This window comes from Micromesistius poutassou (genome assembly GCF_964030765.1).
Source record: "Micromesistius poutassou genome assembly, chromosome: 4".
NCBI classification, from domain to species: domain Eukaryota; kingdom Metazoa; phylum Chordata; class Actinopteri; order Gadiformes; family Gadidae; genus Micromesistius; species Micromesistius poutassou.
The window spans coordinates 1,132,014-1,198,028 of record NC_140274.1 but is presented as its reverse complement, the minus strand read 5'-3'; the positions used below and the strand labels follow the sequence as shown (position 1 = coordinate 1,198,028).

Genomic DNA, 66,015 nt, shown 5'->3' with positions numbered 1-66,015 from the left:
TGTAAGAGGTCTGTGGATGGAAAGCCCATCTTCACATTTAAAGACAATGATGAAGGAGTCATCCCTAGAGGTGATGTGCTCACCTCTAGGGATGACTCCTAAAAAACACCAAAAAAAACTTGGTGGTACAGCCAGAAGGGAGGAGAAGTTCATATTCCCCTGCAGCATCGACAAGTGGAATGTTAAGGAAGTAGTTCACCGGTGGACATATGAAGGTTATATTAAGTAAATAATTCTATGTATTATAAATGTGCAAAAAAGATTGAAATTGGTTCATCCTAGCCTGAGAAAAGGCAGAAAGAGTGTTTTTATGGTCTCTCTGGCTCAAAAGTAAGAAATCCTCCAACTACCACAGTGCATTGCGCTCGCTGCCCCGCCTGCCTGTTTTAGTTTGGAGGGGGAAGGACCTGCGTGAGTGGTAGCGCGAGCAAACTTTGTGTAAACATATCCCTGTGATACGTTGACTAGTTTAGACTTCTGCTCTCGTTTTTTCAAACGCAAAAATGCCCAATAGTTGTTTGGTACCCGGTTGCACCGAAAAGTCTAGGAAGGGACAGAAAGTAAGTTTTCACATTTTGCCAGTGAGAAACGGTGAGCGTTGCAAACGATGGTTGCGGGCGATAAACAACCCCACAATTGGAAAAGACGGTATTGAAATGATGAAAGGTAAAACGATATGCACTCTCCATTTCAAACTGGAGGATTATGATCTTTTCGGCATTATGAGGCACGCTCTAAAACAAACTGCTGTTCCGTCCGTCTTCGCTGTGGGCCCGTTCCCAGATGACGAACAGGCCAGCGCTTCTAATGCACCTCCCGCAGCAAAACGCACTCGCCGAAGACTGTCGTAATCTTCTACTATATTTCTGTTTACAAAGTACACAATAATAGCTTGAATACTTCACTCCCTAATGATCATGTTTTCATTTTCATATTTTCCCTTAGAAACGTCACATCCAAGATGGCCGCATGTTAGGTTGCAGGTGTGTTTGTCTCTCTGTCTGTGTCTCATTTATTTTGCTTTTATGTTCGTATTTGCAGTCTTTTTTTTTGCATCAACTACTACTAAGCATAATGGATTTAAATGAAATCATTTTTAAATCGAATATGGACTATGTGGGTACTTAAAAGTGAAAACTAAGGAAATCCGGACCAAACCAGCAATCCACCCAGGCTCTGCTAACATCTGCGGGCCCCAGCAACCCAGCTAACATCTCAAGGCTCTGCTAACATCTCAAGGCTCTGCTAGCTTCTCAAGGCTCTGCTAACATCAGCAGGCGTCACAAGTAACTAACATCCAGTCTCCAGCCACCTGCCTGGTCTACTAGCATCCAGCGTCCAGCCACCTGCCTGGTCTACTAGCACCCAGCCTCCAGCCACCTGCCTGGTCTACTAGCACCCAGCCTCCAGCCACCTCCTGGTCTACTAGCACCCAGCCTCCAGCCACCTGCCTGGTCTACTAGCACCCAGCCTCCAGCCACCTGCCTGGTCTACTAGCACCCAGCCTCCAGCCACCTGCCTGGTCTACTAGCACCCAGCCTCCAGCCACCTCCTGGTCTACTAGCACCCAGCCTCCAGCCACCTGCCTGGTCTACTAGCACCCAGCCTCCAGCCACCTCCTGGTCTACTAGCACCCAGCCTCCAGCCACCTCCTGGTCTACTAGCACCCAGCCTCCAGCCACCTGCCTGGTCTACTAGCACCCAGCCTCCAGCCACCTCCTGGTCTACTAGCACCCAGCCTCCAGCCACCTCCTGGTCTACTAGCACCCAGCCTCCAGCCACCTGCCTGGTCTACTAGCACCCAGCCTCCAGCCACCTGCCTGGTCTACTAGCACCCAGCCTCCAGCCACCTCCTGGTCTACTAGCACCCAGCCTCCAGCCACCTGCCTGGTCTACTAGCATCCAGCCACCTGACTAGCCTGCTAGCATCCAGCCACCTGACTAGCCTGCTAGCATCCAGCCACCTGACTAGCCTGCTAGCATCCAGCTTCCAGCCTGGCCTCTAGTCACCAGCAGGCTACTAGCCTCCTCCGGCCTGCAGTAGCTGACCTCCACCAGCCCTGTCTTCTAGCGTAATCATGCGCCTTCTCAGTAAATCTTTATTTGCCCTCTGGACTTTACTTTTCATCTTTCTGTTGCACGCTAAGGCTCATTATACTGGGCCTACCAATGTGCATTCATTCAAGCCTGCTATTCTGCCCCAGGGTAGCTGCACACTGGACTTACACCTTTTGCCCAGAGATGTCCCTTCCCACTGGATCACTAAGTTTGTTGGACTTCCTACTATGCGGGTAACTCATCTTACTCCACTTTACTCACTCATGTTACTTCATCAATTGTTTGGTCCTCTTCCATTGACTATGAACAAACTATCTGGCACAAGTAAACAACATCACTGCTCTGGTACTATTCTCAAGCGCATGTTAATCATTCTCATGCTTTTAATCTCTGGAAATGTGCATCCTAATCCAGGACCTTCTGTTGTTATAGATAATTCTACTGTTCTTAACCTGTCAATTTCTGAACCTCCTGTTATGCCCACTGCATCTAACCTCACTTTTGAAAACTTCTGTGAACGTAAATCCTTAGGTTTCCTACATGTTAACATTCGTAGTCTACTTAGACATTTTGATGTTCTGAAAACCTGGGTACGTACTGTTAACATATATCCTAGCCATCTCTGAATCCTGGTTGAAGAAAAGTCCCACCAACTTGGAAATTTCAATTCCAGGCTACAATGTTTTTCGTCAGGACAGATCCTCTAAAGCAGGTGGTGTAGCCATGTATGTTAAAGATCATCTCAACTGCACTGTAGCTCTATCCAAGTCTGTTCCCAAGCAATTTGAATTATTGGTGCTCAAGCTACAACTGTCTTCACGCTTCACCCTCTCTGTTGCTGTCTGCTACAGAAAACCTGATGCCCCAACTGACACACTAACATCTCTCAGTCAGCTTCTGGTCCCATTCATCTCCTCTGAATTCATCCTCATGGGTGATTTGAACTGGAATATGTTAAACCTCCCTGCTACTGTTACTCAACAATTTGATGCTTTAAACCTCACTCAACTCATAACTGAAATCACTCGACACAACCCTAGATCTCCCACATCCTCTACACTGATCGACATTCTCCTAACCAATAATCCTTCTAGCTACCGTTCTGGGGTCTTCAGCGATAGCCTGGCCGACCATTGTGCCATTGCTTGCGTCCGTTCGGGTTTTTCAGTCAAACGCCCCCCAGTACTCGTATCCAAGCGCTGTGTGAAAAAGCTTGACATGCAGGCCTTTCTCAATGACACTGCTGCCGCAGACTGGGAGAGGCAAAATGTATTCACCTCTATTGAGGATGCTTGGTCCTACTTAGTAATGAGTACTTTCAGCCTCATTATTAATAAACATGCCCCACTGAAAAGATACCGGATTAAGAATCGCCTGACTCCTTGGTTTTCTCATCACTTGGCTGAGCTTGTTCGTCAAAAAAAGCGCCCCCCCCCCCCCCCCCCCCCCGCCATCACCGCTAGCTTTTCCTTTAAACCATTCTCATTTTCTGAGGTTCGGGATGAACTTTCCCGATTGGAATAAGTCTGCTGGCTTTGATGGGTTGGACCCAAAGTTTTTCAAAGCAGCCGCTCATCTTATTGCTGACCCAATCTCAAGGCTATTCAACCTGTCAATTCATCTCTCCACCTTCCCTTCTGCCTGGAAGTCAGCTTTGATATTTCCCCTCTTTAAGGGTGGCTCTATCTCCGACCCAACTGCTACCGGTCTATCTCCATCTTGCCATGCTTGGCTAAAGTCCTCAAGAAGCTGGTCCTCAAACAACTGGATTTTTTTCTTACCACAAATCATATTCTGTCTGATCTTCAATCTGGGTTTCGTTCTGGCCACGGATGCATCACAGCCACACTTAAGGTCCTTGACGATATCATTATTGACTTGGACAACAAGCAAGTTTGTATTGCTAGCTTTATAGATCTAGCCATGGCGTTTGATTCAGTTGATCACAAGACCCTTTTGGGTAGGCTCTCCGGCATTGGTTTATCCCCCACCTGTTGCAACTGGTTTGCCAGTTATCTGACTAACCGGATCCAACAGGTCAAGACAGAGAACATCCTGTCTGAGCCACTTGCCATTAATAAAGGGGTGCCTCAGGGCTCAGTCTTGGGTCCTACCCTCTTTTCCATCTATATTAATGATGTGGCCAAGGCTGCAGGCAGCTTCCGGATCCACCTTTATGCTGATGACACTATCCTGTACGCTTCTGGCCCTTCTCTCTGCTCCGCAGCCTCCACTCTTCAAGACAGTCTATTGAGCACTCCTTTCACAACCTCCACCTTCGGCTCAACTCTAAAAAGACCAAGATCCTTTGCGCTGATGACTCCGAACTGGAGTTTGTCAAGTCCTACAAATATCTAGGGCTCTGGCTGGACTCTTCCCTTTCATTCTCTACCCATATTAATAATCTTCAGACTAAAGTGAAAGCCAGATTGGCCTTTCTCTTCCGTAACAAAGCCTCCTTCACACGCTCTGCTAAACTTGTGCTTGTAAAAATGACCATCCTGCCCATCCTAGACTATAATAGCAATTTTATAATGATAGAACGCCGGTTCTGAATCTGTGAAGTATTCCTTTAAGTTCATTGTCTTCTTCAGGAGAAGACAAGAGATTTTACTGTGATTTGACTGCAATAAATCGGTGACGATTCTGAAACGACTCTGAAATATTAATATCATAGTGCTCCACTGTAAAAAGCGTGAATAACTAATGCTTTGTTGGGGTTGTCAGCGAGATGACAAGCAAACTTCGGTTGAAATTAGTTGTCACTGGATGGATATCTAAACAATCAATCAAGCTGTGCTCTGCTGACTGTCACAGCCGATATCTTAATGAGGCTGTTAGCAAAGTAAGGAGAAGATTTGTGGTGTCAGGCCCTCCATTATACAATGAGACAGGTGCTCACTGCATATGGACCACTACAGCACCCACTGAGCTTCAGATATCACTGCAGATGTCCTTCTTCAATGTGTTGTATTTTTATCATAAACATTTTATTCACACATATCCACAACCCACTCAAAAGGGCCTTGAGACCCACGAGTTGAGAATTGATAGCTTAAAATAGATTTATTTTTATCAATAATGAAAAATATTACCTTTAATAACGACATTATACAGTGCCTTCATCCTTTGAAGACACTCAACAGACGTCTCAGACAGATGGCAGACAGGGGCCAAAACTTCAGAGACCCAGGCCTCCATCCGAGGGCCTGCAATTTCTCAAGCTTGAAATATACAATACACAACACATGAGAAGACAGTAAAATGTTAATATTTAAATCTATAGGGCAAACTTATAGCAACAAATGAAAACTGAACTTCATGAAGAAAATGGATGCAGTTACATACCAACATGTTAGCCTCATCCCGAACATGAGAGCTGGTCCTTGTGGTGGGTTTCGACCCAGCTCTCACGCTTACGATTGAAGTCTTCCATTTTTTTAGTAAGTCAAATCTTATATGGTTGGATAGCTAGACATGCCTTGCATTTTTTGCAAGGCATGTCTAGCTGTCACTGACCCCATCCCTGGCATGTTTAGCTTATTTTTGGGACAGCTCTGAGTCAATACTGATCATTTCAAACATATAGCGTTCTCCTGGTCAGCGATTATGGCCAGAATAATGGTTGCACCCTTATTTCAGACTAGGTGAGAGCAATATGTTTGAAATTCTAGTACAGCCAAAAATATAAGCTGCCTAATCTGTAAAGAGCTTTATACGTCTGTCTATTTTCACAGGAGGTGTGCGCTCTCCCACGAGGTGCATGCATTTCTCTGCATGCACGCATAATTCGGCATATCACCTGGCACTGACTGCGCTTCAACGCACTAGAGCAACACCGGACGCGGAAATTCTCCAACTCTCTTCCCCTCCATCCGAGATATTAAAAATGAAATTAGAAATGATTTTGTATTTATAAAAAATTATAGAAAATAAGAAATGTGCTCATACAGTAGATGTATTAAAAGGTTAAATTTAATTTAATCTGTAAAAATTATCTGTTTCTTAGATTTTTATTATTTCCCTATTTTCCCTTATTTTACTATAATTACATTTTCAAATGGATATATATTTGTTTATTTTTATTTTTTAAATGTATATGCTTGAACATATTTCTCCTTCCTTTGAAGTTACCTAATAACCTTTATATGCGCCTTTTGCTCCTTTATGGAATAGCCTTTTAGAAAATGTAAAAAGATTGTTTATACTCTGTTGTCCTAAGGCTCATATTTTCATATTATTATATATTATACTTGTTTATCGACGACAAGATATATAAATGACCATTTATGAAGATGCTGTTTTTGTTTTAAGATGTCCTTCAGTATGTTTGTCTAACTGACTTTGTACAACAAACAAAGTTTCAATAAAAAAAAAAAAAAACGTGCCTTTCAGCTAACGTTAGCTATCAAGCAAAAGGCTATAGGGGCTACCTTGTTGACGTTAACTTCACTGACTTACTAAGTCTAACATTAGTTTCTTTCTATTTTACCGCTACATAAATATACATAGCATGACAACACCAATGGTCAATCTTATAAAACCCCTTTCAAACAAAGATATTATATAAATTAAAAATACATTTGGAGCATGCTCATCTTACCAGATCGGAAGATCGAAGATTCTAATCCTTCAATGCTGCTTGTTGAGTTGTTGACATTCACATTAATTGTCGCCCCCTGTTGGTAGTCCTCCATTAAGCAGGCAAACAGGTGTGCTCTTCAAGCTGAGGCGAGGGCCAAGGCTTCTTCTTCTTCACTGGTGTTTAATTCCTCTATGGCCAGGCTTAGCTTAACTGTCCAAGCGAGCGGAGTAGGTACTTTTGTGTGACGTAAACAGGCTGCTGGCAACTGATTGGCCAGCGGCTGTAAATGGGAATAATCACTCAAAGTTAAGTTGTGTCCAGCGTGGTTGGAGTCCACAGACCCACTCCCGAGGGGGACACTGATCAGCGTTTCGCCGTGTGTCGCTCCTTTCCCGGGGCTAGAGTTAGGCTGCGTGTGGATGTGTGTCTCCGGCGTGGCTGGAGTCCACGGACCCGCTCCCGAGGATCAGCGTTTCGCTGTTTCGTTTTAGTGTCGTTCCTTTCCCAGGGCTCGAGTTTCGTCTCCATCAACGTCACCGTATGACAACAATAGACGTGCAGTCATTGCGCTTTTTATTTTATTTCCCATCATAACCTTTCCCGGGAATCAGGAAATAGTCTTGATCAGATTCAGATTTCCCGTGATTAAAACCAAATGACGACCCGCCCATGTTGAAGAGGTTCTTTTCTACGACCCACCCACATTGAAGAGGTACTTTTTTAGATGGAAACGCGACGTGCCTGGAACCAAACCGAGTCGAGTCGAGTTGAGCTGGTACTGTCGGTGGAAAAGCGGCAAATGAGGCCTACAATTACATAGCCTAAAGCAGGAGACAGTTACCCCCTAAAAACGTAACATCTTCCTATCCATGCAAGTAGCCTACATTTATAAATTAGAAATGCAACAAAATACTAGGTGCCAACAAAACACATTTCCTATAAATAACACAAGTGTAAACTGTTAATTATTACTTTTATTATATTTATTGAAGGCTTGCACATGAAAACACATCACTGCATAATTAGGCCAATTAAAAGAAGGCCAGGCCAAGTAGGCCTAAACGAGTCACAGAAAGTAAGCGCCAGAATAAAGTAGTCCAACAATAGGCCATGTGATTAAATATCCAGTAGGAAAGAGCCAAATATGAGCCATCTAAAAACATTAAATTGGCTCAACAACAGATGAGGCACATTAACATTGCCAGTCATCACCAGTCAACCCCAACCCATTTTATTCCCTCAGACCCATATCACACTGGATTATGATAAATGGGGAGACCAGCCTACTTCAGCTACATTTTACTTGTCGAAGCCAGACACCAGACAAGCCAGACAGTTTCTGGGCAGTGGCTATTATCATAACATCATTCAGATGTCCGTTCGTCAGGCGATTGTGCACTTTTGATTTATTAATATTCATCACGGAAAAGGCCTGCTCACATAAATATGTTGTCCCAAACATACAAAGTATTGTGGCGAGCAGCACGGGAAGGACGAGACGGGAGCCCAGGGTAAAAGTTATACAACTTCCGTGCCTCATACACCGCACGACTACGGAAGTTGCCTTTATTAGCACGCACTCAGAACACATAAAACCACACACACCTGACCCACACGAACAGCACTCTGGGTCAGGGTGCGACATTGAAACACTAAAAGCAACTAAAACCCCAGAATCCCCGGTCCCATGGCGACGGCGGCCACGCCCACGGTCGCCACAGTATTTTACCTGCAAAGGCCGTGAGCATTGGGTACTGTGGCGGCAAGGATTGATAGAATGATTTGATTGCAACAGATGTGTAGTTATCCTTCAACGGTGCGCAACACTGCAGTTCTATCAGTTCCATTTGCATCGCCTCTGGGACCTCGGAAGTGTCAATCGTGAATGGAGAGCGAAAAAGCGCATAGTTTTTTTTCAGTTCAGTAAAAACCATGAATCGATTGTCAAACTCATGCCTGAGTCTGGAAAGCAAGTTTGCGTACTTGTCCATACTCTGATGATTGACAGGCTGAGATTTTAGACAGGGGAAGTGGGCTGCACTGCACTTGGAGAGCGTCTTCCATAACGCCAGTTTACTTTGAAAAGCACTCTGTGACGAGTTTGTTGCGGCCCTGCATAGTAACATTTAACACATTTAGGTGTTCGGTAATGTCCACTAAAAAGGCAAGATCCCTGGTCCATTCTGGGTCGTCCAATTCCACCACAGGCTTCCCTTTACCCTGCATGAACTCGGCTATCTCTGTGCGTAATTTCTAGAAATGTTTGAGCGCTGCGCCTCGGCTCAACCAACGCACATCGGTGTGATAGGGAAGGCCATGATGAATGTCGTTTTCCAATAAAAAAGCGTAGAATTGCCTATGGTTAAGTCCTCTGGCTCTGATAAAATTCACAGTGTTAATAACAACACGCATGACATGGTCCATTTTCAGACTCTTGCAGCACAAAGCCTCTTGGTGCAGTATACAGTGAAAGTTCCAGCTCTGGATTAGCCGCATTTACCTTTTCTCTCAACTTCACAACTACTCCTGCCTTTCTTCCTATCATAGAAGGCGCACCGTCGGTAGCCACACTGACAGCGTGACTCCAGTCCACCTCCAGTTTGTCCAGGGCCCCGACAAGACTAACAAACACGTTGTTAGCTGTGGTGGTGTCTGTCACTGGCACGATTGACACAAACCATTCAGGGAAGCATCCACTCCGCGAATAAATATCGCTAATTGGGCTACATCAGTCACGTCAGTGCTCTCGTCGAGAGCAATAGAGAATGCGATGAAGGACTTAACCTTGTCTTTTAGTTGACTCTTCAAATCACCAGAAAGTTCTTCAACTCTCTCCGTCACTGTAGGCCTCGATAAGCTTATGTTAGCTAAAGCTTGTCGCTTGTCAGGACACACTAGCTCGGCTGCCTTTAGCATGCAGGTCTTGATAAATGCACCCTCTGAGAAAGGCTTGGATGCCTTAGCAATTTCCCAAGCGATGATGTAGCTTGCCTTCACTGCCCCTTGTAACAAAATGAAATGTATAGGTATAACGAAATTGAGACACTGCTATTTCAGAAACGGTGCAGTAAAAAATAACTAAGAGTTAAAGAAGATATGTATAAAAATAAAACAAACCTTTGTGTGTATCTTGACATTTGGAGAATACTAACCCTCTGTAGCGATGATTCTAGCTTGTTTAGCTTTTGAGTCCGAAGTTGCCCTGTGTACTCTCCGTATTTCTCTGCGTGGGTCTCATAGTGCCGTTTAATGTTGTACTCCTTTGCTACAGCCACTTGTTGAGAACAAATAAGACACACGGGTTTGCCTCCTACTTCCCAAAAGAAATACTTTTCTTTCCATCTTTCCTGAAAGATGCGACATTCAGTGTCGACCTTCCTCTTTGTTGATAACATCTCGATAGTGACTAGTCTACCGTCAGCATTAAGGCGCGTCTGCAGCTGAGGCGAGGTGCAGCAGAAGACCAACTGAATTTCCCCTAGGGATAAATAAAGTTTATATCTATCTATCTATCAACTGACGAATTCCACCGAAAATTTAATAAAATTTTAAAAATTAGATAAAAATATATATTTTTATATATATTTGCGCAACCCTGGCATCCCTGACTTAATTGATCATTGTAGTATATTTGAATGGTCTTTTTCATAGATATGACACCACCACCACTGGGGTGGGGCAACAATTCTCCATATCCATATGGGGGGGGGGGGGGGGGGGTGCTTGTGGACAGTAGGGGTACACTAGACATCAATAGGAAGCTTGCAATGAGCGTTTCAATCACCAGAAATAGTCAATACACACTCAGGAGGAGGAATGACCTCTCACACATGCTAACTTAAAGACCGGGTAAACCAAGAATAATTATGGGTTTTGAGTTTATAATACCACAGGAAAATATATTATTAACCACCCTGCCAAATTTGAAGGACTAAAAAAATCGCGAAGTATATAAAATGATGCTTCAAAGTTGATGAAAAATGAGCAGTAATCCCTGGCTCAGGACGGTGGGGGCGTGTGCGCTGCAGGCCAGGAAACCACGCCCATCACCGGAGAGAGACCGTCTTCGGTCGGAAACTTAAATAAAGTAAACGAACCGTTAACGTTACGTTTCCCACTGTGGCATCCAGGGAAGATGCACCAACGAGGTTGAAGAGGCATAACGGGCAAGCTAGCTGCAAACTGACAATTCAAACCAGACTCGTGAGCGGTAAAACCATAGACGGGTGAAACCACAGAATGCTAGTGCGCGGTTAATGTATTTATACCTAGAGGGCAGCAGGGGGCGGGTCTACATCGAAGACCGCTTTACGTAAAGCGGTCTTCGATGTAGACCCGCCCATTTTAAACCTGCACACAGAACATTCTCTGAGGCCTAGCTCCTCAAGGAAATGATGAATGGGAAAAATATTTTTTACATGTTTTGAGGGACACATTTAAGGCCTAATTAATATGATAAGAAGAAAAATACTGAATTTGGTTTACCCGGTCTTTAATTAATTATTTCAAAAACCCTGCCTCGTTAAATCAATGAGCTTGGTGTTTTGCTTTCATGAATAGGTTATGTGTCACTAACAAATATGTCTGTGCGCATCTCTCAGAGTGACGTAACAACAAACAAGACAGTGAGTGATTAAAAAGAACGAGTCACGTTGATTACAAAATTAACTAATTCATTATTAATTACAAGTCTAAACTATGGAAAATAGAAAGATATGGGGGCAGACAGTCACGTGATGTGGACGCAGGCCCATTGAAAAGAATAGACACGTAGGCGTGTCACATGTTTTTTCTGCTGTGGACCAATGCAGTTTTACTACAGTCTGGTGTGAGACTGGGTTTAAGGGACGTGGTTAGTTTCCGATTTTGAGGGGGTCTACTGAAAAAATCGGATTGTTGTTTCGACGAATCCTGCACAGCCCACTCCCCTTTCTGAAGTCGGAAATAATCTCCTGATTGAAATACATTGGTTTAATATTGAATTAATTAAATATTTTAAAAATATATATTATATATAGAAATATACAATTATTTAGTTATAATATTATAAGTAGACCATGTAGCTATTAACGTTATAACAAGATCTGTATCTGACCATTGACAATCCACCTCCACCCGTCCAATCAACGCAGCGGGTTGTAACACCAACTAACACGTGTACCTTTTCTATGGGAGTGTGGTTCAGGTATAACCAGACAATATTAAAATATTGATAACATAAAAACTAGGCTATACGTACAACATATCATACAATGAACATGTAGAGTTAGACTATAGACATATGTATAAGGTTATACGCCGAATTCAGTTAAAATTCAGCCTCTGCTGGCCCACAACTAGATCGTCTCGTTGTCTCGTTATACGCTTTATAAGTAAATTATATTTAAATGATTATAACCATGTAGCCTTTATTTTCTTGGCGTTATCATTACATCCTTTCTCGTTACATCAATATAAATTCTTGTTATAACGAGATCTGTATCAGACCATTGACCATCCTCTCTTAAATTCTATGAATGAAATTCATGTTTTATATTAGTTTTATCTATTGTTGTGCTTTTTCAATCCATCTCTGCGCTGCCACAGGCCTCTCCTAATAGGTCCACATAACTACTTTAGTCCCATAGACCGTGGTGAGACAGGTTAGTTTTACCCTACTGATGATGTGTCCCATCCAAACAACGTCTATTGTCTCAGCGAGGCTTATGGGTAAGGAGAGATCTTGTCAACGGGAACAGGATGGAAGTGAAAAGGGATGGGGGGGTAAATTAATTGTCTGGTCGATTATTTTGTTAAGGGCCTTTACTTTAGGCCCATATTTAATAATTAATACTTAATGCTGGTCTCTTAACTCATATTTGCACTTGCCTTACCTTTTTGCACCTTAACATACACACTGTTTTTTCCATCCATCTCTGCGCTGCTACCCATACTTAGTTTTTAATGCTGGTCTACTGACTTAAAACTGCACTGTCTTGCCTAACTTTTTTGCACCTTACCAAATCATACCTGAACTCTCCTGTACCACAGCGTCAGTCCCTGCCCTGTCACTCTTATCACACTTATCACCCAGCCTCAGCACATTAATGTGGACCTTGTTTGTTATTTATTATCTTTTTCATAGTATCTTTATTCTTATTGTCTAGTGTATAGTATCTTTATTCTTATTTGTCTATTGGATTCATATTGACTTCCATTTTGCAATCCTGCTTGTTGTATGGTGTATGTGTATGTTATGTGTGATGTCTCTATGTCTTTAAGCTACTTGGTCCCTGAATTTCCCTAGGGATACATAAAGTTCCTATCTATCTAGTGTAATTTGGGTGGGGGCTTCTAGATGTGGTTTATACCTTGGATTATGGTTAAGGGGTTGTAACATATTATCCTGTGTATTAATGAATGATATTCAGGGCTTTTTGTAATAAAAATTTCCATTTCAATAAAGTACCTTCTAATTCTGATCAGTCCAGTGAAGTGCAGTGAAGTGAAAGAAAATAACACTACATCAACATTAACTACATGACACTACAATACTTTCTGCCCTGCAGGCTAACAGATCCCAGGTGTCACAGAGTGACACCTGTAGGGGGTAGGGCTACAGAGTGACACCTGTAGGGGGTAGGGCTACAGAGTGACATCTGTAGGGGGTAGGGCTACAGAGTGACACCTGTAGGGGGTAGGGCTACAGAGTGACATCTGTAGGGGGTAGGGCTACAGAGTGACACCTGTAGGGGGTACACAGTAAATTTTGCAGTGTTAAATCAACACTTAAAGAGTTAAATTTAACACTGTGTCCGAGTCTATTTGGTCCTTATCAGAATTGGTGTTAAATTAAGTCTTTTAATAGTGTTAAAATTTCAGAGTAAAATTAACTCAAAATTGAGTAAAAAATTAACACTGGCTAACACTGGACAGTGTTAATGAAACTTAACACTACAGGTTGAATAACTCTGGAGAGAGTAAATATGACTCTCAGCAGTGTATAAAGGTTACTCTACTGTGGTGACAATTTAACTCTGATTCTAATGCTTTTTAACACTGCATTGAGTTATTGAAGGTTAACACTGGAGGCTAATACAACTCAGAAAAGTGTTAATTTGACACACTATTGTGTTGATGATTTACTCTGTTGCAGTGAAAAAACAACTCAATTCCTAACACTGCACAATTAAATATGTAGTGTTATTTATGCACTCGTGTAGTGTTAAATTGCCTCCATCCATATAATTAAATACTTTGAAAATGTACCTTTGAATAAAACAAGTTACCACAAAAATGCATTTAACTTCTCACTTTTTATTGTACAAAAACACCTTTTGAAGATGTATTTAACATGTGTAATCAACCTTTAGTTGTACAAGAGCACTTAACTGTTCACATTCTGCACTTTAGAAAAAAAAAAAAGTGAATAGTTGTGCAATGGGTGTGTGTGCCTGCCGTGCCAGGCACCCCAATACAACAACATTCACTTTAGGAAAAACACGTTACAACAGTTACAGTAAGGTCATGTAACAGTGTACTTGCTGTGCCATTACAGGGCTCCAAGTAAATACAACATTCATGAGGTAGATGGTTGCAAGTGTGCCTGCCGTGCCAAGCAACTGATCTCAAGTCTGCATAAAAACACTACATAAAACACAACTGTTAACTTTTGGTCAGCCTAACAATGCCACCACTTGAGAACATTGACCCTAAGTCTGCATAAAATGGCAATATGGAACAATATATAAGGCGGTATCTGTCGTACCATACTTCATTTGAACATCAAATGGTTTGGAGTAAAAAAGATCATTTATGTGCAACACTTTTAGAACCTTGTCTGGATGTAGCCTGACCTTAAAGGCGTGGTAATGGTCATCAAAACACATTGTTTCCATCAATTTTCCACAGATATTCGATATTCGATATTGTCAATGTGTTTGGTGTTTAAATGTTTCCTAAACCCAGAAAAGGTTCCAAGCACACGGCCACATCCAGACTGAGCACATTTAAGGCGAAGATTTTTTCCATCTAAGTAACCATGAACTACCCGTAAATGCCTAACAAGTGTATTTGCGCAAGTTAACTCAGTCTGACAAACGAAACACTTCATGTCAAACAGATTTGTTCAAGTACTAATGAAGCAACCTAGCCCGAACTTCTGCGACACGGGGACTCTCCTTCACTTTGCCAACATCTATGTTGTACACAGTGGTCTGGATGAACGTGAACATGTTGTTCAGCATGGGGTTGTATGTGGTGGCAAAAACGTAATGCACCTTAAACAGCTTGTCGAAGGCACCAAGTGAGGAGGCCGACCTGCAACTGATGGCATTTTTGTCAAGTATGACAAAGAACTGGTGGACCTCTTTCTTCTTTCGTCCTAAAGCCAGGAGGTAGGGTTGTGTGCTTATCGTGATGGAATCAAGATGTTCCTGGATGTTGGTTCCTGTCTGAGAAAACACAAACACAAACACATGGCAAGACTATTACATGGTGGTAATATTGCACAAGAAAATCAGCTTCCATGTGTATTTGTATAGTATTTAACTGTGTGTGTATGTGATCATGACCTGAAAAACCAAGGCTCCCTCAGTGAAACATCCTTGAATAAAAAACAGTAAATAAATAAGAACATATACAAACCTTCTTGAAGACCACAAGATGCTTCTCTGCTTGGGAAGCAGCCACCTTTCCTGGTCTTTCACGACCCTGGGCAGAGGGGGGAATCAGGTGTAACAGCAGCAAAATCGATGAGAGGTCACTGTCCCAACCTGTAAATACACAAATTTAATGTTATGTGGACCATCAGCAAAATTCAGTGAGTCTGCTATTTCTTTTTTTTGTTTTTTTTGGGGGGGGGCTTTTTGCCTTTATTTGATAGTATGCAGTAGAGATAGACAGGAAAGGGGGAAGCAGAGTGAGAGGGAATGACATGCAGGAAAGGGCTGCCCGATGCTGTGTAATTCTGCTATTTCAATAGCAATTCATACTTACCAATGTCGTCATCCACTTCAGTGCCATCCTCAGGAGTATCAGCTGCCAGGAGGAGATCTTCAAGCTCACTGGTGGATGGATGCTTTCTGCATTGTTGGATGATCTTTTTCTTGAATGTGGTTGTCCATTTCTCCAGAAACTTGCCAGAGACATCCTCCCCAAACATCAGAACAAAATCCTGTTCCACCTAGGGTGAGGATAATGGAGAACTTCAAGATTTCACAGCCAGATGAACTGTGTTGTTTGACTGTTACTAAAATACACACATACTTTAATAATTATGAAATTGTCAAAACACTGTCAAAATAATGAAAATCAATTACCAAGCCTTTGACGTCTTTGAAACGTGGAAAGACAGACAGTACGTTGCTTGACTGCTGCGGGTCGAGGACCATGTTGTGGCGGAAGTCAAATGTCAGCTTCATCTTCTTCTTGATTGTGTCCTCATCAGGACAATGTTTCATCAGTGCAACTGCTTCCTTACACTCGTCTTCGCTCAGGACAGTCTCTGGAACAAACTGGGTCTCTCGTCTGGCAGCTGGTCCTCCAAGCCCATCTTCACGAGATGTTCCTTCAGATGATGCTGCACAATATGGAAAAATACCATATTTTGAGAACCATATAAACATACAGACAAAAGAAAATTCAGTTCAGATCTTCTAGTATTATTATTGTGTTACCTCCATACGATGAATGTCTCTAGCAGTGGATCTCTGAATAGTTTTAATCCTCCAGGCCAAGTACCCAGTGCCACTCTCGCCATCATAATAATGCTCCTTGGAGGGAGAAAGGATAACAAAAACAGACACTCCATTTGTGAGTTGTTGTTTTTTTAAAGTTAAGGTAAGAGGGGCATTTTGAATATGAATTCACCACTCCTCCCTCGTCCTTACTGTAGCCCCATTTTTGTTTGAAAAAAACACCATCTCAGCCGATAGTTCCACAACTGCAACTTGAAAAGACTCATGTATGCAGAGCAATTATATCACTTATTTATTACCTTTAAAAATATGCTCTAGTAGAAATCAAAGTGTTTCGATGTTGCATTCAACATTATCACAGCCATTATAGTGTGTGACTTACATAACCAGTCCTGGAGAACGGATCACTGAGGTAGGGGAATAAGCTCACAATTCACTGGCATACTTTTCTTTCACCTGTCTGGGTGGTGATGTACTGCAAGATATAAAATGGTAAAGATTTATTATATGCACAGGATTGAACAAAGTTTTGAATTTAATGTAAAAGCTACAGTGAGTAAAGTAAAGACTATTTACAAATTACCCATTCTTTTCCGTCATGTCAGCTGCCAGTATGTTCACCATTTTCCTCCTGGTTTCATCTGTCAGGGACTTGCTTCGATTGTATTCATTCATTATGCGTTCCCCACCAGGTTTCTTTGTAAGAATGGAATCCACCAACTTCAGACAAAAAGCAAAACAATTTAGCATGTTGAGAATACATCACATTAATAAGTAAACAACTGGTCAAAAACAAATGGTTTTTAAAGAGACCCTGAGGAGTTTGTATTTGGTTATACAGAACTTGTTAATGGATCCATCCATTTTCGATAAATATATTATTTTATTTGTATAGTTTTTTTTGTTATTATTTAGTGGTTGACTCGCCCAGCATTTCCTAGTTTCGGTTTACCGGACGCTGCCTGCGGGTCATGGGAATCACACTGCCGGATCGCTAGTTGGCATCATTTATGGTCAGAACTACAACGGTATCTGATCATCTTCCAACCTCTGACTTTCGTTCTTGATGCAAATGCTTTCACCTGTCTTGCGCTGATCCAAGAATTTCATTGACCGTGTGTGCGGAGGCTCATGGGAAACATAGTGTGACAAAATTTCACTTTCCAAAACTCCTTGTAGTCCCTTTAAAATTACACTATATTCTTTTTACAGCCTTGGTGGCCTTAAAAATAATTCCTGTTGTGCTCTGGTGTTTGTGTGTTAATTCTTACGTTCTTGGCCTCTGTGTCCAGCCTCTGCCGTTTAGCGGAAGGACTCTCTGAAAGGATGTATGTATCTTGAGAATCAGACGAATCAAGGGATGGTAGGTCCGACTGCTCAGGAGATGGTGCCCTGGAGACAGATTCTTCTGATCATGATAGAGGAAGCAGATGAAAGGAAAAACATTAACCACAAGGAACTAGTATGTCCATTAAATACTGTACTATAAATTACAACTGTAACTCAGACCAACCAGTGTCATATTTGATGGTAAGTACTCCCACTGAAGGATCCTTAACAACATCCTCAAATACGTCATCATCCAACTCAGTCCCCGTACTGTCAAGAACCTTCACACCTTCTGTCACAGCTGGCACACCAAACTTTGCAAATGCTAGAGGAAAAGACAAATGCTTGTGTAAACCAGACTCATAAGTTCGTGTTAGAGATGCACATTTTGAATTTTTTTCTGACCGATAAAGAATGCTCATTAACCAATTATTAACCATTAACTGACAAGATTACAATGCTTGCGGGGGCGATCACTTTTTTTTTGTTGCCATTAAACACACATGTGACAGTGTGCTGCAACAGCTGATCACGCTCATATGGAGGTTAGATCGTCCAGTGTTGAACTGTTTTTATAGGTGCAGCCAAACACCAGGCTGAAGAGAGGAACAGCAAATTGAGGCTCCTATGTGGAGCTCGAGGTGAACATTTGTTGTCTGATCTTCCTTCACGGAGACTGTACGGCACATAGGCTACTGTCAGTCCTCCTGTGTTAACTTTTTACTGGGAAATATGACTGAAGCCACGTGGAAGTCTGCATGTGTGGACACACCCCCATGAATTGACGATATTAAAAAAATTAACTGATAGTATTAATCGGTCAAAGTTCTTGTTATCGGTTAACCGGATAATCGTGTGCATCCCTAGTTCATGTTGGTCTAATACTCACAAATATCCAATGAATCTTGAACATTACTTTAGAATAAACATCAATAAATTAGTGTGAAATAAAACTACTCATTACTATGTCTTAAGAAAAGCATGCATTCAGAGTAATTCAATGTGAGATGGTAACATTTATACTCATAAGTTACCATTACAGTTAGGCTACTCTTAGCACCTTAAAGCTTCTGGTGGAAAACCTAATTCCAATGACAATTTCTTACCTGCAATCAAAAACTCCTTCAGATGCGGCTCTGTTACTCGCACAAATTTTTGGATATCTCCAAGCCTGGCCTTAATCAACATGGTTCCTGCAGAGAATAATTCAACAACAGAGTATGCTTATTATAACAAAAACACAAATATAACAGCAAGTGCATGGTTTTCAACAGAGCAGCCAACAAGACCAACTTTTATGAGTAATGTTAAATTATACATTATACATAAATAAAATAAAAAGCTGAGTTGTTTTCTTCAGGCCACCAAACAGCAGACAAATGATCAGCTAGGCAAGGAAGGTTTAATTTATAACAACATCCTCTGCCCTTAGACCCTCACATCGACTGAGGAAAAACTCTGCACAAATGACAAGCAGGAATCAGTTTAATAGTTTAAGTTTGTTTAATCACGTGAGCTTATGAACTAGTCAAATCACATCATAAAAGCTTGGCCTGGGACTCACGTCACCTGCATCCACTGTAATAATTCAAACAGACAATGCTTGTGATTTCAGCAACGTGCCTCAGAGCACGCAAATGAAAAAACAAAGTCAGAGACACCAGCTGCTACGGCTGACGGTACACCACGCACTGCGACAGTTAGCAGCATTTCATACGGACAACTTCCCTTTCTACTTCAAAATAAAACACACGAGTCTGTGGTGTTAACGTTACCGGAGGCTAGACGAAAAATCACTCCCAACAAATATGGTCCCACGTCTGATGTCAGACCAAGCCGAAGGGGAGGCACGCGGTCAATTTTTTTCAAACATGTGCAAACTGCTTCCCAAAACCCGAATATATTCGTGTTACATCACATCCTTTACCGTAGATAGAATATAATGTCTAAAGTTATGCAGCAAAGTAATTTCAGACTAATATCAATGTTAAACTAACACGGACGTTGGCTAGTTTAGCAATTCCCCACACTAACACAGGTAAATGCTGATTTAGAAAAAAAAACAACGCACATGCTCAACCGTTGATTTGAACAGCCACTGTGGGGGTTAACGTTATATTTTTCTCAACCCACGGCAATTTTCAACAGAATTTAAGTCATGTTTAAGAAAACAAAACTATCTTTCCACATCATATTGCTAAGTTTATTACCTTTTGCGGACATGGTCAAGTTGGACACGCGCGCATTTTAAGCTAGGTATTCACTCGGTCACGTTAGCCGTCTTTAATTTGGTGTTAAGATACAAAACCCGCTCAAATACGGGGACCAACAACACACTGTTGTTCTAAAACAACATTTCTGTTGAAATGCCAACATAAAATTGGGTAAGTATGTGAAAATAAGAAACTTACCGCAGCCGTTCGACGAGGAGAAAATGGCCTCCAGAAAAAATCTTTCCCGGTTTGAACAGCGAGGACGAGGTGGGCGGGGCTTTCCAGAGTCAAATCGACACGACGTCTTATAACACTGGAAATTTTCACCAACACTAGGGGGCATTCTACTCAATCTGTTGTTGTAATAACCCTGAAAGAGTCAATGAACTTTGACACTGCATATTTAACACTGCGAAATTTACTGTGTAGGGCTACAGAGTGACACCTGTAGGGGGTAGGGCTACAGAGTGACATCTGTAGGGGGTAGGGCTACAGAGTGACACCTGTAGGGGCTAGGGCTACAGAGTGACACCTGTAGGGGGTAGGGCTACAGAGTGACATCTGTAGGGGGTAGGGCTACAGAGTGACACCTGTAGGGGGTAGGGCTACAGAGTGACATCTGTAGGGGGTAGGGCTACAGAGTGACACCTGTAGGGGGTAGGGCTACAGAGTGACACCTGTAGGGGGTAGGGCTACAGAGTGACATCTGTAGGGGGTAGGGCTACAGAGTGACACCTGTAGGGGGTAGGGCTACAGAGTGACACCTGTAGGGGCTAGGGCTACAGAGTGACACCTGTAGGGGGTAGGGCTACAGAGTGACACCTGTAGGGGGTAGGGCTACAGAGTGACACCTGTAGGGGCTAGGGCTACAGAGTGACACCTGTAGGGGGTAGGGCTACAGAGTGACACCTGTAGGGGCTAGGGCTACAGAGTGACACCTGTAGGGGGTAGGGCTACAGAGTGACACCTGTAGGGGCTAGGGCTACAGAGTGACACCTGTAGGGGCTAGGGCTACAGAGTGACACCTGTAGGGGGTAGGGCTACAGAGTGACACCTGTAGGGGGTAGGGCTACAGAGTGACATCTGTAGGGGGTAGGGCTACAGAGTGACACCTGTAGGGGGTAGGGCTACAGAGTGACATCTGTAGGGGGTAGGGCTACAGAGTGACACCTGTAGGGGGTAGGGCTACAGAGTGACACCTGTAGGGGGTAGGGCTACAGAGTGACACCTGTAGGGGGTAGGGCTTTTCTAAATGAGATGCAAATGAGCACAATTGTCTTTCCTTTCTCTCAGGTGAGGTGAGATTTTGCAATCTATTGGGCCAGTTTTCTCAGTAAAAGGTTTTCAGAGGGGCATACATTCAAATGGCCACAACTTCTTCAAATATTATCATTAGATTATATATGTTAGACATCATTGGATAGCTTAGAAACTACACTTTCAGAATCTGTGAATAACTCAAAATGCGTCTGGGGGGACATGTCGCTGGTTTTCTCACGGCTGGTCACAGTTAGGCTGGAGTAAATTGCTAACAGCTTTTCTTTTTGCAAACATTCATTTGTATTTCGGAATCGTTGAATTATTTGTTTATTTATTGTTGGGTCTGTTTTTTTTAAGTGAATAGAACATCACTCTTTTTGGAATTGCCCCTCGTTTTTGCCCACACTCTCCTGTCCAGTGCGTCCACATCCCGAATACATGAGGTGACCACGTCGGTCCTTCATATTTGGTGGCAGGGATGGGTGGGATTGGTACTTAAGATGTGATCTTGACATGACCCATCAACATCAAGTTATGTTCCAAATTAATATAACTTAAAAGAACAACAAGGAGGTTGATTCTAAATGTTTTTCATCCTTTCAGCTACACGTACAAACAGCCTGTGCCAGGGATCTGCCGACCTCTGGATCATTATGTCCTGATTCCAGTGAGGTTTTCGCCCGACCACCCAGAGGGAGAACCTGAGTTTGTTGTCCCTTGGCACAAAGAGACTAAACAGGTAGGGTAGCAGCAGACCCGCTATAAGCCATACACACTCCAACGAACTCAGACAGAAGCTGGACCTTCTTGAGTCATTGCCTTCATATCAAAAGCATATTGAATCCCAAGCAGACTCACTCATTTAGGCCACAAAAAGTAAACATGAATAAAGAGCTTAATAATCATGAAACATTTGTTACCTTTGAGTAAGGTAGAATTATTAATAATTTTTGCAGTAAATACACTGTAAGGATATAAGGGGGGTGGTGAAAGTATTTCAAAGCCCCCATCCTGGAATGACCTTCAAGGTCAACTTCACCCGACCTTGTTATTCTTATTCTTATGTTTAAATCCTTAAATCCTTGATAAAAGCACGTATAGAAAACTCTTCTAGAAAATGTTGCAGTTTGGCTGGAATGTCCCGTTTTGTTGTTTTATAATATTTTTCCTTGCCAACACATTTTCTATGTTCATGTCATTTGTCTGTGTATGTCATATGTTGTTTATGATTGTACTGCTATCAGATTTCTCTTGCAAAGTGCTTAACCTCAATGTGAATTCCTGAATAAATTAAAAAACATCCGATTTTTTTCAATGCAAATGAATCCTAGATAAACAAGATAAACAAGTTACTCATTCTATCAAATCTACAGGATACTATCTGGTTTGCCAACAGGCAAACTGTGTATAGTAAGAAATACAAGTCTCCCTACCAGAACACTTACATCCCCATCCCAGAGCATTGTCTGACCAATACAACAAGCAGGACAAGTTATTTGGCGGAACAACACTGCAAAAAAGCCAACTTGCATTTTTTGGCCTAAAACAGTCATTTAAGTTGGTTAAACTTGAAGATATAAATTATTGACAGTTTAGGCAATAATATTAGTTAGCACAACAAAGCAAGCCAGTTGTGTGCTTCAAAACGATTTGGTTGGTTGGTCATACTTATATCTTTAAGTTGGAGTTCAATATAAGGGACAACAGTTCTGCCAACTCTTAATTATTTGTTGTGAAATGCGGGAAAGCCAACTTTCCGAGTTGGCACACTGAAGACTCACTCGTGGCCGTGCTGCCTGGAGCTGCTCCACACAGGTAAGCAACCTTTCATTCAATTAAGTTAAAATGATAAGGGGATTTGATTTTATTCCCAGTTGTGTTGTGCCGCGGTATACGTTGTTTGATGGAGAAGGCGACCTACACATTTTCAGCATTTAGGCTCTTACGCAAAACAGTTTTTCAGTCATTAGCGATAGCTAACGTTAGCGGCTAACTGATGCTAGCGGCGCTGTAACTTGCCTGGGCAAATACCGGTTTATCTTCTGACTGGTTGGTATTATGTCAATTCATGTTCGATATGTTACAGCTAGTAACCATCAGGGTTAATGCCAATTCAGAATGTGGTCGCAAAATGAGCTAACATTTAATGGCAGTGTAACACAGGTGAGCACTGTGCAGCAGGGTAGTTTGACAGTAGGGACAGAGAGAGCGGGGCCTGAGTGGAACCGGAGATTGAGCCGGCTACAGGCTGCGGCTTGGTTTGCCATGCGGGTAGTTTACCGTCTGCTGGTCTCAGTATATGGCTGTGTGTTGAGACAGTGAGGAACTCGGAGAACCAGTGTGCGCGTGTGAGAAGTACATGGATGTGGTGAAGTAGGCTACAGTTATTTTAGCTCGTCCTCCATAGCTGGTCGCTAACGTCACCGGAGGTTTTATTATTTTTTTTAAGTGTTTGGGTTACAGTCCTACAGTGGGTGCATGTACTAACGTTAGGCTACAGTTATTTTCACCCTGTCCTCCGTGTTTTAGCTGGTTGCTAGGTTAATTTTCTAAAAAAAGTTTTGGGGTTACAGTCTCGCAGTGTGTGCGTGTGTGAAATGGGCCACAGTTATTTTTTAGCGTGTCCTCCGTGTTTTTCCCGGTCGCTATCCAAGTAGTGTCCATAATATATTTTAATTGTTATTCAATGGGACAGAATATTATATTGTCAGTCTTGTCATCCCTAGTCCAGTCTGTTGTTTACATTATCAGTAAATGAATAAAATGAATTGAATTGGTAAAATGTTAATTTCTACTGACTGCTTTACTAATACGCAGCAAATTCTATGTTGTTGTATCTTTGTTTTTCAGATTGAAATTAATGCAGTGCAAGCTCTGCAAATTCACCCACGCCGTTGAAGCTGTTTTGGTGAAACACTACCGACTGCATCACAGAAGTGCATCCTGGCCTTGCATCCACCAGGACTGCTTTTGCAATTTCAGAACCATTAGTTCTTTGAAATCGCATCTTTCAAGAAATCACAGGACTGTCCCCAGGCAAGAGAACTCATCATTTCAGTGCTGGTTATGTGAATACAAGGATATTTGCTGTAAAAAGAAAATATTAATTCATTTGCATCATCACCTTAGACGCAGAGAGACAGTGTGTTGCCCATTTGTGGGGTGCAGCTTTAAAACCAACCGCCTTAATAGTTTTACTGGACATACATCACGGAATCATAAAAACCATAATCTGAGAGATTTTCTGACACCAGTCAGAGCAGTTAGTGATTTTCAGTCTAATGACACAACCCAGCCATGTAATGCAGATCCTGAAGTTGGGCTTTCTTTGACAAGTTGTCCTAGATTGGATTCCACAGAAGAAGGTGAACCCGATCGTGTACAGAATGTAGACTCTGAAATACTTCAGCACAAATTAGCTTCCCTTTTTCTTCGTATGCAATGTCTGCTACATGTGTCGAAACATGCAATACAGGCAATTATAGAAGAATTTAATGATATTTTGTCCCTTTCCAAGTGTCATACAACAGAAATTCTAAAAGAGGTTTTTGCAAAACATAATATTGAAGTTGAGGAAGAAATTATTCAAGAGATAAGTAACAGTGTGTTTGACAAAAACCCTGTACTTGTTTCTACATCAGAAAAAGGTACATTATCAACTGATTATAGGAGAAACAAATATTTCAGGGAGCATTTCTCTATCATTGACCCAACTGAGTTATTGTACGATAGGACTTCAAAAAAAGCCTTTGTTTATGTTTCTGTGAATCAGGTCGTTGAGCTTTTATTGAACAGAGCAGAGTTTCTAGAAAAACTTAATTTCAGTGAAGAGTCTACTCCAGGGTTTTACAAGACTTTCCAAGATGGTTCTTACTTCAAACAAAATGAACATTTTGGAGAAGAGGAGCTGTCAATTTCATTAGCTCTCTATATAGACGATTTTGAATTGTGCAACCCATTAGGCACATCAAAGAAAATTCATAAGATTACTGCTCTTTATTGGGTTATTCTTAATCTGCCCTCAAAGTTTCGTTCAACTTTACACTCAATTCATTTAGCTCTTCTTGGAAAGACTTGTGATGTTAAGCAGTTTGGTTTTGAAAAGTTTCTCAGTCCTTTAATTAAGGATTTAAAGTCACTGGAACAAACAGGAGTCTTTGTGCAAACTCTTAATAACTATGTAAAAGGTTCAGTATTTTGCGTCTGTGCGGACAATTTAGGAGCTCACGCGCTTGCCGGCTTTCAGGAAAGTTTCAATGTGAAGAATTTCTGTAGATTTTGTGTAACAAATCGAGGTGAAATAGCAACTACTGCAATTTCTGATTTTCAGTTACGCTCCAGAGAGCAGCACAATACATTTCTGCTACAACTTAATAATGAACATGTTCCACATGTAAATGGTGTTAAAAGTGAATGTGTATTAAGTAAGCATCTGTCATATTTTCACCCTGTCACTGGTTTTCCGCCAGATATATTGCATGATTTTTTTGAGGGTGTTTTTCCTGTTGAACTGTCTTTGTGTCTGAAAAAGTTTATTTCAAAAGGCTATATTACTTTGGACAGACTGAATAGCCTAATCACTTCATTTCCTTACAAATATTCAGACAGGGTGAATAAACCAAAGGCAGTTTCTAAATCAAATGTTGCAAAAGGCAGCATAGGAGGCAATGGACACGAAAATTGGTCCCTGTTACGATTCCTCCCTCTTCTCATTGGAAAGAGCATACCCGAACAAGAACCTGCATGGGAAATTCTGATGGACCTCAAAGAAATTGTTGAGATTGTGGTCTCACCTGTTTTTTCAGAGGAAATATTGCACTACTTGGAGATCAAGTTGTCTGATCACAGAAGGCTGCTCACAGACACTTTTCCTGACTTTAGCTTGCGCCCAAAGCACCACTTTGCTGACCATTATCCTTACCTTCTACGCTGCTTTGGGCCATTGGTGGAATTATGGACGATGAGGTTTGAATCAAAACATAGTTTCTTTAAGAAGACTATGCATTATGTTCAAAACTTTAAAAATGTACTCCTCACTCTGTCATTAAAACACCAACAGATGATGGCATGTCAGTTTGATAGTCAGAGCCTTTTCAAGCCAATGTTACATGTGGAGAAAGTAACTGACATCAAAACAACTTCTTTGGACGCTGCCCTGCGCACAGTGATTAAGAGAAAGTATCCACATCTTGAATCTGTGTCCCTTTCTAAAGACATTTATTTTCATGGGACCCGATATGTGGAGGGTATGATTCTTTCATCTGGACATTGCAGTGGACTGCCAGAATTCTACAAAATCGTGACTATAGTAGTTGACTCTGAAAAAGTAGCCTTTGTTGGCAAAAAGCTCACATCATGGTACCTTGAACATTTTAGGTCTTTTGAGCTTGTGGAGAGCATCTATGCAGACATTGACATTTTTGAACCTCAGGCTCTCAATGACTATCATCCATTGGTTGCATACACAGTGGGAGGGAAGGTGCTGGTGACTCCAAAAGTGTGCCTGCTCCACTGAAGTGACACAGAATGGTGAGTGAACTCTGATAACACATTATAGACAAAACTGTGTTGCTCTTACACACATTTTCTCTCTTTCTCTCATTCAAACAAGATGCTGTCTGTCATTTTATTTTGAAAGATTTTCTGTATGTGTTTCTGTTAGTTTTACTTCCTGTGTTTTCTCGTTTTCCCTCCTGAGTTGATTTCCTGATTTGTTTCACCTGTGTCTTGTTTCATTCACCTGTTTCCTGTTTGCAATCACCCTTTATCTATGTGTTTAGGTTTGGTTGTCAGTGCAGTTTTTGTTGGATTCTTTTGTAGGTTGTGTGTTTTTGGGCTGCACCAGCTTGCTCTGCCTAAGGAGACATCTTTTTCTTTTGTCAGTATCTGATTTTGAAGCACATATCTAATTTATTATAATGATGATTTGCAGTGCAAGACATTGCTACATTGTTTATGAATTTAACTTTTCAAGTAATTGTCTTGAAAGTCAATGCAACCTTACCCCTCTGTGTTTTGTCCCTGTTTGTTGTGACACAGGATGGATTACTGCTGCTGGTGAAAATCTCCCCAAGGATGTCCCGTAAAGTGGCACTTTCTGAAGTACCTGAATCGGTTGAGCAGTTGCAAAACATTCTTCAAGAGAATCTTCAACTTCAAGGCAGCTTCACACTACAGTATGAAGATCCAGACTTCAGCAATGCTATTTGTAATTTAATTGACATACATGAGTTGCCACCACAGCGTGCTATCTTGCACATCCTTTGGGAGGAGTCTGCACATGTTCAGCAAGAGTCAGACTCTGTTGATTCATTGTCTTCCCTGGACACAGCCAGTTTATCCAGCAGAGAGTCAGTCCAGAGTCCCTCAACTTTTATTAAGAACCATCTGCGAAGTGTCTCGGAGTGGCCTTCACCTTTTCCCATCCCGTCCTTCTCCTATGATGTGGTGCTGAAGTTGCGCAAAGGCAATGAGGCATATGAACAGACCAAGAAGGGTATCAACCTAACAAGAGACATGAAGATAGAGATTTTGGACAAGATTGCTCAGGCAGTTTTTGATGTAAAAGCATATCCTGATCAAGACCAGATTGAGTCAGTTGCTTCTGCTCTCATCAGTAGACACCCCTGCCTTCGTGAGCCAGGTAGTGAAACAGGGTGTGATGGATGGAAAATGAGCATAAAATATAAGCTTGGCAATTACAGGTCCAAGCTGCGTCAGGCGGGCTGTATTGAGGTTAGCATTAACCAGAAAAAAAGGAGCTGTGAAGATGATGGTGCGAGTCCTTCTCTGAAGAGAGCAAAGCGAGGTGAGATCAACCATGTCCCTGACCATCCAGAAAACCACAATGATGACTCACTGGATGATGAAAGACTAGCCCTGGTTGAGGAGTTAAAGAAGAAGAATAAGAATGATGCACTGATCAGACAAAAAATGGAGCTGACTTTCTCCTTGAGGCGCAAGGAGATGGTGGAGCTGCAGCCTATGGTGTCAGAGGTTCTGGAACGGTGGCCTGGTCTGTTTTGTGAGGCAGAGGTAAGCAGGTGAACCAAGAATATATTATGTTGTGTTTATGATTTAGTCTTTTTTTTTTTAAGTGAGTAGAAGAGTTGTGTGTGTTGATTACAATGCATATTTTAACATGAAGATTGTGTTGAGATTGTATTGACTTTGAGGATTTTTGTCATCATTGAGGATTTGAATTTCCTTTTCACACTTTTCAACAGATAATGGAAGAGTTTTATCGCATCACAAACAAGAACCTATTGGACAACTTCAGAGCAGCCCTTCATCAGCACACTTGGAGGCTCCTGAGACTCTATCGGGCGAGGAGGACAGCTTTTTCATCTGAGATGGATCAGATCCTCAACGGCTTAGATCAAGAGGTGAATTCATAACATTATGGATATAGAGAATGTGAAGTTACGTCACGCCAGCGCCATCTTTGGAGGATCGCGGGTGTAAACACTCGCTTGTCTCCCTAAAAAAAAAAAAAGTCCCCCAAGTTGCTTAAAAGTAATCATGGTGGGACAGTTCTGCTGTGTAAAAACATATGATCTACTGTGTGGACTTTTTTTAGGGAGACAAGCGAGTGTTTACACCCACGATCCTCCAAAGATGGCGGCGACATAACGTTAGCTTCACATTCTCTATAAAAGGAATTTTGCCTTTTCTTTGAAGCTGTATTCATATTGGTTGCAGTTGGTGCAATGTTAAGTGACCCTTATAGTGACAAACCCTCAAAATACAGCTCTGGAAAAAAAACAAGAGACCACTTTCACAAATGTTTCTTAAAAGCATCTCTACATGAATGACAGTCATTCTTTTCTTTAAGCACAACTCATTGTACTTGATGAGACACTGATGAGGTCATCCCCTGAACCACATCTGATTAGGAAGATTATAAAAAACACTGCTGGGATTAAACATTGACATTATTCCACAAAAACAGATTTATAAACTCTGCCTGAATTAAAATATTCTTGCTGTGGTGTTTAAGAATAAATATGAACATGTTTTCTTTGCATCATTATTATTATTATTATTATTATTATTATTATTAGGGGTCCTACGGAATCTCCGTAGGAAACCTATTGTATTCGTTAGTATTATTATTATTATTTTTATTCTGACTTTTTGGCTCCAAAAGTTATAAAAATTGGCAGGCTTGTAGAACTCATAAAGTTAGTAAAGGAATCAAAAGATGGTCCAGAATAACACATAGGTGGCGCTATAACAAGGCCTTGAAGTTCAGGACTTCAACAGGCTGCCATTACCACTAGGAAGGTACAATTTGTATGAAACTTGGTATACATGCACCATTTGTCATGATGAACAACTTTCACATTGCAACCCATATGGTCAGACCATTGGGATATAGTGCAGTGACCACAACTTGACCAAACACCCACACATTAACTCCTTTGGTGCTGAAAGTGGGAAAAGCTCCAAACTTGGCACACATGTACCAGGTCACTGTGGGACTATAGGGTGATCAAATAATAGCAATAAGGCAAAAGATGGCAGAGATATGTATTTTAAAGTGAAATACATGCATATGTATACAGCTCTACAACATGTTTAAACAGCTCCAACATTGCATCCAAAAGACCTAGGCCCAGCTGTTGAATGTGGCTATTAAGAGGAGATTCCATAGTATACCCATGCCAAATTTGAAGACTATATCTGAAAAAACAACCAAAAAACATTAGTTTGAAGTTCTCCCTTCTGAACCATGGCCTCTCTACAATGCAGGCTGGGCCTTAAAGGGGTACACACGTTATTTCGCAAACATCCATTTGACAGTGGATTTTGACACAATAGGCTTTAGAAACATGGTTGGTGATTGTTTTGATATGTTAACTGCCGGAAAACCAGTTTTTAAGGCATACCAATGCATATTACCATACTAACCAAGCTCACCATACCTCCACATAGGAAAGACTTATATTTCTCAAAATATACTCCAATCTGCCCTTGGCAGTCTACGGTCATACTGTCGGTCATACTGTCAAACTGTCATATTGTCGTTCATACAGTCATACTGTCATACTTTTGTTCATACAGTCATACGGTCATACTGTCAGTTATACAGTCATACTGTTGGTCATACTGTCATACAGTCATACTGTCTGTCATACTGTCATACTGTCGGTCATAGTGTTGGTCGTACTGTCATACTGTCAGTCATATAGTTGGTCATACAGTCATACAGTTGGTCATACAGTCATACAGTTGGTCATTCTGTCATACTGTCATGTGAGAATGTCAAAATCTCTTCTCACTGTCTCTCCCCTCACATCATATTTAATGTGGTATTTGGACTTCCGGAGCACTAGGGGGCAGAAGGTTAACCCCGCCTTGGCCAGGGAAGTTCCCCTTATTATTGGTATGGCCCAATCAGTCCACCTGGGACTCATTGGCTTATATAAGGGGAGTCTCATTTTGTGGTAGAGGGGGAAGGTGCTGGCTTGACAAGAGGCGAGTACTAGAGCACATGGTATATGTGGCTGCTAGGCTGATGGCTAGGCTGGTGGCTAGGCTGGTGGCTAGGCTGGTGGCTAGGCTGGTGGCTGTTATACCGTAGGACCCCGTTATTGTTGCTGGCAACTATATTTATTATTATTATTATTCAAGGTCTGAAAAGACTTCATTTGTTATTTAGACTAGTTTACTCATTTTTAGTCAATAAAAGCTCTAAATTACAATATTTTTTATTTCAATTTTGGGAGAAATGTTGTCAGTCGTTGATGGAATAAAACAAAAAGTAATAATAATTTTACTCAAACACATACCTATTTCGGGAGTGGTCTCTTCATTTTTTTCCAGAGCTGCAAATGCAAGGGTATCTAAGTGACTGACACAATTATAGAGCAAATTACTGAGATACAGTGGTTCTGTATGTTTACAGCTGCTTGCATGTTTACTCTACTTTATACAGTATTTCAGTTTCAGCTACTTGTAATGTTTCATGCAACTCTTTGTTTCAGACATCTGACATCACTGCAAATCGACAAACTGCAGCATTGAAGGCCCTTCCCTTGTATCTCCGTGACAGTCAGGAGAAGCTCTTCAGGAACTGTCTTGTGAGTGGTTATAAATAGTTATTATACTGTATTTAATGTTGACTTAAACCACTACCTCTCTATCCTCATTGTTCCCTTTCCCAATGTCATGGGTGTCTTCAATAGTTGTACTGTCCTGGCTATGAGTTTATGTAACCTAATTAATGTCAGTTAATTTGTGTATGGGGCTTTCAATTTTTGATTGTGGGGTATGGGATGGAAATAGTTAATGTCAAAACTATAATTAACTCTATTTGGAAAAATATATTTATTCAATGATTTGGAATTATGTTAGGCTAATTGCTTATTCTGATTCATAGGATTTTAATGACAAATGTCTTGCACCTTATGTGTTGTTCTTTTCCTATGTCTATCAACATAAGGACACTGACCCGGAAGTGGAGCAAACGAAGGGCCTCACTTTGGGTATCCTCACTGTGTTGGAGGATGATGGCAATGCAGCTTCTCAACATGTCGTGGGTGTTGCTGTTGTTGTGGAAGAAGAGATTGTCCTCCAAGATCTCCCTGACCTGCCAACTGCTTTTGCTTACCTCTTTGGACTGATCTATGCTCTAAACCTTAAGTACCCCAAAGATCTCAGGTACACATTTGAAACCGTTCAGAAGGTGTTCATGGAACTTGGTACAGACCTCTCTGCAAGGGTCAGATCCCTCAAAAACAAACTCCTTCAGTGAATCCACAAGTTAACTGATAATGCCAGATCTGGCATTGTTGACCTCTGAACACCATGCTAATTTAGTCTTGCTGTTACTCACCGTCAAATCTTATGTACCTCGAACTCCACTGTCTTACAGTTTTACTTGGTTTGCACTTTATTAGGTTTTCTTTATACATATTATATGTTAAGATTCAGTGTTTGAAAATTGTCATGGTACTGAGCAGTGTCACAAGAAAGAATTTGCTGATTATTTTGAGATCTGAAGTTCTAGCGCTCGGTAACCTTAAACAGATTTGAGAGTCATAGTTGTATCATACTGGTCATGTATGGCCTTGTATACATGACTCATTTTTGAGATTTTGAAAACTGAAGTCATGGCACTCAGTAACCTTGTTAACACATTTGTTAGATTCATACTAATATTTGATCTTTTATTCATACTGGTTCTGTATGGTCTTGGATATATGACTTATATTTGAACTTTTATTCATACTGGTTCTGTATGGTCTTGGAATACGCATGTTTGATATTTTATATCTCAAAGTTTACAAGTATGCAATGTAGTGCCAGTTCACTGCCAGGACAGGGACAAATGGGTCTCATTAGTTTGCACATACTTGGACCTGTTGGAAGGGATTTGATGCATGCAGGTGCAGTTTTAAATAAAACAAATGTTTTGAATGTACATGTTGCATCTGTATAATTATAAGCACATTAATTTACAGGAGAGTTAGCAGAAGTAACGATTAAAAGTTAATACAATGTAAATGTATAAATTGGTATAATGTATGGGAGAGTTGGCAGAAGTAAGGATTAAAAGTTATTACAATGTAAATTTGTAAGTTAGTACAACTTACAGGAGAGTTAGCAGAAGTAAGGATTGAAAGTTATTACAATGTAAATGTGTAAGTTAGTACTTACAGGAGAGTTAGCAGAAGTAAGGATTGAAAGTTATTACAATGTACATTTCCAAGTTAGTACAACTTATGGGAGAGTTGACAGAAGTAAGGATTAAAAGTTATTACAATGTAAATTTGTAAGTTAGTACAACTTACAGGAGAGTTAGCAGAAGTAAGGATTGAAAGTTATTACAATGTAAAATTATAAGTTGGGACAACTTACAGTTGCGTTGTCAAAACTCAGAATTCGGAGTTGAGCAAACTCAGAAGCAAAACTTAAAATATTTAGTTTAATTTCCTAACTTAAAATTTTATCGAAGTTTGTTGCCTTGAAATTTTGAGTTCACTCAACTTTTCTTTTTTTGCAGTGAAAGTGAAACAAATCAGAGAAAATTTATACTTTAACTGATCAGATAATAAATAACCACGCTACACTTGAAATACTGCAACCACAACCATTTTATTATACTATTAAATCTTGGTGGCAATAATGAGACTACATCTATAATATAAATAGAGAGATGAACTTGGAGGAAGAAATGAGAACATAATTCCAGGAGGCCTGGGAGGACGGCCCCTCTCAGCACAGCCTATATGAGAGAGGTGCAGCTGAAGGACGGCCCAGTCAGCCATGGAGCCTGCTGCTTTACACATGTGGAGATGGCTAGCGTTGGCTTGCCTCAGCTGGACATGTTCGGGACAAATGGCAGCGGCAGGACCGTAAGTCTACCAGTTTTCTCCCTTGTCCATACTCATTTATTTTATTTATTGTATTGTACTCATTTATAATTTGCTCTCTTAGACCTACAGAGAAAATAGTAACCTTTTAAAGATTTTATTCATCGCATTGTTGATCAAATGTAAGAACCTCATAGGCCAACAATAGCCTACTCTCAGTTTCAACATACTGCAGCTTACCTGGGCCCCGTTTCCCGAAAGCATCGTTAGCCTAACGACGTCGTTAACACCGTCGTACGATCATCGCAGAATTTTCGGACCGTTTCCCGAAAGCATCGTTACGTAACAACGTCGTTAAAACCCTCGTAGCTAACGACGCCTACAGGGGTACTCGTTAAGCACTAGGATGCATCGTTACTATAGCCTCAGTGGAGTCACCAGCTGGACATTCCGTGTATTGGATGTGTTTTATTAAAACACGTCATCCAATACCACTGAATGTCCAGCTGGCGCTATTTCGCAATACCCCAAAAACAGTGGTTCCCGCATATATATTACTCGTAGACTACTGTTAGATTTAAACAGCAAAGACAGAGACATGTTAGAAGGCAACACAAATATAATTTATTGCAGCAATTTAAAATTCCAAAAAGAAATGTACCGATGAAACGCCACGTCACAAGGCAACCCTATCACAAGGCATATAATAAAATCAAATGATTCCGTTGCTCGTGTGGGAGGTCTCTTGCGAGCGGCACTTGCTGTCTCCCTCTGATTTTAATTCAACCATCGTGGTTAAAATGTCCTCATATTGATCAATGACAGAAGACATACTGTACATGAATCATGCTGAGACCAGTGGGTGTCGGAGAATTTCTGCAGGCGTTTTTTGTTGCGATTGTTTGCCATAAAGCACTGTAGGCGCGTCGGTGAGGCTGTGATGAAGTTCACCATTTATTGAACCATGTCTAGACAGTTACGAACATCCCTGACCTTAGTGGAGTGCACAATCGCCAAGTTGAGAGCGTGGTTTCTGCAGTGAACGTAGACTGCTGCGGGAAACTGTGCTGCGAATCGATGCGTGCCATTCCCGCTTACATTGCCCGCATCATCATACCCCCTGCCCAACAATATGGGCAGGAATCGATCTAGACCAGCAACAGCAATAGCCGTGTCAATGCCTCTGCGTTTGAATGATAATGAATGAATGGAACGTTGTATTTTTAATGTTGACACCAAAGTTTCTAGAGAGTGAGCGGTGCGTCAATCACTGAATGAATGAATGAAACGGAATGCAGGAATCAGAGAAAGTCTGCCCTCTTTGCGGCGCAAAGCATGTTTCAGAATAAATAAATGCTATAGGCCTAGTTGTCACACAGACACATGCTATTTTTTATTTTTGACATATGTCTCACGATGCATCGTGAGATCCATCGTACGATGGATCATACGAGCATGGATCCATCGTTATTGGGAAACGGGGCCCTGGCCCTATTTCTTATTATTATATTACTCATGGGAAAATAATAACAATCGGAAGAGGATTATTTAGCCTGCAATTAACACTAACTTCAGAAATCATGACCAAACTAAAGTTGCTAGTATTTCACGTGTCATAGATGGAAGTAGGGGGCAATCGTTTCTATGCCCACCTCCTCTAATGCCGCTTTTCCACCGCCAGTACCAGCTCGACTCGACTCGACTCGCCATGCCTTTTTTGCGTTTCCATTGGCAAAAAAAGTACCCGGTACCTAGTACCGGGTACTTTTTTTTAATACTACCTCCGTCGAGGTTCCAAGCGAGCGGAGTAGGTACTTTTGTGTGACGTAAACAGGCTGCTGGTAACTGATTGGCCAGCGGCTGTCAATGGGAATAATCACTCAAAGTAAAGTTGTGTCCGGCGTGGTTGGAGTCCACGAACCCGCTCCCGAGGGGGACACTGATCAGCGTTTCGCCGTGTGTGTCGCTCCTTTCCCGGGGCTAGAGTTAGGCTGCGCGTCGTTATGTGTGTCCGGCGTGGTTGTGTGTGTCAGGCGTGGTTGTGTGTGTCCGGCGTGGCTGGAGTCCACGGACCGGCTCCGGAGGATCAGCGTTTCGCTGTTTCGTTTCAGTGTCGTTCCTTTCCTAGGGCTCGAGTTTCGCCTCTATCAACGTTACCGTATGACAACAGTAGACGCGCAGTCATTGCGCTTTTTATTTTATTTCCCATCATAACCTTTCCCGGGAATCAGGAAATAGTCTTGATCAGATTCAGATTTCCTGGGAATTGCGTCTCCCGTGATTAAAACCTAATGATGACCCGCCCATGGTGGAGAGGTTCTTTTCTACGACCCGCCCACATTGAAGAGGTACTTTTTTAGATGGAAACGCAACCAAACCGAGTTGAGTCGAGGCGAGTCGAGTCGAGTCGAGTTGGTACTGGCGGTGGAAAAGCGGCATAATGCCACCTATGGGGCCTACCCTTATACACTCTATGGACCTACTAAAGTATAGTCTGCTTTAATTTGAATTAAGTTGTATTACGTTATCAAGTCAGATTTCAGCCATATAGACAAACACATGTTTTGAAAACACAAATAGGATAGATGGTTCCAAGAAATGAAAGATTAAAAAAACAACAGATACAAGTCAGGCAAATGTCGCAGCGAACACTTTTATTGACTGAGGGTGTATTGAGACTGATGGTGAACAGAACACTGACTATACCCATTATAAATGTGGAATCATGTTGCTGAATGTGCCTGCATAACAGGGACCCCTCAATGGGCCATGTGCCATATATGGCACATGGCCGTGTGGCGCTGTGGCAACCTTAAACCAAATCGAATCGACTTACCTGTTTGAAAAAAACGAATATAAGCCCACATATTGGCCATATAGTTACCATGGGGGGGGCCCTAATGACCTACGTTTGCACTGCCTTCTGTTATTACTGCTTGTCCGGTAAACCCCCAACTGTGTGTGTGTGTGTGTGTGTGTGTGTGTGTGTGTGTGTGTGTGTGTGTGTGTGTGTGTGTGTGTGTGTGTGTGTGTGTGTGTGTGTGTGTGTGTGTGTGTGTGTGTACAGGTACTACATGGTGACCATCCCAGCAGTGCTGGAGGCCGGTGCTGAAAGCAGGTTCTGCGTGAGTCTGCTCAGGCCAAATGAGACGCTGCACATGACTGTCACTCTGATGTCCGAGGAGGAGAACATAACGCTGTTTCAGCAGACCTCCGATGACCCGTTTCGCCAATGTGTTCTTTTCAAGGTTGGCTCCTCTTTCAACGATATCATTTGTTTGTTTACACATCCTTATCGTCTTTTAATCAGCTGCATTACTCAATGTTTCAACATTCTCAAATATTGTTTTCATATGAATTTTCTTAGCCTCATCAGTGGTTATCACCACCGCCCACATAATGTCTATATTTGTAATATAGCTCCTATCACCGATTTTGATAAAGCAAACATGTCAAAAGCTACCCGGAACTGGTGTTGTGAAAGCCAAGAAACTGCCTCAAGCTTTGTTTACAAAGCGTTTAAGGGCATTGTGTGCCAGCTTTTTAGAAGATAGTCGTATTAAAAGACACACAAAAGACAGAGTTTGCGATATAGTTAAACAATATAAACAAAAAATGAATAATTTTGATGGCATTAATCAAGCTCGATCTCCGGCGGGAGTCCGGGGGGGGTCATGTCTAACCCTAACCCTACTATATCCCCAGCGTGCACAAATGACTGACAGACTTTTGGCCAATTTGATCTTTTGCAAATGCACTTTGCAATGTTATATAATCATTTTTGTTAAGATACTTTAAATTAAGGCAAATATTCACATAAATGATTACAGTTTGTAAACTACAGCAGACACTAAATCTTTCAATGTTTTCTTACAGGTCCCAGTCCAGACTAATGTACGGGATTTGGAGGTGATTATTCGAGGACAAGAATTTGAAATGAAAGAAGTGAGGAAAGTGATGATACAATCCTTCACGCCACAGATGTTCATCCAAACTGATAAACCCATCTATCTTCCAGGACAAACTGGTAAATATAAAAATGGTTCAGAATGAAAGACATTGAACTGTTCAAATAATTGTAAGATAAACTAAAGTACAATGATGGAAGAAGCATGAGAAAGAATAACAATGAATGAGGGTAAAGTTGTCTGCTGTGTGTCAAAAAATATTTCCCCAGAACACTTCCTAAAACTAAATCTGAACTTTCCTCTCCTTGCAGTGCATTTCAGAGTGATAACACTCGACAGCAAACTCAGACCGGTCAACGACCTGGTGAGTGCCAACTGCAGACGTTATGTTAAATGCCATCGCTTACTAACCAAATCAGACTATTGCAGTGGAAAATACATTCATTTATTTGATCAACTGTACCAGGTAAGTTTTGTTTGTAACCCTAACCCATAATAGGGAGAAGGTGACAAAATAAAAACTTACAAGAAAATGCTCAATGTGCACTTCAGTCTAGGTTTCATGTTTGTTCAGGCTGGGGAAAGATTGAGGCTGTTGCAACAAGTTTTTGGTCAATAGTAGTGAGTGCTCATGTTGCAAGTCAACATTTGTTGCTGAGTTGAAGGTCTGCAACAACAAAACATTTCAGGTGAGGTAGCATTAGCCTCTTGAAAGAATGAGTTGGCTGCTATCCAAAGGTTTAACTTAATTAAAGAGTGATATATTTTTAGTAGTTTAAGTACCCTCCCTAAAATCTAGACCTTGTTTCCAATGAGGTTTGGTCTGTAAGATGTCAAGTCAGATAGTTTGGTCTCTAAAACGGTTAGTTGGATAATTCACTTTGTGAAATTATATTTTAAGAAGCAGTTGTCTCAATATTAACCATTAAGTAATAACCATTTACTAAAATATAACATTTTCTGTAATATGCTTTTCAATATTTGGTCCATGTCGGCTATGAATTACATTTCAGTTGATAACTTTAGTGTAGTTATTAAGCTAATTGCTATTTATAATATGCAGAAAACAACATTTCTAATCAATGTACATCCTTTTATTCACAGTACAAAACAATCACAATCAAGGTAAGGCTCTTCATTGTACAAAATGAATTATAATATGTGTCATTTTCAGGACCTTACTTTGTATTCTTTTAATGTATATAACCTGCTATATTTCATTTCTAAATAGGATGCAGGCACAAACCGGATTGGACAGTGGCTGAATGAGTCATCAAACGGTACATTTCTGCAGCTTTATTACAAATTGAACTCTGAGGCGCCTGTTGGAACATACCGGATTGAGGTGTGGAATGGGGACAACAACATCAAACTTTCACAAAGCTTTAAGGTGGAGAAATATGGTGAGTTCTGTTCCTCTCCTAACGTTGACGTGTGCATGGTACTGCCAGGCATGAGAATGACCAACTGCCACGTTCTGCCTCCTAGTTCTGCCAAAGTTTGACGTGAAGGTGAAGGTGCCTAAAGAAATGAGTGTTGCTCAAGAGGACATCACAGCAGAAGTGTGCTCAACGTAAGACTGAATCTTTATGACAATAGTTTGTAGAACTTTATAACTACAACTTTGAACCATTAATAAAATGGTAGTTAATGATTAATTCATACTGAATTTAGCATTTATAACGCATTGTTCCTAAATTAGTACTCAGGAAACAATTCATAATCAATTACAAATTATTGGTTTATACATGATGAGGATGATTGATTTAATAATAATTCATGATGCGTAAACAATTCATAATCAGTCACTTTCTATCAATCTGAATCTGACTCATTTATAAATGCCTAGCAAGACATAGCTAGTCCTCACTTTGGATAAGCTCACACAAGACTTGAGTAACGCTATCTAACTACCTGACATAATCAGGAATGGATGCATTCTTTATGTGATTATAAAGCACTATTATACATTGTAAATAGTTTGTACATTATAAACTTATGCTTCATAAATGATCCTATGAACCATTATGTAATTATCTTATGGATAATTTATAACTGATTATAAATAGCTTACTAATGAGTAATGTATGAATGCTTTATGAATTAGCAATTAACTATTTACTTCTGCTTTATTTAGGTTAAAAGTTGAAGGTATCTATAGTGCTACCATATAATGATTATTTGTTGTGATATATGATGTGATCTGATATGACCCGTCAACATCAGGTTATGTTCCAAATTAATATAAATTAAAAGAACAACAAAGAGGTTAATTATAAATGTTCTTCTTCCATCCAGCTACACGTACAAACAGCCTGTGCCAGGCACCGCTTCGCTGCAGATCTGCCGACCTCTGGATCATGTCTGGAGGACGGAGGGAGAACCTGAGTTTGTTGTCCCTTGCCACAAAGAGACTAAACAGGTAAATGGTCCTCATTTATATAGCGCTTTACAGTGTTGACTGACATTCACCCATTCACACACCGACGGTGGAGTCAACCACGCAGGGCGACAGCCAGCTCATCAGGAGCAATTAGGGTGAGGCGTCTTGCTCAGGGACACCACGACACTCAGCTAGATGGAGCCGGGGATCGAACCAGCAATCTTACTGTTACCTGCCAACCCGCTGTAACTCCTGAGCTAATGCCGCCCCAACAGGTATGGTAGCAGCAGACCCGCTATAAGCCATGCACACCCCAACGAGCTCAAACAGAAGCTGAACCTTCTTGAGTCATTGCCTTCATATCAAAAGCATATTGAATCCCAAGCAGACTCACTCATTTAGGCCATTGAAATTCATCACTTGAAAAACTCTGGGTCAAAAGCAGCAGTTGAAGCTCAGCTCAGCAATATGCTTTATCTCCGCCTGTGGTGTGGAAAGAGCTAATTGATTGATGGGAGTGAATGTGGATATGCTTTACACTGTACACACTGTATGCTTGTTGTGTTGAAGCCCTTAGGTCTGAAGAAACACACCTATACATACACACGTATATATATATATATATATATATATATATATATATATATATCGTTAGCATAAAAAAAAAATGTGAGCCGTACATGTACGTATGTATATAAATATACAACTTTTTATGTATGTATCTGCATTTTCTGTACTTTTCCTAGCTTGACAAGACTGGCTGTGCAACATTTAACTTCAACATGGCACTTTTCACACGTGCAAAAGAAAAGTTGGTAAGGACTGAACTTTCTGTCACTGCAGAAGTGGAAGAGGAAGGGACAGGTAAGTCCAGAGACATTTTTGTTGAAATTGACTGGTTAAAGTCATCCATAAGAATTTAATTTGAGCAAAAGTCATAGCTCAAATAAAATGAACTTCAGTATGAAAAGTATTTATCTGGGTTAAAATTAGTACCTAAAGTAAAAGTAAAAACGTACCTATAAAGGTAAATATTTGGGTAACTACGGCCATGGGTGTTCTTCTTCAGTAGTCATCCACTAGCTGAACGTGAACGTTAGCTTTGCACACTTTGTTTTTACGGCATCTGAGGATTCAAGGCACCTGGCATGCTGCCATGGCTAGTGCAGCAGACGCAGTAACCAGTACTTCTGAAGCCTGAACATTTTAAGCAGTTGTAACACCTTCTTGGATTAGCAGATTTAGATTTAACAATATTCCGGGCCAGATTACTAGGTTCGACTACTAGAGCAAGATGGATAATTAATGAGACAACACAGTTTAGTTTGACAACTTATTATTCAAAAGTTGTGTCTTTAAACAGTACAAATCAAAACATAACCATATACTTTATAAAGTTCACATAAGTCACATAAATTACATAACCTTGGGCCCAAGTAGGAAATAAAAGAGAATAAAAGAAAATGCAACCCGGGATTGTAATTGTCTCGTGTGTTTGTTCCGTGTTGGATTCTCGCACGATATGCGGAGAAGTAGTGGCCGTGCGGATCCTACCACTCAGTCGATAACTCACAGCCGGTCCAAAGAATTTCTAAATGTTCATCACAGTGGATCCTGGTTCAATGGTAGCTCGCCATCTTTGGACTGGATCGGTCAGTATGGAATCAAACGTCAAAAGAAAAACCTGACCTGTACAACACAGTCAGAATAATATTCAAAAACATTTGCATTCGCAATTTGCATTCAAATTACTCATGCAACAGTCAGAATAAATCCATACATTTATATCTACATTCAAAGGTCCTCATTATACATGTTGCATGAAACTCTTTACCAGAGCAAACATTCATAAATCAACAAAAGAAACCAAAATATCAATGAGGCATTTCTCTTACCAAAGGGAAAAATAACTTGCTCCAGTATTATAAAAGAACAGCGTCGCTCTGACGGTTCACTCATTCGTATCTTGGTTCGGGTATCTAACAAAATGAATAGCACAGTGGCTTGTTCTGGCTCGGAGCATGAAACGCATGCGTTTCTCTCCGTCTCCTCTCCCTATGTGCGCAACTCACGGCACTCTCACATGACCAACTTCTCGCGCAAACAACTAAGAGTTCACACTTCTAAATAAAAGTAACATTGAACTTCAATCAAAAACCAACGTAACATTTTAACCAAGTATATGCTTTCAATAGCCCTCCAATTACCGCTTTAGTAGCCCTTATATTGACAGGGTTACACAGTTTTATGTAGGGTTATGTAAAATCTGTACATATTCCAACACAAAAAAAGGAAATCAAATAACTGAATATTGAAGCAAGCAGCTTAAAAACTGTCTAGGGGCACACAAAAGCCCCGTGGGGAAATGAGCAAAGAGGTGTTATAATGTGAAACACCCCTTTGTAAAAAAAGTAGTTATACTTTGTTCCTTTACACCACTATAAGTCCCACAGTTTCTGTCTTCTATCTCAATCACACATTGAACCATGATTCCGATTGCCGTGACATTTATCTTAACCCCACTGCAATCTAACACAGTTGTCTTTCTCCTGACTTTAAAGGACTCAAGTACTTGGGGATTGAAAGAATCAAACTTTCTTACGTGATTGGAAAACTTTCATTTATTGATACGCCCAAGGTTTATAAGAGAGGATCAGTTGTGGAAGGCAAGGTTAGTGCGATGAGTAGATAATGAACAATGGTTTTGGCTGCGGTAAACAAGATGCCTCTAACGTAGGGATGGTAGACGCTGTGTGACGTGTTGTTGTTAATCCATCAGGTGAAGGCAGTGTACTTTAATGACACGCCCATCCCAGACATGTTGCTCCACCTGTTTGAGGGTGAGAGGCGGTCAGAGAGACGGCTCAGTCAAAACCTCACCACCGACAGTGATGGTGTCGCCACTTTTTTATTCAACACATCTAGATTTAAGGACGACTTCCAACTTACAGTAAGTAAGACATGTTGTGGAAATATTATATATACTCCTGAATAAGAAATTATGTACAAACCATCTAAATTAGTACATCAGTGTGTTAAAAACGATGTACAATATTAAATGGATCAATGTGATTCACCAAACTATATATTTCAGTCTGTTAAATCATCAACTAACCCACTATACCCCCACAAACACTATTTTATATTCCACCAAGGTGTCTGCGCTGCCTGAATTGATGTACCATCAGTACAGAACAACTCACTATCAAAATAGCGAACTGACCCTCTCACTTGCCCGGACAAAAACGGAGGACACTCCAACCATCAGCTCCCTGGAAGTGAAGAAGAGGGAGACCAAGCTCGTGTGTGACGTGGAGGAACTCATCAATGTCCGCTTCACTTTTGTTGGGGAGGCCCCGGGCCCTGTGGATATAATGTATCTGGTGAGAAGAACGTCACAGAAAAAGCCTTGGTTCTTATTCTGTTTACCTGTGGAAATTCTTCTAACACGTTAGCACGATTATTTTGAATTCAATGCAGTGTGTTGCACGCTGTACATGCTAAGTTAACTGGAAAACGATAAATTGGTCTACTGTTGATCAGTCTATTATGGAAGAGGCTTAGGGCCACACATAAGAAAATAAATTGAGTTCTGACTTTAATCTCAGAATTCTGAGAAAAAAGACAGAATTCTGACTTTATTCAGAGAATTCCATAGTTCTGACTTTAAAGTCAGAATTCTGAGAATAAAGTCTGAACTAAATTTTGTGGCCCTAATCCTCTTCCATAGTCTATATAGTCTAGTCGTTGTTTTATTGCCTTAGTTTATTTTATTTGAGAGAAGGGACAGTGCAAATTATTATAGAAAAGCAACCAGAATAAGCCAATGGGCTGTTTTTAAAGCTGACACATTGACTGACATTTAAATGATACTCAAGTTCATCTGCAGTACTGGAAACACTTACTCACTCCAAAACATACTTGCCCTCTGCCTTTCTTCACTGCAGATTTTGGCCCGAGGATCCATTGCCAGACAAGGGCTTATAAAGGTGGAAGTTCTGGATGAACAAGGTGTGTACGGACATTGCTCTTCTATACAGCAGGCCATACAAAAAACACTCTTCACTTCACACTGTTTAAATCTGTTAACTTATGGAAAGCAAGTGCGAAACAAACAAGGCTAAATGAAAAAATGTGCGTCGGGTCAGGCGGCCACTGTAGTGGCATTTTTATTCTGCTGATATTAGTGTAATTAGTATAAATTTTACTTTTCTAAGGCACACCTTAAACGAAATCCGCCTATGGCTAGGCTTATTTATGATGTAGACTAGGACTAAGCCCGGCCTCAACCGGAATTTGCAGATGGCTCGGCTATAAACAACAATGATTGTTACTTTCCCTTAGGATTAAGCTTCACACTCAAATGAAACTCCATGATGGCTCGGCCATGAATGAAATTGAAGCAGCGCACACATTTTTCTTACAGCTGCTCACTGCACTGTTCAAGCATGCAAAGCCCACCCCTCCTCATTTCCAAACGCTTGTCGGTTGAGCATTGATTCATATCAAGATAAATGCTGTTAGGTTGTTATATGAGTATGTATTCATATATCATAGTAAACCCAGATATCCCACTAACGGCTACCAGCTGATCATTAACCTAAACAAGTTGCTTGTCATGCTACCATTACGCCACCTATTGCACTCCTAACCCTCCCTGGAAGGAAGGATCCCTCATTCTATGTTACTCTTCAAGGTTTCTTCTCTGGTCATTAGTGTCGTTTTTACTTTCAGTTTAGAGGGCTTGGGGGTAGGGGATGTCAGAAAAGACAGAAAAAAAACAAGTGTTCTGGAGTTAATATTAGCCTACGGATCAGTTTAAAATAAATCTAAATTGACACCCTATCATTTAAGCTCTGGTGGCTAATACAAGAGTCATTTCAGTGACCAAGGGGGAAGTCTCCATCAAGTTGGAAGTGTCTCCCGACATGGCGCCATTGGTCCAGGTGGTTGTGTATGCTGGCCTTCCCAGTGAGAACGTCATCGCCCACAAAGCTGATTTCGACACAGAGAAATGCTTCGCTAACAAGGTCAGTGTGACTGCTATATTGACTAGTATAATGACAAACGGGATGTTATGTATCCTTTAAGAAAACGGTGCCTCCCAAGTGTCGTGGACTGATAAGTATATTTTCCTCCAGGTGTCACTGGAGTTTTCTCCCAGTACAGCCGTCCCAGGCGAAGAGAACAGACTGCAGCTGAGAGCCCAGCCAGACTCCCTGTGTGGCATCAGTGCAGTGGACCAGAGTGTCCTTATCAAGGAGCCCGGGAAGAAGCTGACTGCTGACAAGGCAAGTGGGGCAGCCTGAGTCCATCACCACGCCTTCCTCCTTCACTCCAAGCACTATTTTCATCAACATCTCTAATTCCACCCACCCTTGTAATCGCACTTCTGATTCCAGCACTCATTTGGTTCGGTTAGTGTTCAGGCTGAATGCTTTTAGGGGAAGCAATAGCTTTATTTTGTACCGACCATATTCCCATGAGATGGACCTCCTGAAGCACCATGTATGACTCATTTTAATCCAGGAGAAGTTTGTGTAAAGCCTACGTGGCTGAATATGTTTAGGTCCAGTTATCACGTTCACACCTAAAGTGAACCGAGTTCAGAGTTCCAATGAGCGTTCACACCACCCAAAATAAGCCGTACTATCAAGAGAAACACTCCAGGGGATTGATTAGAACGGACCAAACAGCTCAGGTGTGAAAGCACCCTCAGAGGCTGAACACACTCCTTTTGAAAGTTGCGGACCACCGCAGACGTGAGGACATGCAGTCCTCCCACAGATTAGTAACGTGTCACCGTGTAACTAACCCTTCTCTGCAGAGGTTCACGTCAAGTTAGCGGACAGGTCAAGCAGGGATTTGCGTTGGTTGTAGGGGTGTAAATCGGAGCCTTCATGACGATTCGATACGATATCGATTTCATAAGCCAATGATTCGATTATTTTCAATACGATTCGATACTCAATATTTTTGACATTATATCTATTAATATAATATCTATCGAAAAAATGTATCATTTATCTTTTATTGAGAATACAGAAACTGTATTCTATACACACTTTAGTGCTTACTGTGCAGGTCTAGTCTGGCAATTAGCCTATTCACTGAAAAAAAAGAAAAAAAGAAAAATATATATTATTATGTTTTTTTTAAATAATTGATACTCTTGCGGACAAATCGATGCATCAAATCGTCGGCTGTATAATCGATTAATCGATACAAATCTATTAATATTTACACCCCTTGTTGGTTGATGTGCATGTCGTGCTGCAAACTAGTATACTGCTCATTAACTTGACGTGGATGTTTAAATACATGCAACTCTGCAAAGATCTTTGTCTCGTTCTTGTTTCTGAATCCCGACGTGGATCTTCGCATACAAGCTTTACTCAAAACTGAATTCAGCTTGACTGTTTACAGAGTAAACAAACTCAATCACTTAGGGGCCATAATTAAAAAGATATACTACTTTGCAAGCAGGACCTAGAACTTGTGAACTTGACTCCATCTGGGCATTGTTTAATCGTTGAAAGGCCTACAATGAACAACAAAAATACATTTAAGTAATTACCATAATAAAAAAACATGAAAAAGTCTGGTCTTTAAATGACTCAACTCATTTCCAACAAATTTTTACTTTTTAATTTCCTATTTGCTTGACACCTGGCACTTCTCCCTGCTGCAAGTCCAATCATTTTTGGGCTCAGGATCTATGCTGCTGAAACTCTCAAGATTGAGTGAAGTTGTGTCCTGTGGGATGATTTTTTGATCTTCATTACAGAGAATACAATTGTATGTCTTGCCAAATATGCAGAGCATATGGGAGGCCTGAAAACAGCGTTGTGGCATAGTTTCTGAGACAAAACGGGAGAACAGGCCTGCCCTGACTTATAACAGTACTATATCAGTGTGCTGTTACATTGCTGTTACAGGAAGTATTTGTTTTTTTCACTTTGTATTTTACATGTTTTGCAGATATTTAAGTTGTTGCCAGTCCAGAGAGCAAGCATGTATCCATACCAAGTCAATGATCCTGTCACTTGTTTGCGAGTGAGACCCAAAAGATCTATACGGCCATATCCAGGCCCCGAAGACAGCAATGCGTACTCAGTATTCCAGGTAGGGCCGAAGTATCTTTCATTTACCACTTTAATGTTTCCTATGAGTTTAACTAATAAGGTCAACTATTAAAACTGAAACACATGTATTTATTAATCTAGGGAGTAGGGCTGAAGACGTTCACAAATATGATTCTCAAATCGCCTTCCTGTCTCACATACCATGGAAGAAACTACTACTTTGGCCGGAGTGAGACTCTTTTCCAGACCTATCTTTCCTGTAAAGCATGTTGATGTACAGAAGCGTAATGCATTGACTTTAGAAAATGAATTATCCTCTTCTTTTTCTGAATTTTCCAAGAATTCTGAGAAAAGTTTTAATTTGGTAACAAAATTAATGTTCTGTTTTTCTGAATTAACAAGTTTATTATCTCAGAATTCTGAGAAAGGTTTCCATAAAAAAAAGAATTTGCTAGTTTTCTTGAAATAATGATATACCTCAAAAAACAGAAGCTGACATTCTCTTAAAAGCTAGATTACATATATGTCCCGCCGGTTTAGTTTGATCCAGTTTTATTGTGGTTTATGTTTGAGACGTTGGGAGATAATTGTGTCCTTGAGTAATATTGATAGTATTGTTATTAATGTGTCCACTGTGTGACCTCAGGACTTTGGGGTGGTTCAGACGGAAAACAGGTTATGATCTGCTTGACATTGTGGCGTTTCTCCAGGATCAGTTGAACCGATATGGTTCACGGATATAAGATGATGCATCTGAAATTCATTCTGTACAGTTTGATTACAGTTTGATTATATAATTTGACATCTTAACTAATACCTTGGATACCTTATATCGACCCTGTACTTGAAATCACCATTTGAGGCTTTGGCTGATTAGCAGCAGCAGCCGTACTCCATGCAGGGGAGAGTTTCTTGTACGATTTTGAGGTATCTCATTAATTCAGAACAACAGGGCAGAATTATTTTTTAACAAAAAACTTGCATTACAATTCTGTAGAACATAGGATACTTAATAACTAAATAACTAACTAAATAACACACGATATTCCTTTGTTGACTGGAATTAGGATCTATTCATGGGGAATACGCATATGATTTCCCAATGATGAATCTTGGCGGTAACTTTGGCGGTGGCAACCCTCGTCCCCCCCCGCCTCCAATCATAGAAACTGTCCGCACTTTCTTTCCTGAGACCTGGCTGTGGGACCTGGTCAAAGTGGGGTGAGCTTCATATCAAAGAATCCCTTCAGAGATGCGACTAATTAATGTGTACTTTTACCAAAAGGCTACTTTCAGAATGGATCTAACCGCTATATCAAGCAGTGTATAATAATATATCATAATTCTATATTATTATTGTTGATATAATAATGAAAAATACAAATTGGATACATATGTAAAGTACCATATATGTAGGCCATGTATCTATCATGATGACCACTGCTGGGTGTCAGCTTTTTGCATGTTATGTTGGTTGAAAGGCCTCTCCACATGTGGTCCCGACTAGCCAAGCAATCAGACAAACGTGTTAGATTTCAATGATATCTTTCATTTAATTTTTTGTTAGCTTTTTGTTGTGGTTCTCATGTATATACATAATCAGGAACGGGTGAATAATAATAATATCACTGTAGGACAAGTTCATTATCATTTTATGGGGCTTTCAATAGGCTAGGCAGGTAATGCGTGCTCTCTCTCTCTCTCTCTCTCTCTCTCTCTCTCTCTCTCTCTCTCTCTCTCTCTCTCTCTCTCTCTCTCTCTCTCTCTCTCTCTCCCTCTCATGCGCTCTCTCTCTCTCTCTCTCTCCAGAAAGTCAGGTATGAAGGAGGTGCCCGTCACCGTCCCAGACACCATCACCACCTGGGAGACTGAGGCCTTCTGCCTGTCAGAGCAGGGTTTTGGCCTGGCCCCGCCCAAAGAGCTGGTCGTCTTCCAGCCCTTCTTCCTGGAGCTCAGCCTCCCCTACTCCATCATCCGAGGGGAGAACCTGGAGCTGAAGGCGACCGTCTTCAACTACCAAAGCAGCTGTATAATGGTACACCAACAACATTCCTTACTTTAATATGAGTCACTTTCATAGAATACCCCCTGAAATATGTAATAATCGTACTGTAATGTGAACATTCAGGAAGTAATTCTATAAGTTATATTATTCTTATTTAATTCATATGTGCTCATTAAAAGGTTATCATACTCATGGATTTGATATCAGACTATGTGTGTTCTCATTGGCAGGTGAGCGTGAGCCCCGTAATCTCTTCAGACTACACCCTTACACCACTCGCCGGGGCCCAGCAAGCCTCCTGTCTGTGTGCCAAGGGCCGCAGGACCCACATCTGGAAACTGACCCCAACAGCCCTTGGTGAGGGTTAAAAACACAGTACAGTAGACTCAAGACATCACGATAAATAATAGACATAGTAGGCCGTTGAACCATGTGTTTTGGTTGTGCTAAAGCCATGATGTATCCTTGTATCTGTAGGGCCTGTGAACGTGACCATGAGTGCAGAGGCAGTGAGTTCCCACACCTCGTGTGACAACGAGAATGTGAACGTACCCGAGAGAGGCCGCATCGACGTGGTCACGCGTTCTCTCATCGTGAAGGTGAAGATTACATTGTTGGTGAAATGGTTGTTTCTGAAATGGTGGATTTGGAAAACGTGGGAAGATTTGAGTGTATTCATGTCATCTTGTTTCTAATCCTCTTCTTTTTAGGCAGAGGGAGTCGAGCAGAGCAAGACCTACAACGTCCTGCTGTGTCCAAAAGGTCGGCAAAACTTCTTATGTACTGGAATAATCATATATTATTATTTTATATTAATTTAATCTGTTTATTACATTTTTATATAGTTATATATTTAAGGTGGTTATTTTACATATGTTAATGTTTACATTTTACATTTTCAGCTAATGCATAGCCTGTACATGTGCGTGTTGATTATACTGTTACTTTACTAAATGACATTACTTTATGAAGCTATCTGTTACATTTCTTCCTTCTGGTGTTACCATATGCCTGTATGCCTGTATATGCCTCTTTATTACATGAATATTCATATGTTCCCCACACCTAGGAGAGAGTCTTCAGGAGCAGCTGGAGCTCAGCCTACCTGAGGACGTGATCCAAGGATCTGCCAGAGCTTCAGTATCAGTCCTGGGTAAACTTTGATCTTTTTACTGAGCATGTTGGGGGCTGCCTTATCAACCATGCCCCATAGGAAGAACACTGAGTGTCTGGGAAATGATTCAGAACAATTAAACACACTTTAAACAGGTCAGCAGTAGTCAGGTGAGAGGAATGCTAGTGGTCAGAGTGAGGGCCGACGGACTGGGGGTGTAAGTGGTACAGGCTTGGGGGGGCAAGGCAGAGGGGGGCCCATGGGAAATTAAAAAAAATAATAAGTTGTTTTTTTTCAATAGTTTAATAACATAACTAAATGTCATGATGAATATTGATCTAAATGAGTATTAGTTTAATAAATTGTGTATATTATTGTTAAAAGTGCAAAATGGTTCAGTCCACACAGCTGATTTCACCGCGAATCGCACCTTTCTTACGGTGAGACTTTTTTATCTGCGATATGTCACAGCCACAGTTAAATGAATTGAAGTCTGGCTCTCAGAAGAGGAAGGTGAAGAAAGACAGGGAAGGAAGACAAAATTGAGGAAGTCAGGTTCTGACTAACTTATTTTCTAAGAAAGATGAGCACAAACGTTTAAATGAAACCCCATTCTTAACTACCTCCGTTATCGTTGCTAAAACGAACAGAGACAACCCAAAGCAAGAGCAGGCAATAGGCTACACTTTCAAATGATCAGGCCTTGGTTATTAAGGTAATGGAAAATAAAGTGTACGGTTGGCTAATATTGCAACAGCAGGCTACTGATTTGAAGCAAGCTAATATTAATTATTACCTCTTATTAATTAATACTAAGCCGTTATTGGGCTACATGATAAATAATAACCTATGGCATAGGCTAGTTAGCCACATACGTCACTGCATTACAAAAAAGCTATATCATCCTAGCTGCCTGCTAGTAAAACTACTTATTTTTTTTAGCGGGGGGGGGGGGACAGGACTCCTTGTATACAGGGCTCAGAATTTGGTGCTACGCCCCTGGTCAGAGTGTTTGGCTCCCAGTCAAAGGGTTCTGGCTCCAAACCCCAGTGTCTGCAGTCTACCAATAGGCCTCCCTGATACCTGTTTGTTAATAACATGTATCCACAAAAACAACAACAAAACAACATCAACCCCTCTGGATGAAAGCATATGCTGATGAAAGATATAGTTAAAACATTTAACACAATCCACGTTCTCACCTTGTACTTCCCACAGGTGACATCTTGGGCCGAGCCCTCAAGAACCTAGACGGTCTGCTGAGAATGCCTCATGGATGTGGAGAGCAGAACATGGCTCTACTCGCCCCCAATATTTACATCCTGGAGTACCTCACCAACACACAGCAAATCACCGCAGAGATTAAGGCCAGGGCCACTAACTTCTTGACCAGCGGTAACTCCTAAGAAGTCACGCTCTTTGGATGTGTGAACGTCTCATTTGGTTTATAATTTTCCCTGTTTGGTCCTTCCCTGAAAACGAAATAGGCTTTAATGCTATGTAGATCCATAGATACAGTGTATCTACAGTTGTGTATAGTTTGTTACAAAAACAATGTTTTTTATCCACAATTATATAATAAACAGTTATAATCACACACAGGCTACCAGAGGCAGCTGAACTACAAGCATTCAGATGGAGCTTACAGCACGTTTGGGACTGGATCTGGGAATACCTGGTAAGATTTGATAGACATGAATGATTTGAATTTTGAGCGACTGACTTTCTTTTGTCATTATTCATCAGGCTCACAGCATTTGTGCTGAGATCCTTCGTCAAAGCAAAGTCTTTCATCTACATTGACCCAACCGTCTTAGCGGACACTAAGTCTTGGCTGGAGAGCAAACAACAAGACAACGGCTGCTTCCAAAAGTTGGGCAGTCTGTTCAACAACAGAATGAAGGTACAGACATGGAACCTTCTCTGACTGCTTTACTATGAGGAGGATAAAAGGGCTTCTTTATGTTTGGGGCAGATTTCAGTTTTGTTGAAACTAATAATCAGAAAGTGGAGGCGCATTTGGTGTACAACTGTAAACGCACGCTTCAACCACATATTTGAAACGGATCACAGAGTCAAGCTTTTCATTGCTTTGCTTCACAGGGAGGCGTCTCAGACGAAGTCACTCTCTCTGCGTACATGACGGCCGCTTTGTTGGAGACCAATGTGTCTGCTTCTGTAAGTATTCAATCTTTCAAGCACTGGTTGTTGGAGTGTTCACAATTGGTACTGCAGTTCAAATTCACAATATTGGAGAGCTGTCTCCGCCTGCCACTTCCTCCCTAGAGGCTCACTTGGGTTGCAGTTAAGGACAATGAAAGAACAGAAGCGCAAGATGAGCCGAGCGCAACATTGTATTTTAAGACAAGTACAATTATTCTATTTTGAGAATGACAAGTGATGACGGTTTCTACACTGTAAGTTGATCAGCAAATGTGTACATTTGTCAATTATAAACCGACTCATGTGGCATCTGTGGCTCAAAGCTGTCTTCATCTTTCAAATGCAAGATTTCCCGGCTTTACCCACTTTTCCAAAGTGAACAAGGCTTTTTAGGTCGTGTAGAATGTAGAACATTCTCTGTTGACCCAGTTTGTCTGTTTGCTTCCATAGCTGGAGCATGCTGTGTGTGTGTATTTGTTTAATAGCTGACAACCCGTAGTACTCAGAGAATAGAGGATCACAACCTACAGGCCAAAACAAAAACAAACATTCCAACCCAGAACGGAAATTATGAACAAAGCTTATTTGAGAAATAAATGGACATTTTCATTTTATTAAAATTATTCACACATTTGAATATTATTTTATGAGCCATTTAATACAGGTAATGGGGATAGTACAGCAGATACAGTATATGATATCAGTTTGTGTTTGAGTGAACCACATTGTTTTGACTTTACTGCTTACAGGATCCACAGATAAACAAAAGCATGTCTTGCCTGAGGCAAAGCCTGGGAGATAAGAGCAACACGTACGCCACGGCTCTGCTGGCATACGTCTTCACCCTGGCCGGAGACATGGAGACACGGACTTTGCTGCTGGAGCACCTGGACAAGGTGGCCACACAGGAAGGTCAGAGGACGTTCAATGGCTCCATTGCTCCCCTTAAACAACTTTAACATCTCCCTTATGAGGGGATCTTACAAGTGTACTGAACAGATGGGCTAGTTGTCACAAGTTGTCTTGGTCAGCATGTGTTAGACAAGGTGGACATGAGTGATGGAGGGAGAGGATGGAGATTAAGGCCTGAGGTCGGTAAACAAGGAATACGCAAGTAAAATACGCAAATACGCAAGTTGACGCGCGTCTCGGTGTAGTAACCCTGGCGCGTCAACTCCGGCAGCCCGTAATCCCGTACCACCCCCCCACCCCCCCCTCAACAATTCCGCCCGCGGACCCTGTTATAATGTAATTAATGTCCCCAATTAATGTAAAGCAATTGGCCCGCCGGTATATCGCATTCCAGCATTAACGCGCGTCCTGGCGCGGTAACACTGGCGCGTCAACTTCGGCAGATCGCAATCCCACCGTCAACAACACCGTCACTCCATAACACCCCCCCCGTGACTTTGGCCCGTGACTTGGTCCAAGACTTCAATTTTGGCCCGCTGTAAAGTTTGAGTTTGGCACCCCTGCTGTAAACTAAACAAAGCAGAGGCAGGTCCACCTCTCTTGGCCCTCAGTGGATGTATCCTGGGTGTGTTTTCCTCAGGTGGAAACCTCTACTGGTCTCAGAGGTCTGAGAAGTCCATGTCCCTCTCCGTGGAGATCAGCTCCTACGTGCTGCTGGCCACTCTCAGCGCCACTCCCACCACTGCTGACCTGGGCTACGCCTCCCGCATCGTCAGGTGGCTCACTAGCCAGCAGAACTCCTACGGAGGCTTCTCCTCCACACAGGTACAGGATCTGCTCTATAGGGGAATACAGACCTACAGGGGGACCACAGACCTACTCTACAGGGGGACCACAGACCTACTCTATAGGGGGACCACAGACCTACAGGGGGACCACAGACCTACTCTATAGGGGGACCACAGACCTACTCTATAGGGGGACCACAGACCTACTCTATAGGGGGACCACAGACCTACTCTACAGGAGGACCACAGACCTACTCTATAGGGGGACCACAGACCTACTCTATAGGGGGACCACAGACCTACAGGGGGACCACAGACCTACTCTATAGGGGGACCACAGACCTACTCTACAGGGGGACCACAGACCTACTCTACAGGGGGACCACAGACCTACTCTATAGGGGGACCACAGACCTACTCTATAGGGGGACCACAGACCTACTCTATAGGGGGACCACAGACCTACTCTACAGGGGGACCACAGACCTACTCTATAGGGGGACCACAGACCTACTCTATAGGGGGACCACAGACCTACTCTATAGGGGGACCACAGACCTACTCTATAGGGGGACCACAGACCTACTCTATAGGGGGACCACAGACCTACAGGGAGACCACAGACCTACAGGGGGACCACAGACCTACAGGGAGACCACAGACCTACTCTATAGGGGGACACAGGTCCCGCTGAAAGAAGACCCTTTGGACCACAGTTTCCATCCTCAGATACCATCACAGATGGTCCACTCAGGTGCATCATAGAGGTCATGCATTGACATACATTTAAAAGATTTGTGCCGATCATACCGTTGACCGATTGACCCATAGCTTTACCGTCAGCTTTCACAAACCAAAGCTTTCTTGTTGTTCAGGACACGGTGGTAGCTCTTCAGGCCCTCGCTCTTTACTCTACACTGGTGTTCAGCCCAGAAGGCTCCAGCACTGTGGACGTCCAGTCCCCCAGCGGCCAGATGACCTTTGAGGTGAACCAGGACAACAAACTGCTTTACCAGGAGAGGACGCTGAAGGACGTGACGGGGAAATACAGTGTGGAGGTGCAAGGCACTGCTTGTGCCTCCGTGCAGGTTAGCATTCAGCAGACAGCTTGTGCTTGGATTTTGTCTAAATGGCCTAAAGACCTAAAAGAGAAAGCCCCCACCTCCCGTGCCCCCCCTGAGCTCCTGGTTTGACCCGTCTAGCAGGCAATGTAAGGTATTCATCAGGAACACATGGCGTGAAGATATTCTGTTGTGTTCTGCTCTTCCAGTTGTCTCTCCACTACAACATTCCAACGCCAAGGGATGAAACGAGCTTCCGGATCAAGGTGACACCCGACTCTGAATGCAGCACCAACCAGCTGAGGCCTAAGGTCACCCTAAGGCTAGAGTCCACGTAAGTTAGCCATGGGTAGATTTAGGCTGATCATTGTTATTCATTTAGACTAGAAACTTATTGTGTTTTAAATCATTATTTTATACACTACTTCTCACCAACAATAAACAATAATATTTTTTATTTCCACAATAGATATGTGGGTAAGGAGGATTTCCCCAACATGGTGATGGTGGATATTAAATTGCTGTCTGGATTTGTTCCTGAGCCAGAGTCTTTGAGAAAGGTTGGTAAATGTTAATATATTATTGGTCAGTGTGGGGATTTTCATGCCAGGTTGTTTTTTTGTATAAATCTATTGAATGTCCTCTCCCCCTCACAGCTCAAGTCTGCACTGCTGGTGGATCGCGTTGAACATAACGACGATCACGTCATCATTTACTTGAAGCCGGTCAGCAAGCCAACATGCAGTAGAAACACATACCGTACATTTATCAAAAATAAGATACATATGGGTGGGCTAAACCATACACATACAATTGATAATGACACGATGATTTAATTTATGTAATTTAAATATAAATTCTATTACATTGCGACCTTGATCACAAGTGTTTTTGACACTTGTAGACCAGCATGGTCTCTATACATGCATTCCTGACCACACTGTGTGCTTTCTGTCCAGTTTCTCAGAAATCTGCCCATCAACCACAGCTTAGACATCCTGCAGGACATACAAGTGGAGAACCTGAAGCCTGCTGTGGTCAAGATCTACGATTACTACCAGACAAGTAAATATGTACCAGATATAAGAGAAAGGGAGGGGGTGGAGGAAGGAAGGGGTGAAATGCAGACGGACATCTTATGGTACAAAATGAATACATCATTTTGTGTAACATTCATCTTTTTTCTACTCAGGTGACCAGGCTGAGACAGAATACAATTACCCTTGTAATACAGGTAAGAATTAAAAGTGTGTCTGTCTGTCTGTCCCTCTCTGTCTGTCTTTGTCTGTGTTTGTGTCTGTGTCTGTTTCTGACTTTCTCTCTATGCTTTTTGAAGTATTTTGTTTTGCATTAATTATCTTCTTTTTTCTTTTGCAGTGTTGAGGATTGCAGATGAATAAGCGGATATTCAACACTTAACCCAAGCTTTCAACAATGCAACAACTCAAAAAATCATTTTATTAGGGACCGAGCCGAAACCGGCAAGGTCCCTATTGAAATTGGTCAGTTTATTATATTATTATTATATTCTTCTTTGCCAGGAACTTTGACTGCATTCCCCCCCCGAACATATACGAAAACTCATTTTTATTTGGCACATTTGTGGGGACTGCTGTAAATTAGATATTCTATGCGTCTAATTCAGTTTGGCCCAAAGGTGGCGCTATACCAACTGTTCTAAAGTGCAAACTTTGCACAAGTAGCACTCGTCACCGGTTTGACCTACACTCATGCAGATCCTCATACTGAACAAATTTGCCTCTTGAACTGAAATTTTGCGGGTGGTGAGATTTTCCGCCATTTTAAATTTTGTTAAAAACACTAAATTCCCAGGTTTTTTGACTTTGACAAAAATCCTTTGGCACATATCATCTATGGCCCATTATCTTCAATCTGACATAAGGATTAGTCTGTACAATAAAGTTTAAAGCACCCATGACCCAAAAGGGGTGTGGTTAAAAACGCGAAAATCGTTAATTGCTCATATAAACATCAAGTTGGACTCCTATGATGTTGAGCCAGATACAAAAGTTGTTCAGAATCAAATTCTGAACAAGATAAAGTCAACATTTTTTCAAATGGGTCGTGGCATCAAAATGGGCGTGGCCTGTCACTAAAATCGCTACAATTCATAGACGCAATGTTTGAGCGGGACCGACTTTGTGGCCGTTGGAGACCAAAGTTCCAACTGCTCAAGTAAAATGAAGTCGATTGGCAAAACAACATGGCCGCCAGAGGGGGGTAAATCACTCTGCGGAGACCGTAATAGTTATGAATATGAAATTCACAGGACACGTGTAGACTGGTGCCTGTAGCTCACATACCAAAAATCGTGGTTCTCATGTTTGTAGCGCCCCCTACAGGATCTTTAAAAAGCAGCCCCTGTGCCACGTTTCACCAATATGTATGAAACACGGTATGCACGTACAACGTGCCAATAACTACAGAACAGCCTCTTGGACCCATTCCCCAAAACCCACCGGAAGTCGGCTATTTCATTTTTTCATTTTCACTCTTGGCGGAAAATTTCACTTTTTCGCCTTGTATTTCAACAAACTCCTCCTAGGGAATTTATCGGATCTGCTTCAAAATTTTTCAGTACAGTCAAAAAATTTTGCTGAACCAACACTGTGTTATTTGTGACTGTACATAGAAGGGCGTGTCCGTAGCGTGCCGTCAAAGTTGCCCATTTTGGGTCTTTTTCGCCTTGTATTTGAACAAACTCCTCCTAGGTAATTTATCTAATCTGCTTCTACATGGGTCAGCGCACATGTTACGACAGGCACACATGTTACGACGGCACGTGACGTGGCCGGTGCGAGGGCCCGTTCATCACTGCGCGCAGTTTTAATTCAAAGTATATTTGTCAATATATTACTACTTGGTGTTTGCTTTGTGGTATTATTGGTGTTTTTATGTCTCTTAAAAGGCAAAAACTGTGTTGCATTTTACATTTGTCCTTCATCAAGCTCTGTAACGGCTTCATTTGACCAGCTGAGCCGCCCTTCAACGTACAGTCACAAAACCATCAAACCTAACCCTAACCCTACCGACCAATAAACCATCAAACCTAACCCTAACCCTACCGACCAATAAACCATCAAACCTAACCCTACCGACCGATAAACCATCAAACCTAACCCTAACCCTACTGACCGATAAACCATCAAACCTAACCCTAACCCTACCGACCGATAAACCATCAAACCTAACCCTAACCCTATCGACCGATAAACCATCAAACCTAACCCTAACCCTACCGACCGATAAACCATCAAACCTAACCCTAACCCTATCGACCAATAAACCATCAAATCTAACCCTAACCAGACCATGACGCAGTCCATAAACCTAACCCTAACCTAACCATTAAGTTTGATAATGATTGGGTCAAGTTATCCCAGATAACGTATAGTCACAAATTTTTATAGCGTTCATTTAGCACCATTTCCTGACTGTACTGACACATTTTGAAGCAGATCCGATAAATTCCCTAGGAGGAGTTCATTCAAATACAAGGCAAAAAAGTGAAAATGAGACCACGGAATTCAAAACGGCCAACTTTGACGTCACACCATGGACACGCCCTTCAACGTACAGTAACAAATAGCACGGCGTTGGTTCAGCACCATTTTTTGACTGTACTGACCAATTGTGAAGCAGATCCGATAAATTCCCTAGGAGTTCGTTCAAATACAAGGCGAAAAAAGCAAATACAAGACCACAGAATTCAAAATGGACAACTTTGACGGCACGCCACGGACACGCCCTTCAATATACAGTCACAAATTTTATAGGGTTCGTTCAGCACCATTTCTTGTCTGTACTGACCAATTTTTAAGAAGATCTGATAAATTCCCTAGGAGGAGTTCATTCAAATACAAGGCGAAAAAGTGAAAATGGCCGCCAAGAGTGAAAATGAAAAATTAAAATAGCCGACTTCCGGTGGGTTTTGGGGCATGGGTCCAAGAGGCTTTTCTGTAGGTATTGGCACGTTGTACGAGCCTACCAAGTTTCATACATATTGGTGAAACGTGGTGCAGGGGCTGCATTTTTAAGATCCTGTAGGGGGCGCTACAAACACGACAAACACGATGTTGGGTTCAACTTGTTCAGAATTTGATTCCGAACAACTTTTGCATATTACATATGAGTCCAACTTGATGTTGATATGAGCAATTAACTCTTTTTGACGATTTTTAGCCTCTGGCGGCCATGTTGTTTTATCAATCAACTTGATTTTACTTGAGGAGTTGGAACTTTGGACCCCAATAGCCACTGGGCTATTTATCTTTTGTATTGGGGTCAACATCACCCGTTTTAGAACTCAATGGCTCATGGGTGCTTTAAACTTGAATGTACAGACTAATCCTTATGTCAGATTGACGATAATGGTCCATAGATGATATGGGCTAAAGGATTTTTGTCAAAGTCAAAAAACCTGGGATCGTTAGGCAATTTACTGTTTTTAACTAAATTCAAAATGGCGGAAAATCTTGCAACCCGGAAGTTTTCAGTTCAAGAGGCTTATTTGTTCATAATGAGGATATGCATGTGTGACCAAAGTTTCATAAGTGTAGGTCAAACCGGTTACGAGTTATGCTTGTGCAAAGTTTGCATTTTTGGGCAGTTGGTATAGCGCCACCTTTGGGCCAATCGGTGTAATATTTGCTGTGTGCTAATCTTGGGTCAACCTCTACGCGTCTAGTAAGTTTCATAAAAAGCGTGCGATCGGTGTAGGATGTGCAATGCAAACGCGGCGGAATAATAATAATAAAAACATTGACAATTACAATAGGTTGCCTCGCACTTCGTGCTTGGCACCTAATATTTTGCTAAAATAGTGCCCACAGTGAGATTGAGTTATGTGCTGAACCAGGCACATTTTAGTACCTGAAATGTATCGGCTTATCTGGGACTGTTTCTGAATGGATAGTGCTACATCTATGTTAGGAGGATTTCACAAACTCAAAATGAGTGTGTTCCCTCATTGACCCTGTTGGGACAATTTAAAAGATTGACATTCCCCTTTGTGAAATGTTCCAACAACTTGCTGGGTGGATGTTTCTAAAATAACAAATCACTAAATTTGTCTGTTTTATAAAAAAAGATTAAATGGATATTTTATTATTTTTTTCAATTATGTATTGAGTCCTCTATAATTTCCATATTGTGGCATTGTAATGTCAATGCCATTATATGCATTGAAATTAAATGTTTGTTTATGGGTGGTTGACATGACATGGCCTTTTTTTGGTCCAATGTGTCAAAGATAAGTAAATTATAGCAAAATATGTCAAAAACTTTGGTGATATTGTTCAGAAAGTGCTGTTTTATATGAACATACAAAGCATTCATGGGATTAATCTTCCATTTATTCACAATTTTCAGCCAAACCAGCATTTCCCAAAGTTAGATTTTTAATAAAAACAAGAAAATGAATGCATTTTCTGTTTATTTATACTGTTTACAATCATATATTGATAGCCAAGATGTCTACTTGTGAGTCTGCTTGACTAAAAGTTGCCTTAACTTTTAGTCAAGCAGACTAAACTAAAACATTTTGTCCCAAAAATGGATATCATATGGTGTGACGCCATATTCCTTTTTTTAAACTGACAATTGTTTAGAGACCTTTGGGGGGGGGGGGGGTCATCCTTATTTCAGGAGAAAGAACAACACATCAGAAGGACACTGAAAGGTTATCTCTCTTCAGTTTTTCAATAAATTAAGTATATCCGGCACTCCTGCTTCAGTTCCCTTTCGCACTGTCTTTGTGTGATGCATTTTACACAAAAATGACAAAATTAATTTACTTTTTAGTCAATATTACCTTTAAAACTCTATTGTCATGTTGCAGTTAGCATGGTTTTATGATGTTAGCATAAAAGCACATTGGTCAATGTCATGCTAAGTACATGAAACCTCACATGGTGTGACAGGGAGAGATTAAATGCAGATCGTATATGGAGAGAGGAGGTCCTGAGGAAAAGACGAGCAAAGTAATTTGAAACATTAAACTTATTGATAGTGATGCAGGGCGCTGCATCAAATAGCCTATGCCAGTTGTGTGCACAATGTGCAGTTATAATGAGACCAAAATAAACCATAAATTATTCTGATTATTTTTGCAGTGTATGTTTTGTAGCGTATTTTAGCATTGAAGCATATTCTAGCATATTCTGGCCAGACATGTCCTTGGCGACTAGGGAAGAACTCGTTCATGTGTTGAGCCATTCATACACGTATCAATTCTTATGACATAAGCAGGCCAGGTGTCTGAGAAGCCCAGAGACCCAGGTCACGAAAACAAGCGTAATACCAACACATAGCCACGAGAGGTTAGGATCAAACCCAGATTCTAGCTCGATCAGGCCAGATATGGCCTTGGCGTCTAGGGAGGCATCCGTTCATGTAGAGCCATTCATACACCTATCAATTCTTGTGACATCAGCAGGCCAGGTGTCTGAGAAGCCCAGAGACCAAGGCCACGAAAACAAGTGTAATGGCTACACATAGCCACGAGAGGTCAGGATCAAGCTGGAAACCAAGTTGTAATACCTACACATAGCCACAAGGGACCAGCACCGAGCACACATACGGATATCCAAAAGGCGGGAGCTCAGCACCATGCTTAGCTAATTAGAGCGCATTACGGAGGCCACGCCCACCCATTCATAAAGTCACAACACATAGTCCAAGGGGTGAGAACGCTCCAGGTAACGCATTTTATCAAATGCCCTACTAAGTGTATCTCCAAGCGTGCTTGTACAATTCCCCTCCTTTTGCTTCATATACATCATACCAGACCTTTAATCAAATAAAGTGAGTTAAACGCGATCCTGACTCTGATCCTGATTTTCCAAAGAACACGGCAGTTTCTCAAATGCTTGTGTACATAATTGAATTTGTCTATTTACAGATGTCAAGAGATGAATGAGAAGTGAATCAAGAAACTTAAATTACGGAGGAATGCACAGTTAAAATACAAGATAAAGAACAGAAATCCACAAGGGATAATGAACTTAACCCCTGAAACCTCATTTAACCAGGAGGTGGAAGTTCAACCTGACCCAGTGCCAGTCCACTGTAGCACACCTGAAGATCCAGTTTCAGCACAACACCAGGAAAGGCCACAACCTCAATCACCACTCAGTCATAATTAACGACACACCACTCTCCAATGTGCCGGGTGTCAGACTGATAGCTTGGTGGATTCTCCTAGTGCCTTTTATGGCAGCTATTGCAGGTACTTCAGGCTTTGATTCAATATCCCTCTCTGGGATGAAGAACAGCTCGACAGATGTGTCCAGGCTTTTCAGCTTGTTATACAAGCTCTGGGCATCAGGAATATGCTCCATGGGCTACAATCCGGTCTGCTGACCTCTTGAGGGCCCCACCCACACCGTCTGGTGCCCCCTTTCCATGACTAGTTTCAAAGAAATTCCACGTTATTTCTTTGAAGCCATACTTGTAGGGTTCCGTTGAGAGGTAGAAGAAATTTCCCTTTTGTCGATACTGCTGTGTGTGCTGACTTGAGGGTGTCGTTCTCTCACTACCTTCAGAACTGGATCAAGGTGGGCCCAGATGGCCACAGGGTCATGTCTTCTGGAGGGTGATATGGAGCAGAAGGTGTGTGGCGCTTGTTCACCAGTGGTGTAGAGACACTCCAGTGTGCAGACTGGCCTGCTTGTGTGAACCTCCAAAATTTCTTCGCTGTACTTACGTGAGTAATTTTCGCTAAAATCTATATGGATGAGGGACTCATTGTGCTTCAGACTCCTCCTGAGCTCCCTGTAGGCATCAAACTGCCATTTAAAGTTGAAGACATGGCTCCTGAAATGGAGAAGCCTCTCCTGGAAATCTGTGTTAAGGTCATGCTCTGTTGTTATTTCCCTTTTCACTGTTATCGTTGACACCTTCTCATCCTTCTTGATCTTATTCATTGCACTCACCATGAGCACAGACCTTGGCTTTCGGGTCACACATGGTTGCTTCAGACATTTCCTCTTGAGGACAGTAACCCTTGGCTCTGCAAGGCATTGGCATGAATTGCACGTTCTCATGTTTTTTGCAGAGACATGTGTCACGGTCAGAGGAAGAGGGGGTTACCACCCAAAAGGGTCTGAGATGGCAAAAGGAGGTATATGAAATGTGGCCAATGTGCTCAGAGAGAAACCTCCTATGCAAGTTCTTCATTGTATCAGTAAGCAACCTCTTTTGCATTTTTTTTCTTCAGCCGTGTGACTGTTTGTTTGCGGCCAGTTGTCGACTGTTGTGTTCTTTTTCAGAAAAGGCCGTCGAAACAGGATTGCTTTTAACTCACTTTATTTGGTCTAGGTTTTGGTCTGTTATCTATGAAGCAAAAGGAGAGGAATTGTATAATTTACGCGCAGAGCGAATCTTAGCTGGATATCTGATAGATACGCTGCCTGTAGAGTTTCTGACTCTTCTCGCTTGTGTGCTCTCTCTAGTGTTTTGGCAGGCGTGGCCTCTATGACGTGTAATGTGTTCTGATTGGCCATGGTGTTGAGCGCCCGCCTCCTAGTTCATTATGTGTGCTGGTGCTAACCTCTTGTGGCTATGTGCGGTTCTTACAGCTGGCTATTGTATGTGCTCAGTACTGCTCCCTGTGGCTATGTGAGGATATTACTTCCTAATCTAATTTCGACCTCCTCCCACGGTAGGTCAGATCCACAGAATACTTTGCTCTCTTCTTAGAGTTGCCTAAAGCAGTCTGGGCATGCTTTTGGAGCTTATACTTCTTCAGAATGTTTCCACTGACCACTTTTGCTATGAGCTGCTTCTCTCTGTTTGTTTTTGCATGTTCATATTTTCTTCTAATATCTTCAATCAGGGATGTATGGAAAAGAAGAGCTCTTTTGATTGGTGAATTCACTTTTTGACCTGCCAACAAAGCATTGACTTTTTTACGTGGTGATTTGGACACACTTTCTTTCTTGGCCCGATGGTACCTCTTCTTATATTTCTCAGTTTTACTTTTCTCTTTTGCAAGCTGTGCCTCTAATATTTCAATCTGTTTTTTCAGTTTTCTCTTCGCACTCCTTTGAATGCTTTCCCCTTGACGCCGTTGCCTGAAACACAAAATATTTGTAAGGATTTTTTATTTATTTATTTTTTATTTTAAGATTTTAGCAAGTTAGTTATCAATATGTCATTTTATGGGGACATAAACAGTTGATAATTGCCCTTCAAATAAATCTAAACTTTCTAATGAGTCTCATCAGCTAAACTTCCAATGATCTAACCTGGAGGGCCCTGGCTCACGCTGACTTTCAGGAGTTTCAGTAGGGGAGTTGGGTGGTGTCTCTGACTGTAGCAAAGCACTGGCCCTGTTTCTGGCTCTGGCTTGACTTTTTGCCTCCATTTCTTTCTTTTTGCCCTCTTTTCTCTCTCACTGAGCTCATTGACACCTTTCTTCTTTCCAGTCTCTCTGTCTTTTTTCCATTTGTCCCTTTCTTTCTCAAGGTACTTTCTCCTTCTGTCTGGGTCAGCATCACGACGTTCCCGATATCTCCTTGCTATCTCAGCTCCTTTCGATCTCATTCCTTGAAAAAGACAATTCAAAATGTTCCCTACACACTTTAATTGGCAGTCCCGGTAAACTAGGCTTGCCTTATCAAGCTAGGCTTGCTGATACCGATATTGCCAAAAAAATTGTCCATATTGTCCATTCTTACTATGTATAGCATGTACTGCTATAAAATGTGTGTAATAGCTGTTGTAATATGTGTAACATTATCAGCATGTGGCCTAAACTATGTGCATGTCTTTCCTGTCATGAACCATGTCCACCCTGTCATGGAAGGCTTACTGACAGGGTGGACATTTTTGCTAATGTTAGCATTTAATGAGCACATGGTGGACCTTCACTTAGCAACATGCAACAGTTAGCAAGCTGACCGTGTACTGTTTTACAAATATATTTCAAAGTTCTGATAGGTTTTTCTATCAATTGATATTTCACTATGACAGAGTGGACATGTTAAGCTTGACAACATCCAACTACACACATAATATGATGAAAATTACGAAACATAAGTGTCTGCAACTAGCCACTGCTTCAGCCTCCATTGAAGAAAGACAAAATGCTCGTAGTGATGTCACTGAAAACATCAGTGGGTTTCTTAAAGGGGCAGTTACCCCATAATGACAGGGTGGACAGCAATTCTCAGGGACACATGCAAAATGTGCTCTTCACTCTCGCAAGGATCCTGGAGGGGGCCTGGGAGTATGCCCATCCGGTCTACATGTGTTTTGTGGATTTGGAGAAGGCATATGACCGGGTCCCCCGGGAGAAACTGTGGGAGGTGCTGCGGGAGTACGGGGTAAGGGGTTCATTCCTCAGGGCCATCCAATCTCTGTACTCCCAAAGCGAGAGCTGTGTCCGCATTCTCGGCAGCCAATCAGTTCCGTTCCCGGTGGGTGTTGGCCTCCGCCAGGGCTGCGCCTTGTCACCAATCCTGTTTGTGATATTCATGGACAGGATATCGAGGCGTAGTCGTGGTGGGGAGGGGTTGCAGTTCGGTGATCTGAGGATCGCATCACTGCTCTTTGCAGATGATGTGGTCCTAATGGCATCATCGGCCTGTGACCTTCAGCACTCACTGGATCGGCTGGCTGCCGAGTGTGAAGCGGCTGGGATGAAGATCAGCACCACTAAATCTGAGGCCATGACTCTTAGCAGGAAACCGGTGGATTGCCCTCTCCGGGTAGGAAATGAGTCCTTAGCCCAAGTGAAGGAGTTTAAGTACCTCGGGGTCTTGTTCGCGAGTGAGGGTACGATGGAGCGTGAGATTGGCCGGAGAATCGGAGCAGCGGGGGCGGTATTGCGTTCGCTGTACCGCACTGTTGTGACGAAAAGAGAGCTGAGCCGCAAGGCAAAGCTCTCGATCTACCGGTCGATCTTCGTTCCTACCCTCACCTATGGTCATGAGGGGTGGGTGATGACCGAAAGGACGAGATCGCGGATACAAGCGGCCGAGATGAGTTTTCTCAGGAGGGTGGCTGGCTTCTCCCTTAGGGATAGGGTGAGAAGTTCAGTCATCCGGGAGGAACTCGGATTAGAGCCGCTGCTCCTTTGCTTAGAAAGGAGTCAGTTGAGGTGGTTCGGGCATCTGGTAAGGATGCCCA

At 41.7% G+C, this 66,015-nt stretch overlaps 2 protein-coding genes and 1 pseudogene across 3 annotated transcripts; 2 read left to right on the top strand and 1 right to left on the bottom strand.

Annotated features, from left to right (window-relative positions):
• Positions 1–14,014: 14,014 nt before the first annotated feature.
• LOC311341736 lies at positions 14,015–19,175 on the bottom strand (annotated as a pseudogene). The gene is made up of 10 exons (XR_014684116.1): positions 18,756–19,175; positions 17,834–17,974; positions 17,592–17,728; positions 16,904–17,040; positions 16,703–16,795; positions 16,300–16,395; positions 15,943–16,202; positions 15,620–15,806; positions 15,269–15,396; positions 14,015–15,075 (listed from the first exon to the last, which is right to left on the bottom strand). The product of XR_014684116.1 is annotated as an uncharacterized misc_RNA (transcript).
• A 7,704-nt stretch (positions 19,176–26,879) lies between these two features.
• On the top strand, positions 26,880–31,881 carry LOC311342053 (uncharacterized protein; the record flags this gene model as incomplete). The annotated part of the gene is made up of 4 exons (XM_084466867.1): positions 26,880–28,157; positions 28,349–28,507; positions 31,112–31,207; positions 31,570–31,881. The coding sequence occupies exons 1-4, from the start codon at positions 27,078–27,080 to the stop codon at positions 31,879–31,881; spliced, it is 1,647 nt and encodes a 548-aa protein (XP_084322993.1). The 5' UTR covers positions 26,880–27,077.
• A 1,482-nt stretch (positions 31,882–33,363) lies between these two features.
• On the top strand, positions 33,364–56,703 carry LOC311342228 (alpha-2-macroglobulin-like). The gene is made up of 36 exons (XM_084467048.1): positions 33,364–33,484; positions 36,510–36,690; positions 37,319–37,469; positions 37,662–37,714; positions 38,455–38,475; positions 38,582–38,753; positions 38,839–38,923; positions 39,649–39,772; positions 40,480–40,597; positions 42,295–42,404; positions 42,513–42,683; positions 42,889–43,116; positions 43,681–43,744; positions 44,618–44,763; positions 44,875–45,024; positions 46,715–46,858; positions 46,960–47,047; positions 47,886–48,039; positions 48,628–48,853; positions 49,054–49,180; positions 49,301–49,422; positions 49,534–49,585; positions 49,893–49,976; positions 51,156–51,332; positions 51,540–51,615; positions 51,684–51,840; positions 52,041–52,115; positions 52,850–53,012; positions 53,653–53,837; positions 54,676–54,888; positions 55,071–55,195; positions 55,331–55,421; positions 55,518–55,586; positions 55,821–55,926; positions 56,054–56,095; positions 56,239–56,703. The coding sequence occupies exons 1-36, from the start codon at positions 33,396–33,398 to the stop codon at positions 56,259–56,261; spliced, it is 4,362 nt and encodes a 1,453-aa protein (XP_084323174.1). The 5' UTR covers positions 33,364–33,395; the 3' UTR covers positions 56,262–56,703.
• Positions 56,704–66,015: the final 9,312 nt, after the last annotated feature.

What these genes read in the sequence shown, in the direction of transcription:
- LOC311342228 (XM_084467048.1), top strand. Translation starts at nt 33,396, where the DNA reads ATGGAGCCTGCTGCTTTACACATGTGGAGATGGCTAGCGTTGGCTTGC. An exon ending in CAAATGGCAGCGGCAGGACC is followed by an intron (nt 33,485 to 36,509) that starts GTAAGTCTACCA and finishes GTGTGTGTACAG; the next exon opens with GTACTACATGGTGACCATCC. An exon ending in CTGTGGATATAATGTATCTG is followed by an intron (nt 43,117 to 43,680) that starts GTGAGAAGAACG and finishes TCTTCACTGCAG; the next exon opens with ATTTTGGCCCGAGGATCCAT.